Source organism: Thermobia domestica, chromosome 11 (assembly GCF_964235325.1).
Source record: "Thermobia domestica chromosome 11, izTheDome1.hap1.1, whole genome shotgun sequence".
Classification (NCBI taxonomy): Eukaryota; Metazoa; Arthropoda; class Insecta; order Zygentoma; family Lepismatidae; genus Thermobia; species Thermobia domestica.
The window spans coordinates 247,803,216-247,875,304 of NC_137464.1; the positions used below are offsets into that span (position 1 = coordinate 247,803,216).

Below are 72,089 nucleotides of genomic sequence, written 5' to 3' on the forward strand. Positions count from 1 at the left end.
TGAGACAAAGCTTTTCGAATATAAGCAGATACACTTTCCGAAACGAGACAATTTTTCAATAGAAACAGATACACTTTCCGAGATGAGACAGAGCTTTTCGAATATAAGCAGATACACTTTTTCGAAACGAGACATTTTTCCAATGGAAACGGATACACTTTCTGAGATGAGACAGTGCTTTCCTAATAGAAATAGATACAATTTCCGAGACGAGACAGAGCTTTCACGATACCTTCTTTAAAGAGATAGACTCAACCGTTGTCTCGTAAGCAGCCCTAGGGCGCTCGGTTAGTGTAAATTGAAATAATGGTTACATACATATAAGATTGTTTGGTTAAAAACCAATTAATTTTACCGAGAAACAAAGGAGTCTTTATCTATACTAATTCTATAAAAGAATGTGCGTGTCTGTGTATCTGTCTGTCATCAGCTTTTTGCATGAGAAAGATTGACCTAGAGCCACCAGATTTGGTACGATTTGGTACAATGATATTCTCTAACCAAATCTAATTATATACGAATCCTTTTTTTAAAATTTTGTCACGGGGAATTATTGGGAATCAAAATGTATGCATAAAAGATGATAAAAACCCAGGACACCGGATATTAATATTAATTTCATAGTTTTCGGGGTCGCTGAGATGAATGCCGTTCAAGTCCAACTTCAACCCCTATCGTCACGGAGGGAGGTGATTTAGCGTGAAAAATGACATGTCGAAAATGACGACATTAGTGTCAAATTCATAGTTTTCAGAGTCACTTAGGTGAATAGTAATATTCCAGATGCCATTTAAGTCCAATTTTAGCTCCTATTGTCATGGACGTTGGAGGAGGCGTGAAAAATAACATGTTCAAAATGATTGATATCAGTGTTGAATCCATAGTTTCTGGGATCGCTAAGCTGATTGGTGACATCTCCGATGACAGTTGAGCCCAAGTTTACGTATAAAGGGACATGGCAGCCGCTCATGGAAACCGACAAGTTGAGAGGGACAACGCCGAAGGCATTGTTATTTGTTACTTTTCATTATTTATTTTACTTTTTCTTTACCTTCAAATATGATATATTGCATAACCCTTATACTCATCTTGCGAAGAACCGGTATTTTAGCTAGTACTTAATAACTTGGGAATTAATAAATCGACACCAATGCTCACCAGTTACCAGTAAACTCTTCAAGCTGTGAGTAGAAAAGGGAAAGAAAAAGAAAGACAAAAGAGCATTGTGTCTTCACTCCTGTCGATAAAAATTATGCAACAAAGAAAATACTTCTTTCAAAATACTATTTCAATAACCTGCAATAGATAGTTTCAAAAAGATGCAAAAATTGTTTTCTCAAAATGAAATGCATCTCACAAGGAGACTTACGAAAGTGTCACTGACCGATTTGAATGAAACTTTGCACATTTGTAGAACATCGAAAAATAATCGACATGTATTTTTTTTATTTCGGTAATGGTGCGGGTTTAAGGGTAGAAACCACCCTTTGAACGTTAGGAGTGGTCTCAAAGCATATACAGAAAACAATCATTTAACGTAGAAGAAAACATAATGCCAGGGAATTTTAGAATCAGAATCTGACGTCTTTACGAAATACAAAATGGCGGATCCAATATGGCGATTACAATTACGAAAAGTCTTCTGATTTGAAATGCTGTGCTAGCGAAGAACAATCATAGTTGTCAGGGATTACTGCGAGGAGGTTGCAGACCGATTTGAAACCCCTTTCTGAACTTATTTTAACATGATACTTGATTAAAGTGAGTCTCTGCACCTCTCACTAATCGGGGTGCTTATGTATAGTGAGGGGCCACGATGACTCAGTGGTAGAACGTTCATCTCTGGTACATGGAGTCCCTGGTTCGGACCCAGATCGCGCCAAGTGAACTTTGTGGTGGACAAACACCGTGTGCGTGGGTTTCCTCGGAGTTCTCCCGTTTCCTCCCAGTTTCTTCATTCCACCATTTCATTCATTTCTCATCATCACCGTGTCCTTTACCCTAGCCGACATAATCGTGGGACGTAAACATCAAAGATTTCATTTCATTTTATTCATGTATAGTGAGTTCCCTCGCCTCTCACTATGTCAGAACTTCGTAATCTATCCTCAATTGTTATAATTATGAATTTATCGAGAAAACGTTTTGCAGTAATGATGTTCCGTAAAATCAATTGTGTGATGTATAAACATTGTTTACACCACACACACGTTATTACGGCAAGAACTGTGCCCAAATAGCAAAATGCTGCACAATCTTTGAAACAAAATTTTATGTGATTTTCAAATGCAGTTTTTTTTTAAATTTCTTTTGTGCCACTAATACCTAATAAGATTTGCAAATCTGGGAGAAGAATGCTGATTATCATTTAGTTATAGTTATATTATTACGGAGATGTAAAGTCATGTTATAGTTGTAGAGAAGAACAATGTCAGAAAAGTGTCTCAAGAAGTTCTTTCTATCGCCTAAAGAACAACACATCAAAAGACTGAATCCTACTAGTTATTCCTGCAGAAATGGTTTCTATTTTGTGGTCCTCTTTTATTCTTAAAATAATTTCAAAAGTTGGTGAATTGTGACTACTTCACGAATCTAATAACAAAATCGACTTTGCATTAGACGCTGAAATAAGCATCTGTAATAGTAAGAGGAGAGGGGACTAACTTTAAATAAGCACCCCGAATAGTGATAGACAAGGGGACTCACTTTAAATACGCACCCCAAATAGTGAAGGTGCAGAGACACACTTTAATCAAGCATCTCGTTAAAATAAGTACAGAAAGGGTTTCAAATCGGTCTGCAACCTCATCGCAGTAATCCCTGGCAACTATGATTGTTCTTGGCTAGCACAGCATTTCAAATCAGAAGACTTTTTATAATTGTAATCGTCATATTGGATCCGCCATTTTGTATTTCGTAAGTTTGACGTCAGATTCTGAATCAGCTTTTCTAAAACTCCCTGGCATTATGTTTTCTTCTACATTAAATGATTGTTTTCTGTATATGCTTCGATACCACCCCTAACGTTCAAAGGGTGGTTTCTACCCGTAAAACCCGCACCATTGCCGAAATAAAAAAAATACGTGTCGATTATTTTTCGATGTTCTACAAATGTGCAAAATTTCATTCAAATCGGTGAGTGACACTCCCGTAAGTCTCCTTGTGAGTAGGAATCTTTTAAAAGTTAGGGAAATTGTTTTTGTAGAAATAAGAGTACGAGCAGAAGTGTTTTTTCCAGACAATTTTTTGGGGTAACTCTGCTCCCCCACGGAGCTCTGAGAGTGTTCCTCGGAAAGGAAAATAAAAAGTGCCCCTCCTGAACATTTTTTTCCTGAAAGAAACAGTGCACGAGTAACATACCGGCCGGAACATTTGATGGATCCTGGGAATCAGACCCTTCAACGAAAATCACTTGGACCTGATAAAATTAGTCCTCTCTTTCTCAACAAAACTGTTTCAGTTATTGCGGTTCCTTTATCTATCTTATTCAATAGATGCTTCAAGGAAGGGTATTATCCCACCAGTTGGAAACTAGCTCACGTGACCCCAATATATAAATCAGGGCTTAAAGATCATGTATCCTCCTATAGGCCAATATCTCTTCTTTCTGTAATATCAATTATCTGCGAAAAAATAATCAAAGACAGGCTACTTAAATTCACCTCACCTTACATCCATAGTTCTCAGCACGGCTTTCTACCGAAAAGCTCAAGTCTCTCAAACTTAAGTACTCTTCTTTCCTGTGCAGTCAAATGTATGAATAACAATACTCAATTAGATGTTATCTACTTTGATTTCTCGAAGGCCTTTGATTCTGTCAGTCACATTCATCTTCTTCATAAACTCTCCAATAGATTTAATGTACATGGCAAATTTCTCTCTCTAATCACAAGCTACTTGAAGGACCGTAAACAGAGAGTTGTTCTTTCAGGGGCGACTTCTAACCCCCAACCCGTGATCTCAGGGGTGCCTCAGGGGAGTGTGCTTGGGCCTCTGCTATTTGTCCTGTATATGGATGATCTCTACACGCACTTATCAGCTCAACCTAGTGGCCTTCTGCTTTTTGCTGACGATTGTAAGTTATACAGAGAAATATCGTGTCTCCATGACACAATTGCTCTACAGGAAGACATAAATTACCTTACAGGTTGGTGTGAAATGTGGCACTTGAAACTCAACAGTAAGAAATGTGACAGTATTGCTATTACTTTGAAAAAGTCTCCTGTTCCCTCCACATACCATATCAACGATTCCCCTATCACACATTCTGCTAGTCATAACGATCTTGGTGTCATCTTTGATTCAAAACTCACCTTCTCTGACCACATCTCCTCAATACTAAAGAATTCAATGCGCATGTTGGGACTTCTTTATCGATTCACCGAACTACGCACTGTTTCTTCATTAGCAACTTTTTATAAGACTTTAATAGCGCCCAAGATCGAATACTGCTCTCCCATATGGGCCATGGCAGCACCTACACATCTCTCCAGACTTGATTCTGTTCTCAATTTCTTCATCGCTATAGTCCGTTTTCGTGTTCCTGCACTTCGAATATTATCTAAGAAGGAGCTCTTGCGACATCTTAATATTCAGACTCCTGAAATACGCAGAATTATCTCTGACCTGAAATATCTACATAAAATAGTTAATGGAAGCTTAAGATCGGAAATATTACTTCAGGAACTATCCTTACGTGTCCCTTCCCGCATCACCCGGAATACCCACCTATTCCATCTTGCCCGTCCTAGGTTGGCTGTTATACAGAGGTCTCTTTTTTATAGAATACCAAACTGTTATAATCAAGTAACAACTGATGTAGACATTTTTTCGAGCTACCCAGTGTTTGAAAGAGCAATTAAACGAGCTTTGACGGAATAGTTTTACTCTTACACTCTTTTTTCTATGTTGTTGTTGTTTTTTTTTCTTTCTTTTGTTAGCATGTCCCTGTGTAAAATGGCAAAGTTATGCTGTATCTGGGAATTTGTTCAATAAATAAATAAATAAATAAATAAATATTGGGGTCAGTGTATCTTTCAGACATTTTTTTTTAGGGTGGGCACTGACTTCACAGCTCTGAGAGTGCTCTTCGGAGGAAACTAAAATAATACATCTATAATATAACAATTAATAGAATAAATAATATGTTCCCCTCCGAATACTAAATATACCCCCGGTACATTTTTTCTGAAAGAAACACTGATAGAACTAAGCATCCAGTTTCTAGGGCCTATTAGGCATGGAGTCCCTGATTCTATCCCAGCTAGCGCCAAGTGGCCTTTATAGTGAACAAACACCGTGTGCATAGGCTCTCCCGTTTCCTCCCACATTCTTCGTTCCATCATTTAATTTATTTCTTATCATCACCGTCTTCTTTAGTCTACACAATATAACCGTGGGATGCAAACCTGAAAGATTTAATTTCATTTTTATTTATTTATTTATTCGTTTTCTATATCTATATCGAAAAAAATCCGACTGGGATTGCAACACAAGCTTGAAGATTCAGCTGTTTCCTTGACGCGTTGGCTGTTGAGTGACCGGGCAGCGGGCAATGCCATTGGGACGAAGGCTCTTCACTACTCTGGCAGTCACTCTTGCTTCGTTCGTGCTTGTTGTCGCTGCATGTTCTTTGACACTTGAATAGCAATTGAGCACCTTCGTCCGTTCAGAATCTATGATTAGTTGGTTAGTGGGGAGGAAAAGTTAATGTTTCTAATAATTCTCAAATAATATTGATCTTTCTTTTGTTTTTGTTCTTTTCTTTTGTTTTGACTAAGTTTTGCTTCGTGAGCTTGTTGGATACCTGAACCTTCTTTGTTTTTTTATCTAATTGATTTCTATGGGGAATTACTTTTCCTTTTATCCCATTGATTTCTATGGAGAATTACGTTTCCTTTTATCTCATTTTCTATGGTTAATTACTTTTCCTAGTCTCTCATTGACTTCTATAATTACTTTTCCTTTTATCTCCTTGATTCCTATGGTTAATTGGTTTTCGTTTTATCTAATTGATTTATAAGGGGAATTACATTTCCTTTTATCTCATTGATTTCTATGGTAAATTGCTTTTCCTTTTATCTCATTGATTTTTATGATTAATTACTTTTTATTTTATCTAATTGATTTTTATGGAGAAGTACTTTTTCTTTTATCTCATTGATTTCTATGGTTAACTGGTTTTCGTTTTATCTTATTGATTTGTACGGGGAATTACTTTTCCTTTTATATCATTGATTGGTATTGAAGGTACTTTTCCTTTTATCTCATTGATTTGTATGGGGAATTACTTTTTCTTTTATCTCATTGATTGGCATTGAAGTTACTTTTCCTCTTATCTCATTGATTTGTATGGGGAATTACTTTTTCTTTTATCTCATTGATTGGTATTGAAGTTACTTTTCCTTTCATCTCATTGATTTGTATGGGGAATTACTTTTTCTTTTATCTCATTGATTGGTATTGAAGTTACTTTTCCTTTTATCTCATTGATTGCAATGGAGAATTACTTTTCCTTTTTGTTTGACATAAGTTGTAAGTTTCATGGTTTGATTACGGCAATTTTTCCTTCAAATCTATCGAAATAACGCTTACTTCGTGAAAATTAAATTGTGTGTTCTTTTTCTTTGTCTTTTCCCACTTTTGCAAGGTCGATATTTCTCATGAGTCTTCTCAATTTAAGCTCTGTTCTGGAGTTCTTCCCCTGTTAAACCGTTCTCTCTGAAGTCATTCTTAACCATATCTATTGGACCCCTCTACTTTTTTGAAAAAAAAAGAAATGAAATATTTCAGTCTTACGTCCCACGCTTATGCCAGCTAGGCTAAAGGTTGAGTTGAGTTGATTTAGTTTAGCGTCCCTTTCAGCAACGAGGCTATATGAGACGTGGACCTACTGATTAACGTGGAATCCGAACCACATGAGCTCCCGCCGGGAATCGAACCCGGGTCTCCAAAGACGCGTACGCTAACCGCTTAGCCACGGATGAGCTCGCTAGGCTAAAGGAGACGGTGATGATGAGAAATGAATGAAATGGTAGAATGAAGTAAACGGGAGAACTTCGAGGAAACCCACGCACACGGTGTTTGTCCACCACAAAGTTCAATTCACCGGGGACTGGGATCGAACCCGGGACCCCAAGAACCAGAGGTGAACGCACTACCACTGATTTTGCCGATTTGGAGTTCGAACTGAGGATGACTAGGTAAGTTTATTATACATTCTCTCTATTACTAGTAGTATTATATTTGTTTCTACAATTATCACGAGCATAACGAATGTATGATAATTTTAAAGACGAAAAGTGATAATTTTTTCCCTGAAGTTGGTAACTCTGGTTAATTGGTTGATTCGGGTTTTAATGTCTCTTGTCAACATGGGATCTATTGTTTAAAGATAATCCGGACAAGTGCTAGGAATTCTTGTCCTGGGCAAATACCCCACCGGGAATCTACCCCGAACAGAAGAAAGTATACTCACATACTATAAAAGTCGACTTTCTTTACTAAAGATGTCAACTTTCCTGGGAACTGCAACATTTCATTCAACTTTTTCTTTCTTTCTTTCTTTCTTTCTTTCTTTCTTTCTTTCTTTCTTTCTTTCTTTCTTTCTTTCTTTACCGTTCTATTACAAATCTAAATCCGTGCGATAAAATTTAACTTTCGTTCCGCATAAACTGTTTCAACCAAATCTGGCACACAGCAAGTGTGAGATTAAATTGAAGTCGTAATGTGAATATATCTTATCTAAGGTTATATTTATGTTCTCTTTGAATTACTTCAGAAGTTTTTTTAAATTCCAAAGTGCGGTTCATATTGAACAAAAAAGTATATATATTCCTACGCGATTATGTTCATTCCTAGGTGGTGGCTAATTTGCTTTCTGTGCGCTTCATCCATTGGCGTAACTAGAATTATTTTTCTGGGGGAAAGGGCATGGCTCCTGAGTATTGAAAAAAAAATCTACGGTTTCAGCTTGTAGTCCAACGGTATTCTAAAAGATGATTGTTCCCCTTTAGTTACGCCTATAACTAGGGCCGGCTCTAGCGTATGTGCAACAAGTGCAGGAGCGGCAAATTTTGAGGGACGGCAAAATCTATCATAACTATATTATTTAAAATAATTATTTATTGTTGAGGGGAGACTTCATGATGATGGTAGTTAAATTTACGAAGCTGACATTCTACTTGAATACTACATTGATAAACCATGTTTAGATCACATTAGTTTAAGGTCACATGGACAGTGCTAAAGCAAATGGTCAAACAAATCCCAGCATGAATTCCTTAATGGTTATCAAATACAAGAACTCAATTCTCGAAGACTAGCGAATACCTGTTCCATTCAGTTAGTTATCACAGTTTTGATTTGAAAACTAGTATTGTCTTTTTCACTAATAAGTACCTTTATCATTGAAGATAGAAACAAGTTTTCTTTTAAATTTTTAAACAAGTGTAAAAGCAAAATCAAGAAATGAAGATAAAAGAGCTAGTTAAACTGGAATTGCAAACTGATATATTGAGATTGAAGCCCGATATTTACTTCTATAAAAAGGGTTACTATCTTCCGTCTACAGGCGTGTTTCTTTATTTTTCACTAACATGAAAGACTATTAATAGAAGATAAAAGCAAACACACCAAGATTGTGTTTGTATTGTTTAGGCCTTTCTGAATACGAGTGCTCTTTCCCTCCCCTTCGTTGTTCATGATGAGGTAGCATTCTTAAAATCGTAGCTTTTAAGATTTATTTTTTCTGGAGACAGGGGACGGCAAATGGTGCCATTGTACGGAGCGACAAATTGCCTAGGGCAGGCCCTGCCTATAGGTTGATCCTGTATTCAGTTCACGGTGGGATATTTGCTTTAGCCTACTCTGCTGCCCTAGTGACTAGCGCGCGTCTTCGTTGCAAATCGTCCTGAGTTCGATTGCCAGTAGATGAGCGGTGAATACATTAAAACTTTAACCGAAACATGGGCAGGCACGTAGCCAAGGGGTGGGTCCGGGGGGTCCGGACCCCCCCCTTCGAGACCAGAAATTTTAAAAAAATAAGGAAGGATGAAACAAAAAGAAACGAGAAAAAGAAGAATCAGCGTTAAAAATAAAAAAGCTACAACAAGCGTTTGGTTACTCTTTCTTATGGGGAGTTTTGTATAGAGGAAACGAGGGGAGGGGGTCAAGCTAAAAATGGATGTTATTGTAACGAAGCATTCCGAATTCCATCAAACTCCATGCTAATCCTATGGACTATCGAAAGAGATCTCGTTGCTATCCTTAACGACATTAAACGAAGATAAAAAGAAGAAAGAAGACAAGAAGAACCGAGCTCAAATAACTTCGGAAGATCTTTTTCAATACTGTTCTTTTACTCAAGATTTCTTCATAGATTGCTATTAAAATACTTACTAACATATCCTCATTTTTTTCCTAACAAACAATTATGGGTATGTTACCAATAAAATAGTATAGATGGATTGAGTCCCTGGTGTGTAACCACAGATTTCATGTCACGATACCCGCCCCCCCCCCTTCATTACGAAATCCTGACTCTTCGAACCAATATATGTTGCCGGTAAAATAGTTTAGAATGATCGAGCCTCTGGTGTGATAACCACAGTATTTCGTCACGGACCCCCCTATTACGAAATCCTCGCTACGTGCCTGACATGGGTCTCTGAGACACAGTGGTAAATTTTAAAACACAATGGTGGCAACCCTGGTTGCTCGTGAAGGTTTAAATTTATTTGGCCCTTTTATTATAAAAGTCCTTAAATACATTTCAAAGTAAATATAATACAAAACTGACTTATGGGTCTCTGAGACCTTGTGTTTCTCATAACGTTTCTGAAACTCGATGGTTCGGATTCCATCTTAAATTATATCATGTCTCATATAGTCTCGGTGCTGAAAAGTCACACTAACTTCAATGAAAAATTGGCATAATTGCCAGAACTTGGAGTCATAACATAGGACGAGGAGTGATATCGGGGTTCGAACTTATGAACTCCGTTTCCTCTATTCTACTCGCACACCAACAAGGCTCAGTGGTAGAGCGTTCACCTCCGGTGCTTGGGGTCCCTGGTTCGATCCCAGCTCGCGCCGTGTGGACTTTGTGGTGGACAAACACCGTGATCGTGGGTTTTCTCGGGGTTCTCCCGTTTCCTCCCTCTTTCTTCATTCCACCATTTCATTCATCTCTCATCATCACCGTCTCCTTTAGCCTAACCGGCATAACTCTGGGACGTAAAACTTAAGGATTTCATTTCATTTTCGCACACCAACAACCACCTACAGTGACTCACATTAATATTCGGACACTTGCATTTTGTTAAAAGTAGGAAGGATTATGAAATAAATGAGAGCCGTGTGAGTGAAAAAATTAGGTATTTAGATATTCATATACTTATAGAAAGAAAAGAAGTACAAATATGGTGTCTTGAACGAAAGAAGCAGAAAGAACTTACAGATACTGATGACACTGTGTATTTGCAACGCCACTTTAATATTCGGACACCTAATACATAGATGTTTTGTGTGTGTTGTTGCTTGCTCACAAACGCTTCGCTAGTACTTAGTGAGAAACCCACGACGTTTCCTGACTTCCTGTAAAGGGTTGGACATGTTTCCAACAAGTTTGTTGGTAGAATGGGGCGATATGTCATCCCATGCTGCACGGAGAGCCCTTTTCCAATCGTCTCGTGACGTTACTTGTACCCGTTTGACCTTATGCTGTAGCTCATCCCAGATATGCACTCTAGGGATAAGGTCGAGACTCTGCGGTGGTGTTTCAAGCACTTTCGGACAATTATACAGCAACCATTTGCGCACCACATGTGCTTTACACTTCGGGTCATTATCCTGGTAAAATTTAAACATACCCATAATTCCTAATTTTTCAGCACTTTGGTGGAGATTTTGCCGGAGAATATTCAAATAAACCTTCTTTCTCATAATCCCTTCAACAAACACCAATTCTCGCACTCTCGATGCAAAAATACACCCCCATACCATCACACTTCCTCCTCCATGCTTTACCTTAGGTTGAAGATTTGCAGGATCTAACTTTGTATTTGGCTTCTGCCACACAATTATCTTGGCATCGGACTCATGGAGATTGAATTGTAATTCGTCCGTGAATAACACGCCATTCCACCAAGTTGGGGGCTTCTCAATATGAACTTTAACGAACTTAACTCTTTTATCTTTGTTAATTTTACCAATAAAAGGCTTTTTTCTAGCTATTTTCCCATTAAACTCTTCACTTCACAACACTTGCCGCACAGTTTCAGGATGCACCGTCTTCCCTGTGTCTTCATACAGCTCTACTGTTCATTTCAGCGCACCTATTCCGGAATTTGCTTCACTTTCTGAATCAATTTGCTTTTCTCTCCATTATTCAGTTTCACAGGTCGGCCCTTTTGAGGCACTGACTCGATTCAAAATCTCTATTAAATCTTTGTACAATGTCAAAATGGTGCTTTTACAAATATTGAGTAGATCTGCAATTTCCTTGTACGATAGACCTTTCGCACGGTGAAAAATTACTAACTGTCTTTGCTTAAACGTTGTACTTGGTCCCTTGTGCCCCATTTTCCTTTTATGCTTTCTCTCGGTCACACTAATCACTCGTAAACTAAGTAGATACACATGTCCTGTCTCGGGACAACTTAAACTGCAACTGGAACTCTTCCACTGTCTCGCTCGCTATCGATAAACAAACGTTAAAACAACTGTCCGAATATTAAAGTGGCGTCCAAAATACAGTTTATTACAATTGCGCGCTCATGAAGTGGACTTAATTTGCATAATTTAATTAACTGATAACATATTTGTTCGACTAAACCATTGCCTTTTTGCTTGTTTTCCGTTGGTTTCCCATTTATTATTTTTTACATGTATAGCAAGCAAATTATGTGTAATATCTATGGTGTCCGAATATTAATGTGAGTCACTGTATAAAATACAATTTTTTTATCGAAATGGTATTAGATGGTAACATATGTACTCTTCTATTCACATTTTAGTGCTTATTCTTTTCAATGTACTTTGCAAATTACATTTTCAGAAGATAAACGTGGAAATACCAGCTACGAGTATTGCGAAACTACGGGAAAATATTTTCTGGTAGCTACAGTATTTTCATATTAGTTGGATAATCTGTGCCTACGTATGCTATTTATTACAGCATCAATCTCGAAGTACAACTTATATATAAAATGAGCTAGCATATTTTTATATCGCTCGAAAAGTTAATTTTATGATAACATTATCAGTAAAATTTAAGACTTCGTTTGCTTTGCTTGGTTCGTGAAGGTGCTTCGTGTTTTGCAACACCCGCTTGGGCACTGTGCTGAGCAGCAACCATGCACGACGGTCATAGGAAAAGGAAAATTACAACAGCAGTGCTGCACTCTTGCGTTCTTCTTGTGTATTAGCGCAAGTACGATCACAATGGCTTCCGTAAAGGACACTGCTACATTCTTTGCTAAAGGTACTTCGAGTCAGTTTGAACACGTTTTAAGTTTATATCCCGAAGCTCTTAAACTGAAAGCCGAAAGGAAAAATAAGAAACCAGAAGAACTCATAAAATTGGATAACTGGTGAGTATTTAGCTGTAGTAAAAGTAGGTAAGATTAGGAAACAATGTCATTGAACCTTGCTTTGTATTTGGAGTGGCCTAGCAGACAACTGGCCAGTTAGATAAGTCGCTTGACCGTTTTGAACCTTAGCGCTGTCATTAATTGTTTCGAATGTCACGTGGTGATCGGTGTCAATCCGTGTGAATCTGTATTTGGAAGGGATATAATTCCCCCTATGACTACGGTGCTTTTTTAGAGTGCGGATTGATAGCGTCATGTCGGCTGCTGATGTGACATTCGCTCTCACTCCACAGGCGTAATTTAATTGCCTGTAACTCGTAGTTATGCAGATGGGGCCTTATCTTGAGGCCGCACACATGCTGTTCTTTGATTAAGATCTTGGGATTGACGAAAGCGCCGGTAAAACTTTGAATTTCTGATGTATTGAACACATCGTAACAGTACCCGGAGCTAAACAAGATGGTGACGACGAACAAAGAGTTCGCGTAGGAAAAAGAAAATGTGTTGTTTTTAATACAATCCTTAATAAAAATATGTAATTTGGTTAATAATGATAAACAAACATCCTGAGGGGTGAATATCAGATGTTGTATACACTTCGTGTAATAAGTGATTGGTACATTAAGAGAGTTACTGTTTTCGAATACTAAAGTTGCTGATCCATGACTGGTTGGGAACGTAGATCGTATTTATAACAACAGAAATAAATTTTGTATGAACTTATTTCATTACTATGTATAGTTTTGTCGTAAACTTATATTTATAATTTGTCAAATCATCAGTTAATATGAAAAATTATTTACTATTATAAGTTACTAATTACGGATATTTAAATTTTCCGTGAACTAATTTTGAGACATTCATAGCACTGTTTGTAACGTGCTTTTAGATTTAATTTTCGTATTGCGCTCCAAATATGATTTGTTGGGAGGTTTGTATTATGCAATTAATAGCTCAGTAGGTCTGTATATTCCTGTGTATATGTTAGTAACATTTCCTAGATTTAAATAAGTTTTCGTTAACTGCAGGAATGACGCTAGGAAATGGATATTGTCGATCTGGAGAATAAAATACACAATTATAGTAAATGCATTTAAAATGTTTTTTTTGGGGGGGGGGGGTATATAATTAAATAAGAACGCCACCATTTGCAATTTTGGGCCTTCCCGTTGATATAGTGGCTAACAAGCGATTTCGATGCCTCTGATCCTGAGTTCGATTCTCGGTGAGGGAAAAATAATTTCAGAATTGTTCATCTTTATTAATCATTTCCTTTAGGCTAAGGATTATAATCGTGGAACTTACTAAAAAAAAAAAAAAAAAAAAGTGCATTTTCTAGTTTCATTATAGTCCACGACAGGATGAATTCTACTTGGGGCGAGGGGTAACGACTTTTTTCTGAAAATAGTACTTTTTTTTTTTCTGCTAAATATAGCCTGATTTTGGTTAGGTGTTTTACGTGAAGGTTAACTTTACACTTCACGGTTTGTATAGATCGGATTTTTTTTTTTTTTTTTTTTTTAACCTAGTTTTGGTCCTCCCCCGGCAATATTTTCGTGTTCTTCCATTACACACATTGCATTTCTATTGAATTCACTTCACAGATTTCTCACATTAATTACCCTTCCGTAACAAAACTCGCATCTCTCGTAAACATTTCTTTTACCTAGTTTTTGTTCTCCGAATTCAGATGTAAACATTATTTCTAAGGTGACCTCTTTTGTAGGGGTAGTCTGGTACTTATCCGAAACATGCGTTGTTAAAATTAATAGGCTATCACTTTTTTAAGAATAACTAGTATTTGTCCAGAAGTTTCATATCATTGAAATGCGGTACATGTCATGAATTTTTCGGGTTAAGTGCCGAAGAGTAGATCCAATAATGTCAAACGTTCCCAAAACTAAACTAAATTAACCTGAGCTACATGTATCTAACCGAATCTAACTTAACCTAACCTAAACCTTAATAAGCTGAACCTACTGTGCGGTTCAGAGGTCGATTTTTCAAATTTAAGCTGTAGGGGTTCTGGGAAAAGAAAATATTTAATTGTTCTTGCTTTTTTTATTTCAGTTATAGAAATTATGGTCACAAGGTTTTCGTTGTAACGCGAAAACAGGGACATTTTATTATTGATCAAAGAATTAAGATTGGAAAAACGTCAGTCATTCCATAAGTGAAAGTGGCATTTAAAGTATTTCCCCAAAATCGACGACTCGGAAGCCGTACTGTGACTTGCAGTGAGCCATTGTGAACGATCTTGTTTATGCATATACCCACAGTCGCTGACGCGCCTGTTAGCTATAGACGTACCACTCGCTGCACTCCTGCCCTGACTTGGTTAGATGGAATTCGTGCGTTTTAGTGGCTATCTAGCACAAATTGGTTCATGTTTTATGCACTGTAGTTTTTATGCTATAGGTCTATAGTGCCCCCATGGAATTACTATATGACAGAAATTACCATCCGTACTCAATACCGAGTGATTTGGAGGAGAAACAAAATAATACCCAAAGATCGGATGCATAGATTCTAATTTCTTGGAGAACCGGAGATTGTAGACAACATCTAATTCTTTAGGTAGCATATTTTGATGGAACTTTTTTTTAATAAAGAATGGTAGCGCTGTTTTTTTCTTAGCGTATTCAACGGTACGAACTACCGGTACCTTTTTCGTGTATTTTTTTTTTTTTTTCGAAATGAATATTTCAATTTATATTGATTTGAAATACAGAAAAAATACCGGTATGTAATGTACAATTAAAAGGCGATATATTTTCAATATATATGGCAGCCCATGCTCACTTCGTCCACTTATTCGGATTTTGACACTCTCTTCGCAACCAATCAGAATACGTACAAAAAATAATATAATATAATATAATAAATAAATAAATAATTAAATAAAAATTAGCACCAGTTACTAGTATCAATCTAGTAACATCTGAAACTGTGATTATTGGGTTGTGTTTCACAGATCTATTATTTAAAGTTTAAATATACACTAAAGTTAAGTTCCGAAACTACATTTTGCTTAGACCGTACAAGTTTTAATATTTCATTGATATGATAGAAATAAGTTTGTAAATAGTTTAGCTTTAAGCACCGTGCTTACAACAATGCTCAAAATACTTTGTTTTCTTTCTCAATTAGACCTGATACTAAGCTCTTGAAAGAGAAGATACCGGTACGAAGGTAGCTGAAAAGCCTATTATTATATGAAAAAGTTCTGTTTTTTGTTTTTATGTCTATACATCTGTTCAGTTATTGTATATTTTTATTGCTTACAAAAATTAAGCAACCACAAAAAACTTGCAGTTGCATTTTAAGTTGGGTTGCATAATTGCCTTTTAGGCAGACAGGTCGGGCTTGTAGATTTATTTGCCTATAGATTTTATATTAATGAAATACAGTGCTCTGGATCGAATCTAGCACTCAATCTACTGTATGCTGTAAAAATGCCTTTGGAATTTTACAGTCTACAATAGGAAAACAAAGTTTATATCCGAACAGAGAAATTGTTAAAAGTTGAAAATTTCCAGCTCTATTTGCATTTCTATACGAAAAAAAAAAAAAAAAATCAATTTGTCTTATATCATGTAAACATAACAAATACATGCTATAAATACTGCTACTACTATCCACACATGTGTACATTATGGAAGATAAGCATTATTTTCGTATTTGCCGGCATAAGATGTACTCTACTTGTGTGTATTCAGTTTTGAGGTAAAATACTTTCGTTGCATATTAGCTATAGTTTTTTTCTTTTTAAATATTAAGTGATTTTTCAACAAGGAATATGTGTGGAGTACCACTAGAATCTCAGCTTGAGTCTGGTAATGTCTATAGCAGTTACACGTCCAGAAAGAAAGGAAGGGGAGGGGGGAACTTTCATTGACCTGAACGTAACTAGAATGCTTTTTCTGCACAGTCCCTGCAAATTTTCTGCGATCACATCGCAGATCGCGGCATGTTCTGCTATAGGGATTCAGCCATAAATTTTTTAAATGAAAAACAAAAAAAAATGTTGTACAGCGCGTACAACTCTTAAATGTTCAACAAGTTAAAATTTAAAAGTAGAAGCCACGGTGGATCAGTAGCAGAACGCCCACTTATGGTGCATGCGCTTTGTGGTGGGAAAACACCATGGGTTTTCCCAGTTTCGTCATTCTGCCACTATCATTAATCTCATCAGCGGTCTCCCTTAGCCTTGATGCATAACGTGGGACATTAAACTGAATGATAATAATAATAATGAGAGAGAATCGTGGTTCAGGAAGAAAGTTGGCTGATATTTTACTATATTATTATTAGTATTAGTATATTTCAACTTGCGTAAGTTATCTAAAATGATGTATTTTTATTAATTTTAATCAAATACCTAGATGTATTAAAAATTAAAAAGAGAAAAGCCAAACTCAGGAATATTTAATATGGTAATTTTTACTTAATACGCTTGTATATATCGCCCCCAGAAAGCAGAAATGTGCTAAGCGCGTAAATGAAAATTTCTCAGGAGAGCTTAGTTGAAAATCAAGAAAAGTGGCGCTGCTTTCTTGGGTCGATATAATAAAAGATTGTAAAGAAAGTACCTTTTGCGTATTTTCTTATTTTGTGAGACTATTTTTTGGCACTTCTTTTATTACTGGAGCCTTGATCAAATCCTATTTTCTTGTAGGTTGAAGAACCAAGATTTTACTTACATCATGGGACGTTTATTTTATCTTAAGCTTTTTCAATTATTTATTTACAACGCTGCAATATTCACGCACTAATTGATAATAGGTTGTAGGTTGTATATTTTCACTAATTCCAATCAAAATCATTAGTGCGTAAATAATTCGGCATATACTAAAGATTTTGATTGGAACCAACATCAAGGGAATTTTTTAACAACCCTTTATATAGGTAAAAACTTGGTTCTTCAAGTACAAGGGAAAAGTACTTGATAAAGGTCCTAGTAATTACAAAGGCGCCGGAATAATACTCCTTCAAAATAGGGAAAACACACAAAAGGTATGTTCTTCCACATCAGTTACTGTGCTAGATAAGCAAACTTCCATGGATGTAACATCAGTAATAGAAGTCCAACACTAACTTCAATGACTATATGTAGAGACACGATTTTGTGTAAATAAGAATTCGTAATTTAGTTTTAAAATTAAGCGTAAAGCGAGATAAAATCGGTGAATAAAAATTCAATGTAAGATCACTATTTTCCGTGGCAATTACAATTAGTTACCTTTTATTTCACCTTAATTTCCACTCATCAATCATCATGACATGAGCTCATACATGACTATATTAAACAATATTTGAGTTAAAAAAAAAAAAAAAAAAAAAAAAACACTAAGCATGCTCATTGAATAAAAGTATCGTAAAAAAAAAAAAACAGAGACAGAACATTAATAGAAAAGAATAAAACGTCAGTGTTCACAGTTTAATTATGCAAATAGCATAACCACCGAGAGAAGCCTTGTTTAAATGTTTTCTGGTGTTAAATTTGTTCTTTTATCGGTATGCCATTGTAAGAAAAGAGAGTCCTCTCTACATCAACATTTGAAACTGATATGTATAGTACTTGGAGACACTTTCCAGCGATTTCTGAATGCTCATCAACACTTCTTCCACAAAATTTCAAAAATTCATGGTGATCTGTTTTCTCAAAAATGGAAATTTTCATCACATTGCTAGTAATTGCGAAATAATGGTAATGAATAAATCGTAAAAGCGTAGAAAAACTGTCATTTTTGCGTAAATTTCGTGGAATATCGAGACTTGTTGCAAATTTCGCTAATTCGACAGAATTTCGCGTTTAGTTGCGAGCGTTATATGACCTATCAAATAGCGAAAAAAAAAAAAATATATATTTTAGGTACACAACATTTTCATACAAAACTGATACATTTCGCGTTTCAAAAAAAAATCGTGTCTCTAACTATATGTCACTAATGATTTAATTTCTGCATAGGAGTTCAAAATTAAGTGTGTAAGTTTCAGCAAGGAAAAATGGAACAAAGAGAGACTCATTGCTAGCATAATCGGAAGAATTGTTAATTTTTTCATAAAGAACTCTCCGTAATTTTTATTATTATTATTATTATTATTATTATTATTACACAAACAATTAGTTGATTAATAAATGTTATTTCAGGTTTAGAACCTTTCCATCAATAGGAAAGAAATGTGTTTATAAAGTGAGTTGATATTTATGTGAGTGGTTCAACCTGAAAACAATGCCACAGAATAAGAAGTTGAGGGAAACTCTGACAGACACAAATCATGAATTAAATATTACCCTTTTTTATAAAAATGTGGTTAATAATGCGTCAATTTTTGTCTTAAATAAATAGAGTAAGAAATGGTCGTTGAAACTTACTTAAAGAAAGTAGATTAAAGTGTTTTTAAGATTTGGAAAGTACCTTGTTGATTAGAGAAAAGCATTATTTGTAATGGAGAGAAACTTTAAAGAGATGCTATGTACCGTGTATTCATCTCAAACTTTATGAGCAAATAATTTTGAGAATTTGTTCTCTAGATTGCTTTGCTAATGCGATCTGTAAACATTATTTGCAGAACAGATGCGCATTAATAATACTTTCTCAAAAGTGTTTTCTTCACATATTTCGAACAACAATTCTTTCAGCAGTAAATAAAACAATAGTAAAGTTTTGTGCGTTCTTATAAAAAGAAATAAAAAATACTGTTTTTTGCTTTATCATGTTTTAAAGTGTCCCGAAGTGAATAAACATTATTATGCCGTACACTTGAACTTAAAATATTTAAATTTTCTAAGTATGCAAAGTAAAACCTCGGCCCGTTTCGGATATGATAATATTTATTATGAACCTATTCAAACGCATTGTCGCATTACCTTAAGCACTCAAACCGTATTATTGTAGAATGTGCCGACAATAAGAAAGTGCCTCTACTAGAGATAAACTAGTACAACAACGGTGTAAAACTGAAAGTATAATAATAATAATAATAATTGTAAATATTGTTTCTTTTGTAGGTATCAAAATGAACTTCCAAAGAAAATAAAATCTAGAGGGAAAGATGCACATCTTATTCACGAGGAATTAGTACAGACTATGAAATGGAAGCTAGCGGTAAGTAATTCTTAAGTGTTATGGATACTGGAGGTTTAAAATGAGCATTTTGTGATGCACGGTCGTAGGATATTAGATTTTGTTGCATACTGTCATCATATAATCTTGTCAAATCAAACAGGCAAGAATTCGGTGGAGCCAGTAGAAAAAAATTTCAGTTCTGATATTGGTTTCCTGCTTTGTAACAAGACACTGCAGGAGTTTCCTGAACTAATTTTTAAGAAATTGAATTATGTATACGAGGTTACTTGTAATAGTGTGAATTTTCATCTGGCAGAGTGCAGCAACTGTTCTGTTAACATCCTAATTAACAGGACAGCTAGTCTACTTTGTTAAGTGAAAATTCACACTGTTACCAGCAATTTCGCATACTTGGTTCAGTTTAATAAAAATTGGTACTTGATATAGTCTGCCTTGCTTCTATCCATTGTCCATTATACCAGCTTTGTCGATTATATGCTATACTTAAATAAGGGGCCCCGGTGACTTTTACCTGAGATACGTGGGGCTCCTTGTTCGATCTCAGCTCGCGCCGAATGGATTTTATTGTGGACAAACATTGTGTGCGTGGGTTTTCTCGGGGTTCTCCCGTTTTCTCCAAATTTATTCATTTCACATTATCACCGTCTCCTTTTGCCTATCGGGCATAACCTAGAACGTACAAGTGAAAGATTTCCTTTCATATACTGAATTAATAAACACAAACAATTTGCTGAGCAAAATAATATATACGCATTGAATAACTACATACGTGTTACAGTTTCGCCAACTAATACGTATGTAGTTTTTTAATGTGAATATATTGTTTAGCTCAGCAAATTGTTTGTGTTTACGTATATACAAAGCAAAGCTTCTACTTATGGAAAATATTAAATAATAAACTAATCGCTCAATAAAGGAAACCAATTCTTGTATAAAGCTAGTATCTTACGTATCTATTGAAGCAAAGTGTTTAGTTGGAGGAACTATCTGCAAGATATTAGTATAATAAAATTCGTTTGCTTTGTTCTGCGATTAGTTTATTATTTAATTATGCATATATATATATATATATATATATGTGTGTGTGTGTGTGTGTGCATGTGTGTGTGTGTGTGTGTGTGTGTGTGTGAGAGAGAGAGGTGTACGATGCGCCGAGGATAAAACTTCGAAGTATGAAGTGTTAAGCATTACACTATCTTACACTTGAGAACATCCACATGCAGAGTTCCCATAAGTCAGTTGGTAAATTTGCATTTTTAATGCACAGATGAAATAAAGCTAACTAGCAGTAACAACAGCAGGACTAACATACATAGCAACTTCACCTCACACAATCGTCAGCTGAATGGGGATACTGCTCTAGTTAAGTATTCAAACCAGAGTCTAACAGCAGCTGGTGCAAACTGACATATGGCATTTTCTTCTTTCAAATTCCTTGCGTGAAAATCACAAGCACAAATATAATTTGTAATCATTTGATAGGAGCTGGGCAGGATTAGTAAAGAAATTTTGCTTTTGAGTAGCTTGATGTACCTCCATCATCTTGTTTTGTAGCTTTTAAATTTGATGGAATTTATTGCCCCATTTGAGCACCAAAGCTAGTTAAACTTGGATTTACAGCTTCGCGTTGTATCTGAACGTACTGCACTACTATCCAGGAATCGACCCCGGGTTGCCTACTTGAAAACTGAAAGCATTAACCATTAGGTACAAGCGTGTTTGTATATATATTATAAAGTGTACGAGGTGCGGTAATCTGAACATTTACATAATATTGAAAAATGCGTGCTAGCTTCCATCCTTTGCAATCGGGATATTCCAGGTTCAAATTTACGGTCATCTGTTTAGGATGTGTCCTCAGTTCCACCGGGCGAATGTCGGTGTAGTACGTTTAAATGTGTGTCCTAGCTGCTTTCCTTTTACTTCTTTTCCACGATTTGTCGTCGTTATTCTAGTATAAATTAGCCTCCATGCTATCTCAAAGATGGCGTAAGAAGTAGTAGTACTAATACTACTACTACTAGACACGTTCGTGTTATATTTACTGTAATTAACAACTTTCCGATACAATTTCAATTCTATGATTAATAATATCTGAATACAATGTTCGTTAAATTTGTATGTGTAAATTAGCTTGGTACATACACAATGATTATTTCAGTGCCGCATGAATTGCACTTTTAGGCTAATTGTAACATCTGAAATTTGTCGTGGCAAATTATCGTTGTATATTCACTATCTTCTAGTTAGACAGAGTCTGAAATAATCTTTCTTTCCTTTTTATACTGTTTTTAAAGTCAAATTAGGTCTTCATTTAGTACCAGCTACAAATTTTCAGTGTAATGTTTGTGTAATTTTTTTTTTTTTTTTTTTTTTCATATTTGAGTGGAATAAAACAGTTTTGTGATCAATCAATCAGAATTTATGTGAAGGATACAAAACAGATTAGTTTGTGTACTATTAATGTTCAGTATTGCGTGGTTACTTCCTAATCTATCTGTATATACTTATATATATATATGTAAAAATGAAAGTGACTATGGTTGTGACTTCATAACTCTTGAATAGGAGCATCAAATATGGCCTTTCGTCGCTTATATAACATAAGATTTTGATTGCTTTCTGGCCGATCTCCATCAAATTTTCAGTATAGATGAGGTTCGGGTCTGGAATGTCTTTTATCATTTCACTTTGATGGTACAACGTAGGGGAGGGGGAGGTATTTAAAAATTATCGAAAATGACCGATATTAGTGTCGAATCCATAGTTTTTCGGGATCGCTGAGATGAACAGTGATACTTATGATGCCGTTTACACCCAAATTCCTAAATGTTCAAAATGAAGCGGTATTCTCCCCGTGCGAAGAACAGATACTCTGCTAATAATAATGATAATATAGAGCAAATAATATATATGATTAATTCATTCTTGAAAGGTTAAGAAATGATTTTTCCATACTTTTTTTTTCAGAAAAATAAAGTGGTTCACTGTTAGTAGTTCACTGTCTGGTTTATTTCATGGGTTAATATTCTTAATGACGCCTTTGTTACACTGTATATGACATCGTATTAGCTCAGATTCGTACATCACTTCCAAGTGTTTAGATTTTACTTTTTTTTTTTTAAAAAAAAAAAAGATTGTTTTACATTGTGGCTGCGGGATTGATGAAGGAAGGATAGAAGAATATGGTTTCCATATAAACTACCCCTCCCCCTCAAAAAAAACGTACGTTTCACGATTATGCCCTGTAGGCTAATGGGGATTGGTGATCAAGGAAAGTGATTAGTTTGTGAAACAATTGGTGGAATCAGAATGTGGGAAGAAACGGGAGAACTCCGAGAAAACCCACGACTACGATAATGTTCACAAATTCACATGACCTGGAATCGAATGACGGGTCCCTCACATCAGAGGTGAGAAGTAGAGCCCCATGTTCCCTTACAGCAGGATGAAATACAAAAGATTGTGAAAACATCTGCATTGTTTCGATTTAATTGTTTCAAAACAGTACAAGGGTCGTAGGGATATTTAGATTTGAGCATTAATATTTCTAGTGTATAGCTCTACAGTAATGTATTGTGATGACAATTTAGTTGTATTGTTTCAATTGAATCATTTGACAATTCCTAATAATGGTATTGAACACGAATGTGCTTTGTTGTTTATTATTAGGACAAGTTAAAAGTTAGAACTGGGTCAATTCATATCAAATCAGCCAATTTCATTTTAAAAGGTTGTTGATAGAATTTACTTTTTTAAAAAATATATTACCTGTACTAAGTTTACGGAGGGAGTAACGGTGGCTCAGTGGTAGAGCTCTTACTCAGGTGCGTGAGTCCTTGGTTTGATCCCGACCAAGTAAGTTTGTGGTGGATAATATCGTGTCCCTGGGTTTTCTCAAGAGTACTCCCGTTTCCTCCAACTTTGTCATTCCATCATTCACGTGATTTAATAATCGTCTCCGTTAGCAGAAAGAGCATTACCGTGGTACGTTAAACTGAAATATTGAAACTCATTTCATTTTCTATGTTTACGGAGTTGAAAACAGGGTTTAAAAATTTTAGGCGTTATATTTTTGTAGCGTCCATTTTGTACAGACACGTAAGTGTATTTTGCACTTTACACAGGTCTGCGTGAAACTTTTTTTTTTTTTTGTATTGAGTTCAAACAAAAAACTATACGAAAAAGAATGGATTATATGTTATGCGCACATTTAGATGTACTTCAGTTATTCGAAAGTTAAAACTTTGAATAATGAGGGTTGAAACTATAATATTAATATCAGTTGAATGACATCCTGTAAACTGAGACTCACTTTCAGTTTGTTGTCTGGATATATACGGCTATAAGATGTACAACTTCCCACTATAGTTTCAGATCTAAGAGAACCATATCCTTGATTTTTGTCGGTTTGTAAACATTGCATTTTTTCTAAAACCGGTTATTTTCAGCTACAAGTATTTTAGAAGGGACACACGTGAATAATCCGAAATTCGCACAAAACAGACGATAGTTGTATAGTAACAATTGGCAAAAATTCCATCACTGAGGAGACTGTTTCTGAGTTACTAGGTTTTTCATCACTCAGATTGCGTGCTCTTATTTCTTAAAGAACATTAATTTCAAATTTTGTTGTCGTATTCAGACGATTATTAGCTCATATGATTATTTTACACTAAGCTCTACAGTCACATTAAAGAAATGACTACATAGGCGAGCGGACTGTCAGCTTAAGGAATTGAAAAACTTCTGTTTGACTAAGTTATTCCAAAAGTGTAACATGGATTTAAAACTTACGTTAAGCTACCGAATGTTCTTGACATGTCGACGCCATTGAGTACCACCTACTGTTTTTTTTTTCTAGTTCACTTTTTTGTCTAATATCTTTATGCAATACTAAGGTTATGAAGGGTGGGAACCAGTGTTGTCAGATCAAAGATTAAAAAGTAGCACGATTGTGCTCCAAAAGTAGCGGTTTGAACCATTTGTATCCCGAATATAAAAATGAATTATTTTGCGACTATACATTTACTAATCATATATATATATATATAAGGAGACATGTTTGCTTAAATCAGTTTTATGGGCTCTAAGCTACACTTTAAAACATTAAATGTATGCTTTTTCACTGTTATTCCTCACTACTTTAATTCGTTTGCTAAATTATTTAGATGGGAGCAATGAATTTTGAGTTTTTATCATGCAGATCAATTTTAGGCACATGACTCGAAATAATTATTGAAAAATTATAATACGGACCACGACCGGAGCTTGAGTTCGATGTATTTGGCGGGTGCATAGACATGCAAGATTAACCCTCACATTAAAGATTGTTCCTCATCACACTACAGAACCACACCACCGGTTCTGGCATACCTATCAGTCGTATAGATACATGTGTGATTCCGATTCGGATTCCGGTTCGATTTGTGTGATTCCGATTTGAATTCCTGATTGGATGTCACATACATTTGTGATCCTAGGAGTAGATACTTTGAATTTTATACTTGAGATAGTTCATTGTTGAAATGATCATTGTAGAAAAATGTTATATTTGAAAATTCGTTGAAATATGGAAAGTAAAAGTATGCGCACTGAACCGAGAATCGAGCCCAGGAATCCGGATTTCAGTGGTATTGCGTTAACCACTACTACTATCCTTTCAGCTCCCTGAATTTTCACACACTTTCTGACATTTGAGGTCGGTGCTCAACTTCTTAAGACCACGTAGACTGTACCTGTTGTGGCTGTTCAGAGGGCGGACTACAGTGCTGGAAATTGGTATAAAGGCAGAGGGACATTTGAAAATAGGAGGAGACAAGAATGCCGAGGATGGATGTAAGTGATATATTTACAAAGTAATGTTGTATACTGTACAAAATCAAAGGCATATCGTTTGCTAATACGTCACTGGCACACGTAATTTACACAAGAAGAGAAATGAGACGATTGTCGGGTGGAAATTGGTATAAAGGCACCCATGGTTACTTGTCGATTGGCGCCCTCTACACGTTCAGCACTACCCCTGATACGCCTTTGAGAATCAGCTGACACAGTGCAATAGGAGAAGCGCGAGTGTGAACGTCTGTGAGCTGTTGTGTGGGCCATGCCTCGTGGAAAATTGTTGTCGAGTGAGGAACAAGCATGTGTCTGTGCGTACAAGGACATGGGCCTGTCAAATCTGCAAATTGCAAAACGGTTAAATCGTTCAAGTTGTGTACCTGATAATTACGTTCGATTGGGTGCACAATATGGAAAGAACGGGAAGTATGGTAGAACGAGAAAACTCGCGGAGTCCACGAAACGACTAATTGTGCGCAAGGAAAGGGCCGGAAATATGTCATCTTCCCAAATTGTTGCTGCTTGCAAGTTACCTGTCACATCCAGAAGAGTGAGTCAATTTTTGAATCAAGATCCACATCTTACATTCAATAAACGGAAGTGTATACCACCCTTAAGTGCGACGCACAAGCAGGCGCGACTCCAGTTTTCGCAAACACATATGTCGTGGACATCCGAATGGAATCACGTTGTGTTTAGTGATGAGAAGAAGTTCAATTTAGATGGTCCGGATGGTTTTCAATACTATTGGCATGACCTTTGAGAAAAAGAGCAAGTGCAAATGAGCAGAAATTTTGGTGGAGGAAGTGTTATGATTTGGGCAGCGTTTTGTGTTAAAGTCCAACCAACATTGCATGGCTCAACACCAAGATGAATTCATCGACGTACACAGAGATGTTAGAAATAGAATTGCTGCGGATGTATGAGGAGTTGGACGATCAAAACCTGATTTTCCAGCAGGACAACGCTGCTATCCACAGGGCAGCAGAAACTCTACAGTGGTTTCAAGACAAAGGCATTAAGGTCATGAAGTGGCCAGCGAGAAGCCCTGATCTTAACCCGATAGGAAACCTATGGGGCATCCTTGCGCGCAATATTTATCGCAATGGACGGCAATTTGGGACCATTGCTGAGTTGAAAAACGCGATACGAGAAGAGTGGTGAGCGATTCCACGGCAACAACTAACATATCTCATAAAAACAATGCCAAAGCGCATATTCCAACTCATTCAGAAGAAGGGAGGGACAATCAAGTACTGAACACTCATTTTCCATTCTGCACTTTAAATTATACTTTCATTTTGTCAAAGACACTGGGCGCCTTTATACTAATTTCCACCCGAAAATCGTCTAATTTATCATTTTGTGTATACTACACGTGCTAGTGACGTATTAGCAAACGATATGCCTTTGATTTTGCACAGTATACAATGTTACTTTGTAAATAGATCACCTTTATCCATCCTCGGCATTCTTGCCTTCTTCTATTTTCAAATGTCTCTCTGCCTTTATACCAATTTCCAGCACTGTAGGTAGCCGCATTGGCTGTGTATTTGCACCTATAGAGGAATTGGTGTGGCGTTATATATATATATATATATATATATATATTCCTATACGAGGATGTTACCAGAGTTATGGGAATTTCTAAATAAGTTAATCGTGAACTATTAAAAATTAATGTCAATAGAGAAGTTCTGTCATGTTTTTTCTGGTTATCCCATTCAAAGGCGATCAGTAGAATTTAACCGCTTCGGAAGTACGGATGTTATATTTAAGGTGTTTACACTGCCGCTGTGGAAGATCTGTAAAATCTCGAAGATCCATTATTTTCTTTTCATGGTAACAGGGCGTAAAATTTTCAGGAATTGTTAAACATTTATTTGCAGTTTTTGGAGACCGTTTCAGTATCCAAAAGCATCGTATATCACTGGATTGATGATTTTAAAACCGATAGAATAGGTATAAAAGAGGACCCACGCACCGGACGACCTAACGCAGCAAATGACACAGACATTACTGCTATACGGAGTCTGTTGATGAACGATAGACGATTCGTAAGGTTAATGCTCGTAGGCATTGGTACAAGGCAAGTTTACGAAATCCTGCATAATCATTTAGATGTGAGCAAGGTTTCAGCTCGTTGGGTGATTTGACTGTTGGGACAATAAAAACTGAACAGAGGAGAAAATTTCTGTAACTTTATCGTAATCGTTTTTGGCCTAAATTACGGAAGAGAACTCCACTGTTCTTTCACTCCGAAACCAAAAGCAATATAAGGCATGCACGCAGACAGAAGGTCCGCCGTAAAAGCTTGCTCAGTTTTTTTTTTTTTTTTTTTTTTTATTTTACCTGTAAGCAAAGTTATGTGACTACCGTTTTTACTATTGTTTGATTCTGATGGGATGATCTTGATGGATTATCTACCAAAGGGAAGCACAGTTAATATAAATACTATTGCATATACTTTTGTCTAGCCCATTTCAGTAAGCACGTGTTAAAACTCGTCTTAGAAAGCTGACTGCGAGACATTTACTGCAACAAGTCAATGCGCATCTCCATACAGCCCGCTAAACAAACAATATTTTAAGTTATTTGCTTATGAAATTCTTCCACATCCTCCCTACTCGCTTGACCTGGCATTGAGTGATTACTATATGTTTCCGAAGTGGAAGAAACCCTTAAGCGTTTCAGATTTTGAATGATGTAAATCGATGAGTAATGGTAATAGTGGAAAAGACGCTCCAAGAAGTTTCTTTGAAGAAGGTCTTATGAAGCAAGTTTCACATTGGGACAATTGTGTACAATTAGATAAATATTATATGAAAAACTAAACTAGTAAATGGTATAATACCCGAAATTATAATGTATTCTTCAGCTATAGTGTTTGTATAATTATTTATTTTCAAATGGAAATCGTTAATGCTAGTTTGAAGTAGGTGAATATAGTTTCAGAGTTTTTTATTAAGTTTGTAGCGGAAACTATTTTCTTTTAATGTAACTAAAAAAGCAAAAACAAAAGAAAAACAACAACAACAACAAAAAAAAAAAAAAAAACGTATTTATGACGGGTTGTAGTTTGACCAGCAGCGTTAATTTCTTGATAGGACCTATTCTGAGAATGTCAATAAAATTTTGCCGAAACGTTCTCAATTGAATCATGATTGGCATGTTTTTAAGTAAGTATAATTTTATAGATCATTGTGTGTCTTGGAAGCTTGCATAAAGTTGATCCACTGCGTTATTTATTTGTAGTAATGAAATCAACGTACTGTAATTTCCTATATGCATCATTTTAAACATTTTTGTTTAGCGAACTGTATAAGTCAGTGAGATTTCCGCGACACGCTGGTTTGTTGAGCAGTCCCATAGGATGTGTCGTGAAATTTTAGAATTTAAAAATCATGAAGTTTTTAAATAATTAATTAAAATCAGTTTTTGAGAGACTATCAGTCAGCTATTCCAGCGGCAACAACAATACTCTGTACTATGTAGTCACTTCTTCATAGAAACTTATAGGCTTTACACTATATACTGTAGTTTATATTATTATTCATAAAAATATCAAATAAGTGAATTGTGATGGCGTTTAGTAAAGTTTTTCGTCAGTCAAATAAGGTTGGGAACCACTGGTGTATGGTCTTGCATTGTCTCCTTGCAATAAAAGGCTCGCATTTAGCTTTCCAGAACGATTTTTGACAGATACTTATAATTAGCTAGGCAGAAGTTTAGAATAGGGATTTAGGAGTTAGATTTCTGGGCTATTTAGCCCGTCACTTATGAGGGCTGACGTCCTTCGGGAAGCACACTATCCGAGAGAAAAGTGAAGGAAAAAAGGAAGCGATCTGGAACCTGTATATTAGATACCACCCCGGCATTTGTTTGGTGTGAATTAGGAAAAGTCAGGAAAACCTCATTCAGGATGGCTGGCCTGAGAAAGCTTTTTACACCTTTCCGACTGAGAGCCCCCACCGGGAATCTCGCACCAAACACGAGAGCATTAGCGACTACACTACGCGGGGCCACAAAAGTTTGGAATAGTTGTGTCACGGAAGCTATTCAACTTAATTATTAAACTTTTGACCGTGATTGTATTTTTAGTTCATTACTCCTCAAATGACTTTCAAAGTACAATAAAAAGGAACTTTAGACATTTTAAAACTCGATTGTGATTAATTAATGAATTCTTTATCTTTAAAACTGCTATGTAATTCTGTCTTTGAAATTGTTTCCAAGTACTGAAGTCATCGTGTAAGTTCATGCATTGACAAAATATGATGAGATAAGCAGATTTATAGGTACACATACGATTTCACCACGAGTACAGGAAATCCATGATATGAGCTCCGAGTCGAGAAAGGAAACTACTGCGCTTTCCGACCTCGAAGAGTAGTTGCGACAGAAAATCCTAAGAATATCGTATCTGTAGTTTTGAAGTCAGTCCCACCATTAGAGAAACACACCAACCAGATTTCTGTTTTATATCACATTTCTAAGGTATGCATTCGTTTCATAATTGTCAATGCCTAGTCTTGAATCAGTACCTGGGAAGTTTCAACAGACACGAATAAACGTAAAGTTAAATGCATTAAAAAGATCCCCCCTAACCACTATTCTTTCATTTCATCATAAACAGAATGTTCATGAATATATGTATAAGAACTATTGATGTCTAGATTTCTAAGAAAAGTTGGTTATTGCTATGATATCTCTCGCGTACATCCCGTTCTATGTAAATCGTAGATAGCACATAGCGTAAACGAAGTGCCGAAGGGAGTTCGGAATAAGTAGAGAAGTGATCTGGACTACAAAAGTGATCGAGAAATTACAGTGTGTTGGTTTCATTGATATATACAAATAACGTAGTGGATTAACTTTACGTATTAAAATTAGTTATTCAAAAACACCCAAATTATAATTCAACTGGGAACGTTTCGGCAAAAATTTGCCAACTTCACCATAGATCCTTTCAGAGAACTAATGTTGCTTGTAGAATTACATCCCGTTGATTACAGTCTTCTGTTTAGCATTCCTTGTGTACTTCCAGTAGTCTTTCAACGAAATTTTCCTTATACTTTTTATATTTCACTTTCTGTACGCTAACCAGTACTGGCTGTTGACAATTAATGAAATATTTCTTCAAGTTCTCATTGGTTTCAACATGTGTTACATTTCATCTCACTAGTAAACGCAATTGGCCGAATAAAAATGACGAAATTTGAAGTGAATTTAGAGAACCTTGGTATCTTGTAATCTACTAATGTGAAACCTGTGTTCCTATTTCAGTGATGAACGTAGGTAGGCTGAGAAAACTTAAATTTAAGCCATTAACTTTCCTCGTTCTCACCATTAATTTACTTTCTGATCGTTGAAAACTATTCGTTATTAATATATAAACTATGTGGTGTAAAAAGGACCCCGCTCAGAGCTACGAAAATCCGGTTTCCGTTAAATTTGCTGGTATTGCAGTATGTTGTGTATTTTGGTTCCCTGATGAAAAGTCTTAATGGACACGAAACCCGAAAACCACACGTTTTTGAAATATACGCTGATTATTATCGTCACTTAATATCATACGCTCCCTCGTAAACTGAAAATAGTGATTAGGTGGACATCTTATCTATGAAGTTTGAACGAGTCTCACTAGGGTATACTAGGGTTTTTGTGGGTCACTGATTCCGAATCCGAGGTCGGTTAACCTCCCATCACGTCAGGTTCAAGGTCATTTGAGGATTAAATCGAAGAGGAGAACGTTGCAAAAATCTGAACAAAAATTACATAAATGTTTTTTGACTCGCCGGATCCGATTATGTCGTTTTCTTGACCCAACAAGGTCGTTTCAAGGTCATTGCAGGGTCATTTCATGGTCAAACCTGAAATACTGTCAGAAAAATACCTGAAAAATTCATAGATAGGCTTTTAGGGTATCTAATTCCGAATCCGAGGTCTTTGTTAATCGAATTTACTTTAATATTGTCCATTTAGTTCTCCAGTCAATCACTTGCAGTGTCGTCTTCTCGAATAAAGATTTGTTCTGCATCTCACATCTCATCATTCTTAAACTTAACCTCCAGTATTTCACCTTCATTTGCATTGTTGTTCACATTACTTTTACCAGCATCTTGTATGTATTCCACTAGAGCTCAATTAGGGTATTTGATTTGTTGTTGATGTCGAGTTCATCCTAGAAACCATAGGACACTGGCTATATGTGCATAACAATCTAATGTCCTAGCACCGGATTTAAAATTGCAATAATACCCTAATATCGAACCATCTTCTACTTCCATGGACGGCAATTCATCATTCCCTGCAAAGCTTATCCAAAGCTGATATCGAGTAGCATTTTTAAGTCTTCAAAAGATTCTGAAACGTAACAATCTTGGCTCAAAACCATTTCTATCGAATTGAAAAATATCAGTACTTTCATAGTCTAAATAATCTTGTATACACGAAGGTGCTTGTTCAATCTGATAAACACCCACGTAATTCGATTAAGAAACGCAAAATCAAATTGAGGGAATTGCATTTTGCCTCGCCAAATTCTCTTCTTCTACTCTAACCTGCATGGCATTAACATCATCGATACGATCTCGACTTTGGTGTGCCAATTGTGCAGTCTTATTCAACATCAATAAACGACTTCCAGATTTTTCCGACGTTTTTTCAAGTTTGACTTTGAAATGGCCTTGTAATGACCTTGTCGGGTCAAAAAAATGACATAATCGGATCCAGCAACTCAAAAAACATTTATGTACTTTTTTTTTTTTTTTTTTTTTTTTTTTTTTGCAATGTTCCCTCTCGATTTGACCTTCAAATGACCTTGAACCTGACATGATAAAGGTTAACCGATCTCGGATTCGGAATCAGCGACCCCAAAAACTCTAGTATACCCTAGTTTGACTCGTTCATACATCATAGATAAAATGTCGACCTAACTATTATTTTCAGTTTACGAGGGAGCGTATGCCTTTTAAGTGACGAAATAATCAGCGGATATCTCAAAAACATGTGATTTTCGGGCTTCGTGCCCATTGAAACTTTTCATCAGGGAACCAAAATACACAACATACTGCAATACCAGCAAATTTAACAGAAACCGGATTTCCATAAGCTCTGAGTGGGGTTCTTTAGTCCATTATGTATTTCATCTGTATCTTTAAAATCTTAGTCATTGTAAAACGATTGCTTGAGATCTATTCCTTAATCACAACAGAGAAAAATTAAAATAACTTGCAGCACTAATTTGATATTTTAAAAAAGGTAACTATAAAAAGTCATAATTTGTGTTAAATTTTAGAATGTATTAAAGGTGATGACTGCAGTCTAACGGAAGTCATAATTTTTGTGATTATCCTGTACTTTTAACAGAGATAGGTCCTGTATCATTCGTAGTTGATAAATAATGCTTTATTTTCTGGTTTACAGCGAGGGAAATTCTACCCCCAGTTGTCTTACCTGGTAAAAGTGAACACCCCGAAGGCTGTAATCCAGGAAACCAAAAGAGCTTTTCGCAGACTACCAAATCTGGAGCAAGCAATTACAGCGCTTAGCAACTTAAAAGGAGTCGGAACAACTATGGCATCAGGTGAGAAAACAGGATTTTTCTTTTTTAAAATCTCACGGTCTTAGTTTGGATGACAAGTATTACGGTGTAGGTTTCCCTTTTACATGTAGATTTGAAATACGTAATAACCTGAAGTAATGCCATTTGAAGAAAGAAAGAAAAAAAAAAAACCGTTGGGTTGGACACTGTTAACCTTGTAGCATCACAGAGTATGTTAAATAATGCCCCATTGCCGATATTTGTATGGTTTGAAAGTTGCAGCGGTTTTTGTTTATTGGTTTAAAAGTTACAAAGGTGTATCAAGATAAATGGACCACTCTGTATATACACGGTGACCCAATGAAACTTCTCACGTTTTAAAGGCTAATAAAACAAAAAGTATTGAAAGATAGAAAGTTGTTTATTTAAAAATATAAAATAGAGTTGAGAACAGTTTGTAATTTGGGCTGTGATCAGATCAGTAGCTTTTTTTTACAGAACCACTTAAGTGGAAATGTACTTTACAACAAAAGTACAAGAAACATCATCTAAGACATTTTGCATAATTTTATAAGGGTAGAAAGAATTCCTCTTACACTCTCCCAAGAAAGCCCAACAACTTCAGCACGCTTCCTTGCAGAACATTTTGGGAACTGCAGAACAGACTGTCTTACAGCCTTAATACTTTCAGGCATACGAGCACTCTTAGGGCTGCCAGATGATGATTCTTTTCAACTCTGAACCTGTTCGGAAATTCTCGACCCACTGCACGCTAGTTTTCCGATCAGGGACATTTTCATTACGTGGAATAGCAAACTTAAAGCGAAAAGCTCTTCAGATTGTAATCACAGAACTGCTGCTTTTGAAAAACATTTTAACTGCATACCGCGATGAGCTCCTGATGAAATTATTTTGACAACCTAAAACGGCAGAAGAGTAGTGAGCGGAAACGATGTCCCCCAATCCTCTCTTCCCTCCAATGACAGCGCCACAGGCGATCATATATATATATATATATATATATACAGGGTGTTGGTGAACTAAACCAACAAACTGTAAGAGGTGAGTTCATATGGACCTGTGGGGAAAAGTGCATTGTTTCAGTGCAAGGGCTGTCCAAATTCGCGAAAAAACCAATTTTCAATAGGCCCTTTTTTTGAATTCCAGAAACTGTGAAAGGTGGTCCTTATCAACGTAAAGGATGTTATGCATACATAATCCAAAAATGCACATTTCATTAGTGTTCAATGGGTGTACAGAGCATTCCCTGCAGGGTGAAATTCCCAGACATGTCATCAACCGATGGCAAGATGTCGGAAGTGTTAAGGCTCGTGAGCAGCACGGTTTCTCTTACCCCGGAAAACGCATGCTGCGATGTTTTCTTTCACGCTTACAAGTGAAGGAAACTTAAAATATACCACGACGAAATACATCGTATCACACGTTATTCTGAACATAAAAAAACGTGAAGCTGCCGGTTCGTAACACTTCCGACCTCCATGCGAAGCACTGCATGTCCATTGTTGTCAAGGCTTACCTCCTGCCTACTTTGGACCCTCCTTGAAGTCAGGGCATATCTGAAAACTCTATTGAGAGCATATCTGGAAATTACATCCTGTAGGGAATATCCGGTACACCTATTGAAAATTGATGAAAAATGCACTTTTGGATTGTGTTCAGTTCATTTTGTATAGTTCATTAACACCCTGTATATATATATATAGGGTGTTAATAAACTATACCGACAAACTGTAAGAGGTAATTCCTCACATCAAAATAAGAGAAAAAGTTCATATGGACCTATGGCGAAAAGTGCATAGTTTCAGAGCTTGGGCTGTCCAAAGTCGCAGGGTGTTTCAAAACAACCTCAACGTTTGGGAGGCGATTTCCTACACCAAAATAAGACAAAAAGTATATACCAACCTGGGTGTACAGTTCGCAGCAAAAAACCTGCAACATGAACTTGTAAGTTTATTGTGAAATGACAATGTCTTTTGCTCCAAAATAAGTGTGCAGGAGAGGACGCCGAAGTTTCTCCTGGCGTGATTCGTGCCACTTAGACGTTATGTTGGTTCCCTGGCTATTACGCGTAGTTTTGCAATAAACTTACATGCTCATGTTGCTTTTTTTTCTGTGGACTGTACAAATCTGTACAAATGCTTCCTTTTGGAGTTTCAGGCTGCCTTAAACATGAAAAAATGAACTTTAAAGGTCCCTAGCTCTAAAACAATGGAGTTACCGTGGTCGGGTCAAGACTTCACTAAGGAACTAATATGTGGGCTATCCAAAAATACATGTTTCAGAATCCTAAGATACTCACGCAGCAATTTTTATAGAGGGACCGTGGCTACGGGGAAATAATTTGAAGTACTCTCCAACTATATATATTACTACAGTAAAACCACCTCCAATGAATGTGGCAAAGTTATAACAGGCTTTCAAAATTAAAAAGTGTTATCAGCAACGGCACGTATATAGGGATAAAACAGAAAGCGCCAAACTCCAAAATCAGATTGATTACTCTGGGACCAGCAGCAGCTTTCACTAGTCTATTGAATAATACGTTACTCCCAACCATAAACAGAAATGAATCCATTGTCGTTAAATTTTACCCTATATATTAGCATTGAAATGCTATTACTAGGGCATTTTCTCCCTCTCGGGAAAACTAATGTTATTAAAACCTGCGTTAGGCCATGGTCCACTAGTAGACCAAAAATATAAAAATGGGTGCAGTAGTCTAGGAGGAGTTGTCCCCTAAACATCGTTACATTCACTTTTATTTCTATAGATAGATATATATGTCCGTTGCGCAGTATTACATCGTCTGAGTCTCCATTTCTTTTAAAGAGAACTCGAGTAGTTTCACTGTAAATCAGTGAGTGAGAAAGCAAGATCGCGCAGGTGATCAGCGCCCATTTATAGAAAAGATGAAAATATAATCTTTCCTATAAGATTCACAGTGTGTTAAAAAACACTTTTACATGTACAGTCAGACTTAACATCTTTTTCTGGAACTGTGTAGGTAATAGCATCCGTCGATTGGGCTCTTGATTATTACTTTACAACGCTGGTGTGGCTGCTCTACCGTACGTAGAGATCCCATATCATTGTGGTATATGTATTATCGTTACTTTCTTATGAATAGTGGTAATATTACATGTTTGTAACCAACAATGTACCAAGTTACCCCTTTCCTCCCACTAAATAAGGAACTAAGAATTCACGTAATACAAGGATATGGGATCTCCATGCATGCAGAAATTAACATGGAGGACTTCAGTGTATGTACGCGATAAGAACTATTCTGCAGAAGATATTAACCAACTCATGCTAGGCCACTCATGGCCACTAAAAAGCACGAATGCTACCTAACCGAGTCAGGGCAAGAGCACAATACGAGGCCCGAGCGGCAGCAAGGAGGTGCGTCTGTAGGGAGCAGGCGCGTCAGCGATGACGGGTATACGCGTGTAGGAAGATTCTTTTCCAGTGTTAATTTCCGCATGCTTGAAGATTCCATAGTATCCTTGTATTATGTGTATTCTTGGTCCTTATTTAGTGGGAGGGGTTAACTTAGTACATTCTTGGTTGCCAACATGTAATGTTACCACTTTTTCATAATGTGTCGATAATACATATACCACAGCAATATGAGATCTCCACTTGTGCTAGAATAGCCACACCAGCGTTCTAAACTATTACTGGCTTTTGTGTAAGATGTTAATTTTTCTGTAGAGCCAACAATAGCAAACTTGTGACAGGTATCACCGTTTTTGTACTGTTATTTTTTTTATGTTTAGTTGCCGATATGGAAATATTTCTCACACTGCGCGTTGTTTTCTAGCATTGCTTGCTGCCGCAGCCCCAGAGAAAGCACCTTTTATGGCAGATGAGTGCCTTATGGCCATTCCTGAAATTGAAGGTATTGATTATACAACAAAAGAGTACCTCAACTTTGTTCAGCACATTCAGACTGCTGTTGAAAGGCTCAATAAAGAATGTAAGTATTTTTCTCTTTTTCGTAATTAGATTACAGTGGCTTGATAGATAATTATGCTAGCTAATTATTTAGATTTTTCAGCATTTTTTTATATACATATTAACAGTAATTTTGAATGGATTATTTTTTTACAGTACTGGTAAGTGAACCTCGAAATCCGGGAAGGGATTCTGAATTAACATTCTTGGTTTTCCTTATCATAAAATTTCTTTGAGTTTCAAATGTCGAGGGAGAATTGGCGAGTAGGTGAATACAGAAATGAGTATCATTTGTAAAATATAATACTGTTCTGGATTATTCCTATGAGTCAATATTTTTCCTTCTCATTAGTATTTCAGGCAAAATTTTCGATTGCCTTTCATCGGGATGATTTTCAGCTTAAATTGTAATAGACATTTGGCTAATCACATACAGAGTGAATTATATTAATGGAATATATGTGTATTTTGAATACTACGAGCGGGAACAGTCATGTTTTTCATATAGCTTAACACGAAGTGTAAGGATGAAAGTTACATGTTTCTTTCATTGTTGTAGAGAATCATTGTGATGTGGACCGTTGTTGAAATTTTTTACGTCATGGAGGCGTTTTTCAGTAGTGGAAGCTCCATCATCACAGCACAACGACGTTTCAAATATTTTAAGAAGCTGGCAGCACCATCCCGAAAGGTCATACTGCGTGCTGTTCACAACTTTCGTGAGACTGGAAACGTGAACAAAAGGCGGTCCTCTGGGAGACCGAGCGTCGCGTAGTACAATAAACGTGTGTCCAGTACCATGAACCAAAATCCAAAGCAGTCAACTTGGCAATTATATCGTCAAATGCATATTTCACTCGTATACGACGAATCCTTAAAAAGTACTTACCATTGTATCCATACAAGCTTTAGGTGGTGCATAAATTATTCGACCAAGATAAGGTTCAACGAACCACATTCTGTGATTGGCTAATTACCAAAGATAATGACTTTGAAACGCCATTGCACAGTACCAAGGTTATTATGTAATGTGCAGTGAGTCATGTATGCTTATGTGAGAGGTCCCTACTTTTTTTTTTGAGAACGAACATTTTTCATACAATGTTACGAACATTTTTCATTCCTAAAATAAGACTGCTTGTCTTAAGGGACATGTGGATGCAGCAAAGGTGCTACTAGTCATACTGCAGTAGTGTCAATGACAACCCTTCAACGACACTTCTTGGGACTCCTCATTTCCAGATTCGGTGATATCCATTGGCCTCCCAGATTCTCCGATCTACTCCACCGGAGTCCGAAGGGAGGCCGGTCATTTTGGATTACTTTTACATGTGTCGGTATCCTACCCCTGGTGACCCCCGGCCCGCAGCCGAATATGGTGAATTTGGAAGTTAATGTGATCGAAGTTTCACCATTGATCTCAGCAATTGCGAAAACTTATGAATTCGACACTAATATCGGTCATTTTCTACTCGGTCAACTTGTCCCTAGGCCGGTTCCGGTAAACACCCCCCCCCTGAGACCCCCTGGTTCGAAATTAAAAAAAAAAAAGTTTCGTCTTGATCTGGGGCCTGGACCAAGGTACCCGTGACCAAATTTTAGTAACTCTCAGTCCACTCGTCTGGTCCCCAGGCCGCACACAGACAGACAGACAAACACAAACAAACAAACAAACTTTATTTTATTTATATTAGCTTATGCATTATACCACCATCCATGTGGACTAAACTGTTGTGAAGCTCTGTTCATAATCTATAGACTGGTTCTTGTAATTTGTTGACGTAAGCATATTTTTTTCGTGATACAGTTATCAAGCAATTTCCCGTGACAATTTTGAAGTGTTTTAATGAAGAGTTCAGAAGTGTTTTGTTTATTATAAGTAATCTAGAATATTTAAGTAATTTTTTGTCTATGATTGGTATATATTACAGTCCAATAAGCTTCAATAGGATTACACATAAAAATTGCAAGTGGATGGAGGTTCGATAAAAAAAAAAAAAAAAAAAAAAAAAGTAAGAGGACGCAAAACTTCTAGTTGATCTTCTGGATATGAGAAAAGTATCAGAAGGGTACCTGAATCATAATCCAGTTAAAATTAAGCGGTACGTAATTAGTGAGTACCAGGGTGGAAAAAAAAATCATGATTTTTTTAAAAGCATCATTTGTGTTGATTTTTTATTTAAATATTTTTTAAAATTTAAATAACTTTTCCTAATCGTGTAATCCGTGTCGCAAACTGAATAAAAACCAGTAGGAATTGGAATAGAATGTTATATACAGGGGAGGAGGGCGTAGCTAGGCTGGGGCAATCATGTCCCGAAACTCAGGGGGCCCGCAGGCTCTGGCCTAAATAAACAGAAAACGTAAATACAAAATTGAGTCCGTCAGAAAAATATTTTTAAAGAAATGAAATCTTACACATCCCGAGATTGAAACGTGATGTCTGTGTTTTTCGATGAAGACTGGCCCGCAACAACAGTCGAATAGTTATGCTGCTCAATAATTGACCGGGAAGGGATCATTACTTGGCTTGAGTACCGCATAACTCCTTTCTGGAGTTCTAGGGGCGGAGGTAATTATAAATAAATAAAAAAAGGTAATTATATGACCTACATTTCAAAGGTTCTGTGAAGGGGGCCCGCGGAACCTTGTTACGCCCCTGGTTAATTATGTCATTTAAGTGGAAACTTTTGAATTGTCAAAAGTAGATAAAGTTGCTAGAATAACACTAAAACTACAGGAGCTAAACACAAAGCTCACAGGACCAAACTGGTTATTTTCTTTCGGTGGATAACGAGTTTTCGAGAGAGTTACGAATCTGTGTCAAGAAGAGACGAAGTCTGGACTTCCCGTATGCTCATTCAAAACGGGATTTTCTCTCTTCATGAAACTTGCGCTTTCATGCCCTGTGCTATACAGTTGTCTCTCATTTTGTTCGCACCTCGCCTCACGCATGTATCGTTTTTCGTTGATGTTACGAAAACTTTTTGTGTAGAATTGCTAATGGCAGGCCGTAAAAAAGATTCTGTGTGGATTTCATTCATTCGTATTACAAGTAGAAAAGAATATCGAACTGAATGTAAATCCTGTGGTTCAGAATTGCAACGTATAGTTGTAAAATTCAAGGAACACCAAAGCTTTTGTAAGGGTCAGGAAAGCAAATCTGAAATTTTGGGGAAAAAAAGAAAGAAAGAAAAAAAACTTTGTGACACCGGAATGTTTTATTTTGTACAGTGAAACCTCCCTTAACGGACACCTCTCAATAACGGACACCTCTATAATACGGACAGATTTTTTTGTCCCGGCAAAAATATGTTCTCTTATGGAACAAAACCCTCCCTTTTACGGACACTCTCAGATACGGACGCGGACAGTCCTTTTTTCCCCCCAAACGTTTCAATAACCTCTTCATAACGGACAGGATTTTTTTCTCGATTCTGCGATATATTGCAGGAGACAAAAGTATTTTCCCCACAAGTGTATCTATCATGAGTCTAGACCGGTGAACCATCAAACAGAACACCTTCAAGCTGAACTTCAAATTCTTTTATTCTGCCCTCAATAAATTGCTTTCTGGGAGAAATTCTAGAAAACCTTCTATAAGCTATAACACTCATGCAGGGTCAGTCGTATGGCCAAGAATTCTATACGAAAGATCTTCCCTTCCCTAACAAATTTAGTCCTTTTTCCTCTGGACCTTGCATCTTTCCGACAATTTCATAGATAACAAAACAAATGTCGTTTGTTTTACAATAACATTTTCAACGAACAATGTTTCCTCTCTTACATTCTTAGTAAAGCAACTTTCTCTAAGATGATATTCTTTGCGATTGGGGCTGAGTCAACAAACATATGCACTCCCAATAACTTGCTTTTTCATCCATTCCGCCAGTACACAAACAAACAAACACACACACACACACAGATATTTTTTCCGCAACCGTACTGAGGATTCTCAGTGGACACTAGCTAATGAGTTTAGCCGGTTAGTTTGTTCCTAACGCATCTTTTGAGAAGGTCCTGAAAATTTGAAATAAATGAAAAACTCTTTCCTTCCCGCTTTCCCTCCCATGTAGGAAGAGAATGATCACACATGCATTATCTTTAGCAATATACGAATATATTAACACATCCCCCAGCAATAATACTATTTAACATAAATTAATTTCTCCTTCATCCCTTCCAGTAATTCAAATAGTACTAAATAGAGTATTTTCATATCGAATTTTACTTATTTACGCTCATACATAATATATCTACTGTATATTACTCCATACAATTACCGTTGCGAGAAATTAAATTACTGTAACCTCTCTGTAGCGGACACCTCTCAGTAACGGACAAAAATTCATGTCCCATTGGTGTCCGTTATTGAGAGGTTTCACTGTAGTAAGTTTTGCCAAATTCATGCTTAGTTACTACAAATTAAAACAGTTAAGTTCAGGTATAGTAAAGTAGGGTTATTGTATGTTTAAAAGTAACGGAATGTAACTTAACTTAACAAGTACTTATGTCATATGAAAGTGAGTTTTGAGGCTATGTAAACTATGTATAGCAGTGAATTCAAAAGTAAGTGGCTGAGTACCGAAGCCTAAAAGAAATTTTTGTACTCTGTACCTAACCTATACTTGTTAAGAAAATAGAAATATATGAAATTTTATAATTAATTTTCTATAGAGACATTTTAAATTAATTACAAAATCTATATTGCAATTAAGGATTTAGGCTAGACAATATTTTTGAAGCCTAAGACATAAGTTGACCTTCTGAACTCCAGCTGGTTACGATTCAATTCCTATAAATTGTACAGTCAAGCTTTTACATATTTTATCTTTGTTTCTTATGATATCATAATTTGGTACTTTCCATCATCGAAATACAAAACAGAAACGGGATTTCACTTATTTTACTTTAAATTAATTCATTACAGAATTTGATTTAAATCAACGATTTTTATATAAAAAAATCAAGTGATATAAATCTTGATTTAAATCATTCCACCCTGGTGAGTACATATCTTTCTTATTGTTACAAAAAGCGTCATTTGTTAATTTTTTGACATATTACGAACGTTTTCTTTCTCATTATTGTTACACCTATTTATATAGGATAGATTGTATGAAGGTATGTTCTGTTACAGCAAACAATGGGCGGTGGAATCCGCATCGTGTGGAACTTGCTCTGTGGACCCATTATGTGGCTGCTGAACTGAAACCCTCTTTGCTTGATTCTATTCCAAGTCCTACAGAGAATGGAGATTCCCGCCCAGAGGAGAAAAATGGAAGTACAGTTGATAAACCAGAGGTAAAGAAGATAATATAATTTTGCTTAAACTATTTAGTAATTTCTTATTAATTTTTTAAAATCCTTTCATCAGACACCATCTATTAACTAGCTCTTGAAGCTATATTATGGCTTGAAAAAAAAAACTTTTTCTTTCACTTGAAAATACCAAGAAAAATGCATTGTCGTTCAGTTTGCTCTTTCCCTAGATGTTATGGCATCATTTCATGTTTGGCTTTAGTACGTTGCCAAGTGCTTTCTAAATCCAGTGGCAGAACTGGTCTGCTCAATAATAAGAGAAAAAGATTTATATGCATAGTTTATCACTCATTTAGGTCTATAATACATGCAAAAATATTGAAAAATTTGAACTTGTAGTATTTTCCCTCCCCTTTTCCCGCTCCGCTTCCGCTTTTTATCTATTTATTGCCTAGGTTAGGCATATTCACAGAGCATTGATAATTTTCCACCTCCGAACTATTTTCAAATGTCGGAATAAAATTTGGCATATGAATTGCTTATATCCCATAGTAGTTTTCAGGTTACATTAGGGTCATATTTCCTTATCATCCCAGAGAGTGGAAAACTTCAAGAGAGGGATTTTTTTGAAGGGGAGATTATTCTTTTACTTTTCAGTATGATTTTTTTAAAACTGTCTAGTATGATTTAGTTTCATTTTGTTAATTTTTAAGGAAAGTGAATTAAAGAAAAAACATATTATTTGTTTCTAACTCATGTTTCACATATACGTATATGGGACACGACGAAGAGCTCTGAGGTCCATTCTGGCAAATTGATTAGTGTTCGCATCTTCGGCGTAGAAGACCTAAATTCTATCCACGTTGGGAGCTTGTGGTTCGGATCTCGTGTCTCGGCCTGGATGCTGAAAAGATTCATTAATCTAAATATAAAGAAAAAAGCTACCAAAATCTACAAATGCCATCGAAAATGTATACATGTGAAGGGAGAGAGGCAGAAATGGTCAATTATTCTTCTGTTAAAGCTCTTCGCCTTTTTTTCTTTAAATTTAGTTTAGAAAAGTTTAGCGTGTAACTTAGATCATGAAGACTATCCAAAATATAGGAAAGATAATGTCTACAAAATACTATTACAGAAGGTGGTTTCACGTCCATGAAGTTTGAACTCACCTCACCTCACCTTAAGAAAAACCGTGACTCCACCAACGATTGTGTTCCACGTGATATCCCTGTCTTGCAGCAAGGCCCTGCAGCAAAGTTTCCATTGCAGGACGATGCGTTGAAACGATCCTATTCCTCCTGATAAGCTTTCCTAAGATTCTCAATTGTGTGGGGGTTCCAATGCCTGTTTCCACAACGGAAACTCACAAAATCCATATGAGAGGCATCGGGGGATTTAACAGGAATTTCTGTAAAGGATATTGCATGAATGCCCGTTTCACGTGCCATCCGATCCATGTATGTCAGTGTGGACTTTGCCGTATGACTGGATACGTTGTTCTGGTGGGTGACAACACGAAATGTGTTTCTGCCATAGAGAGAAGGAATATCATGTCTTTAGAGTGGCTCCAAAATGTTCTGGTAATAGGCAGCATTGATTTTAGTCTTTTTTTGTGAACTCTGCGCAATGAAAGTTAGCCATTATAGCAGTAGCCACCAATAATAAGAACCCACGTGGAAAACTTTAAGTACATTCACGTACCCAGTCAGATCGAAGCTGTGGAATCACGTGGACGATATATATATATATATATATATATTGCCATCCCGATAGTTACACCTTCGTCCAGTGACACTACATACTTCCAGCGGTCACCAATCAGATGGCGTTCGTAGAGCTCTCGACTGTTGGTCTTCTTTACCTGGACATGGGAAGCATGCGACTTATGATCTTGATCCTTGGGCTTCCGCACGAGTTATAAATTTTAGCCTATGATGCGATTTACAATTTACGAAGGTCATTTAACTCGAAATGGCAACATAGTTGTGAAATGGAATATAGGAATCACTCACCAGAAGAAGCTTACAGTCCATCGATGTAGTCTCCGCCAGTCTGTTGAACCCTTCGCCAGATGTCTTGGTAACCGTTGAATACTTGTCAAAGCCTCACTATGTAAGAGGGTGTTGACAGTGCGCCCTAAGGCTCGAACAATGCTGGGAATGTCTCTGAATCGTTTGCCCCTGAGAGGTTCTTTTATTTTGGGGAAAAGATTAAAATCGCAGGGGCTCATATCCGAGGAGTATGGTGGGTGCTCCAGTACCTCCCAACCCCATCGTCGTAACAGAGTCTGTACTGGATTGGGTGTATGGCATCTGACATTGTCGTGTAGGAGAATTGGTCCAGACTCCAGGAAATGTGGAGGTTTGCGCCGCAATTCTAATCTCAAATGGTGACAGGTATGAAGCATAATATGCAGCATTGACGGTAACGCCCGGTGGAACTTGATGTGACAGGATAATACCTTCGTGGTCGTATGATATTATCATCATCACCTTCACTTTTGCTGGCTCTTGCCTAAGTTTTTTCAGTCGTGGAGATTCTGAGTAGCGCAATTCACTCGACTGACGTTTCAATTCAGGCTCGTAGGATCTTCCCCACGTTTCGTCACTTGTAATAATGCGGTGCAAGAAGTCATCACCTTCCTCATTGTAACATTGAAGGTGTAGGCGCGCACATTCCCACCTATGCCACTTTTGAACCTCGGTCAGAGCATGGGGTACCCATCTGACTGCAATTTTCCGCATGCCAAGATCTTGTGTTAGCATGCGCAACATTGATCCGGAAGAAATGTTCAGCTCCTGCGCCAATTCACTACAAGTCCAGCGCTGATCACCGTCAAGCAGTGTCCGTAGTCTTGCAAGATAAATTTCGTCCGTACCCGTTCGCATATGCCCTTCAACCTGCATTTTGTCTGTTGACTGTCGTCCCGCCTGAAATGCTACAACCCATCTCGCCACTGTCCGATACGGTAGAGCAGCTTCACCACAGGTCTCTACTAATCCTCTGTGAATCGTCCTAGCATTTCGCCCTCGTCCCACCTGGAATTTGATAAACACACGCTGTTCTGCACGTGTGAACATTGCATTAGGGCGGTATTTCACACAACAATCACTCTAACGATGTCTAGTCGCCACACACACCGTAATATGGGACCGCAGCAGCGTTGAACTGACTCGTACACATCCATGGAACACACTATGTTCGTCATTTGTCTCGTGCCCACTTGACAGTCCAATCCTAGCAGTGTTGTCTGTTCGAGTTAAATGACCCTCGTACAATTGCGGGAGGACATTGTACTGCTTGTGCAATCGCTCTTTGTGTTACCAGGTTTTCATGTAGCACCAGGAAGCACACTTTCTGCACAACAGCAGGAGGACGTTTAAGCTTTCGATATGTTCGAGGTCCATTTTGATTGGTTTCAGCAACAGGTACAGTGCACGCTTTTCGGCGATTCTAAACTGCATCGATGCCCTTCTTTGACACATGGAAGGCTTTCGTCTTGCATCGTTTAATTATCTGGTTATAACCATAACCAATGTCGGAAAGGACACAGATGTACACCTCCTAGAATGAGATTTTCGGTGCCATATAACCACTCACGCACACACGATCCGTCGTCTTTGCTAGTCAACACAATATTTTCGCACTACCAGCCCTGGTTGCTCTCTGCTGTGAACATGTGCTGCTTCCTGGTGTTCGAAATCGTTACCACGAACGTGAAATCTTTACCTATTGTATATAAATTAATAGTTGTTTGAAAGATTTTCCGTATAGTCTGTAAATGAGGGTGGTCAACAGTTATGACCTCATAAATTTCGCACCCAAATTTCTCCTTCTAGTCTATAAATGTGGGTGCACAATAATTATGATGTCATAAACTGTGCACCCAAGTTTCTCCGTGTAGACTATAAATGTGGGTGCTCAGCAGTTATGACGTCAAACTGTCTCCGTGTAGACTATAAATGTGGGTGCTCAATAGTTATGACGTCATAAATTGCGCACCTAAGTTTGTAGTCTATAAAAATACGTTTGGAAACTGTTATTAGTTTATTTTTAATAGTGTCTTGTAAATACTACTTTGCTTATCACAGTATTGCAAGCGGTAATAATAATTTGCGAGAAACATATAAGCAAAAGGCTAGTGCCCCCTCCCCCCCTCAAAAAAAAAAAAAACAAACTAGGAAGCGCTATCGGAGAACTTTATTCCATCTTCAGCCTAGATACAGATCGAAGATGATTTTAAACATGGGGAGAAATGTGAATAGGTAATTTATATATATATATAAAACCGTAGGGATGGCCAAAATTATCCGGAAAATTTCGGAATTTGGAAAATTTTTCAATTTTTTCGAGATCGGAATTTTTCCGATTACTTTCCGGATTCCGGAAATCGCCATCCCTAGTTAAAATGATTTTAAAAATGCGAAGCACAAATCTTCTTGTCGGAAATGAACTAATATTAATGGCCACTGACTTGTTACTGTTCACTGTTGTTCACTGCTTATTATTATTATTATTATTATTATTATTATTATTATTATTATTATTATTATTATTATTATTACCTTCCAGACGGCGGAAATCAGTAGTAAAAAGACAGCTCCAAATCGCATTTATGTCTCCTTCATCTAAATTGAGTGTAGGTTTCTCTTTGTGAATGTAACAGGATTTTTTAATTTTTCGTTCGGTTGTTGTTTTTGCTTTCCTGCCTAACATGAATAAGGAATGTTATGGTTGTCTTTAAGATGTGCTGCCAATCCAGATAACGGTTTTAAACTAGAGTAATACTTTTTTTTTTTTTTTTTTTTTTTTTCCGGTGAGTACTAGCCTTTTGCTTATATATTTCGTATTATTTCGTTTACTTTCCACATTTTTGACATTCTTCTTTATCTTTTAAGCTATTCAGTAAAATTCACGAAACATGGAGGTAAGCGTAGTGAAGAACCTTAATTCTAATGCGTTTTTGTTGCACAGCAATTCTAGTAATGTTGACATTTATTTTTCTTATTATTATTTTATTTATTTATTTATCCTTTTAGAATGAGAATTCCGATGAAAGCTTGGACAGAAGTGAAAAGCATCCAACTGATCATGGTGATTCAGCCACTGATGATGCCGATTCGCTACACAAGTTCTCTGGTGGTAATGTCCCGCCCAGTGAAGACACAAATGACTCAGTCGCCACTTCAGAATCAACCAATGATTCCACAACCAACCAGTCAGATATCAAGAATGATTGCACCACCAGTCCAAAAAGTTCAGAAGAAACCAGTAACGAGGAGCCGGCAACAAAGAAGCTGCGTGTAGATGAATAGTGACTCTGTGTTTTATACATTAGGTCTCCATCTTTCGAAATCATTTTCATATACAAGAGACATCAGCAGTTTATATTCATCCCGTGTAACATTGTTGAAAGAGGAAAAAAAAACTGCATTGTTAGGTTTTTTATTAACATTCCATGGTAGAAGAGTGAAGTATGACTGACTTGTCGGTTGAACTGATAACGTGTGATGTTGATTGGTATGCATTTGGTGTACTCCGGTATTTTTTTCTTTTTAATTTTTATCTGAGTGCAGTAGTGGAAAAGAGAAAGAAGATAAAGAAATGCCTTAACTAAATAAATTATTACTGCCAAAGCAAAGTAAAACTAGGGAGAAAAAAAAAATAAAAATAAAAGGCTTGTGCTTGTGAATGAAGAAGTAAGTGAAGGTGAAATGTGCTGGACAGGAGTTCGAAGTTCGTTTGTACATCCTTAATGGAAAGGATCTTAGATTGTACATTTTTTCAAGTACAGATATGCTGTAGTACTGTGACTTTGCCGTGTTGAAGGCAGTTCTGTGAACACTTCTCAGGTTTTTTAGAATACATTTCAGCAGTGTTACACATAAAAAAGAAAAGAAAAAAAGCAAGCATAAAACAAAAGAAAAAAAGGGGGGAAATCATTCACATCACACATTGTAGCGTGTGAAGATTTACATGAACAGAAATACAAATGATACCTCTTCCAGAGCAACTTAAAGCAAACAAAAAAAAATAATGGAAACCATTACTTTAAAGAATTTTTTTTAAAAAGGAAGAGTGAGGGAAAGCATATTTTGTAATTAAAAAAAAAAAAAATGAAATCTCAAGAAATCTTAATTTCTCTTTTTGCATAGCCTTGTCATAAGAAAGAAAAAAATGTACATGTGCTTTTACTCCAAGACGTCATGAGATTGATTCATTGTTGGTGATATTTTTATTTATATATAAATGATGCATAATAAATATATGGATATATATGGAAACATGAATTGGAGAAAGAACAGGGTTATGCAAAAGTTGTATTTTTTTTTTTTTTTTCTAAATGCCAAACATAATACCTTGTAGTAGTGGCATTTTGACAATGATGGAAACACTTAAAACACTTGCCTTCACTTCATACCTCTGTGTAAAGTAATCGAGTTGACAGGACTCCGGAAAGGGGAGGGATGGGAGTTTGCAAATGATTCCAAACAAAATACCAACAGTATATAGTTAACACATAATGTTGTAATTTGCATAATCTTTCAGGGGAAAACTAGGAACAGGAGTGTGTAAAGAAAAAAAAAAACTTTCTTTTGTAATATTTTGTGGTAAAACAAAAAGAGAACTCCTTATTCAGGAAAATGTCATTGTAGCACTAGAAAGAAATACAAAAAGATTAATTAACAATTCACTTAAAGGCCTTATTAAAGAGTGGAATGGTGTTTTAGTACTTTATTGGGCAATTTTTGTGTTCAATCTTTTGTGATAGATACATAGTTTGAAAGAAAGAAAATATAGTCCAAACAAATAGACAAGAAATTTTCATTCGTCATTTCGTATGCCAATGAACTCCCTATGCAGTTTTCATTCTCTCTCTCTCTTTGTCCCTGTTGTTATGTATCACATTTTTTGCTATCAATAGCGTTGTATGTAAACAACCATTATATTAAATATATATATATCTACTTATATCTATATTATATTCGTACACCACCAGAGTCCATGACACACTCTTCATGTTTCTCATAACAGCATAAAACGATGAATGCATGTTATTTATTGTAATAATAATAAATAGTGAAATAATTTCTTTTACTTTTTTAAGTATTACATATATATATATATATATGCAAAGTAGCTTTAGAAACCTAAATTTCTTTTGCAAAATCCTGTTCGTGATTTTTTTTTTATCTTCGATTTGATTGAAAGTTTGGACCACCATCATTAAAAAAAAAAAAAAAGGGAAAAGTCAGTATTACTCTGATTCAACACAACGTAGGCTTTGTTCACGTGACATTAATAGAAGACATATATACACGTCTTTTTCTTTCGATTAAATATATAAATATCATAATATGATTTCTCATGTGAATTAATGTATTCGTGTAAAGACATAGGCCTTGCACTCATGGGTTTTGTGGAATCAAAGAGGTGGGCGGAGGTGATGGATCTATAGTCGTAGATTTTAATTTCTTTCTGGGAGTATTTAAATAATGTGAACACAATTATTATAATAATTATAATAGAGACTACTACAATCAAATCACTTATTTGTGTTTGCATAAATATATAGACAATTTGAAAAAAAAAATTAAACTTTTGTTACATTGTGCTGGATTGAAGTTTTTTTTTTTTTTTTAATCGTAATTTATTCTTCAATCACTTCAAAATGCTCCAGCGCTTGTTGTATTCAATGTTCATAATTGCATAATACCTTTTTTTTTTTAACAAAAGAACTAAAATATGGTAGAAAAAATAAGAAAAGCAAGAGACATATGAAGGCTAGCCACTATTTTTTCTTTTACTAATTACAATGGAGTATACTAATGACGTCAATTGACTTGCTTTAAGAAAAGTTTCCTTTTTTTTTCCTTTTCTTGTAATTATTGTATAATTGAAAAAGAACTTAATAGTTATACACATGTCCTGTACTTTACTTCACTTGGAAGGATAAGTTTTATAATTTAGTTGACAAATTTAGTAGATAAATCAATCGTAGTGGAGTATTTCACGTTAAATTTTTAAAGGGTCACTCATTATGGAAGTGGAAGAAGAGATTCTTAATGAAAACAAAACTTTTTTTTTTCTCATTTCAAATTAAATTTGTACCATGTTACCATACAAATGCTCGTGTAATTTCAATCTGTAAAACCAGCTACAAACATTAATAAAAAATATCATATGCATTTTTTTCAATAACTGCAATGATTATGCTTAACACACACTTTTAAGTTATTGTGTAATAAATATAGAGATTACACTTGGAATTATCAGAAGAGATAATGAGGTAACGTTGACTGTTAATAGGTATGTATATACCAAGTTGCTAATCTTGACACATGAAAGAAATAACCGATTTTATGTCAGATCAATTCCTCTGTACACAGCAAAAAATGTTGTCAAAACCACACAAAATGACTACCACTTTAGTGTGTTACTTGTGTGTTAAATCAACACCGAGGACATCGCATTGCGAGCATATCAGAAATAACTAGAACTGACAGAAAGAATTTGCATTGATTTTTATTCTTTGCTATACGTAACGCTTTACGCAGTATATTTGGCATTTATGCCAAGTAATGAATAACGTACTATGTTTTGCGGTAATCGGAAAATAGTTTTGTAAGCCTATGAACTGTCTCACAACACAGTTCATAACAGTAATGGTGCTGCCATCTGTTGTTCTTATGTGTGATAGGACATAAGAATAGATCGTAGCACTACTACTTACGTAATTGTCAGACAATTCATAGGCTTACAATATTATTTTCGTAACCGATTACAGCAAAACATAGTACGTTATTCTTTACTTGGCATAAATGCCAAAAATACTGCGTAGAGAGGCAAAGAATAAAAACCAATGCAAATTCTCCCTGCTAGTTACTAGTTATTTCTGATATGCTTGGAATGCAATGTTCTTAGAGTTGAATTAGCACACAGGTAACACGCTAAAGCGGTAGTCATTTTGTGTTATATTAATACCTTATTTTTTTTTCTGTGTAGGTGCAAATTCAAGTATACAGGGTGTTTTTAACTTGAGACATCTGTGTAGCTTATAAACTAATACATGAAGACGTTGAAATTTGCACAAAACAAATATCAGTAGGAGGAAATCGTCTGCACTATCAAGTATAGCAATGTTGCCAACCAACAGTTTTTTTTTTTTTTCAAATAACAGTGCGTCAGATTATTGCATATTTGAAATTTAGATGTTAAATGAAAACTTCATATATATTAATGAAAATATATTTATTATTCACTGTTGCAAATTAAGGACGCTGTTGTATCACAAACATCCAAATTTTGGAAGTCTGTCACAGTAAGAACAACTGAGACGGCCGAGGCATACACATCAAAAGTATCTTAGGGTTGGATACTATGATCATGATGTGACGTACAGTAGCCTCCTTGTTAACCGATCACGACAGGACTGAGCCTTGGTCGGATAACGAAAAAGTAGGTTATAACGAAAATCACTATTTCATAGCCCCTAAATTGTGTATCATGTTTATAATGTTCAGAAGTTTCTTCTACAAGCTGCTCCAGTGACACTCAGTTAAACGAAATACTGTATACTGAAAATTACATCTTTCAGATTTACGTCCCACGAATATATCGGCTAGGCTGAAAGAGACGACGATGATGAGAAAGGAGTGCAATGGTGGAATGAATAAAGTGGGAGAACCCCGAGAAAACCCATGCACATGGTGTTTGTCCACCACAAAGTTCACTTGGCCCGGACTCACCAGAGGTGAACGCTCTACTATTGAGATACCGTGGCCCTTCTATACTAACTCACTCTATGGCCTATGGAACCCGGAGGTTCAATGCCGCGTTCACAAAAGCTCTCCACTGACTTCTATCCTTAGCTAACTGCATCCAGTTTCTACTCTGTATTCCAATCTCTGCGAGATCCATCTTAATATCGTCCTGCCATCTGCGCCTAGGTCTTCCTAATGGTCGTTTTCCGATTGGCCTTCCAGTCAAGACTTTGAAAGCGTCTCTACTTTTTTCCATTCTAGCTACATGACTCGCCCATCTAAGCCTCCTAGACTTGACAACCCTAACAATATTGGGTAAACCATATAAATTATGTAGTTCCTCGTTATGAAGTTTCCGCCATTCCCCATTCCCGTTCCTCTTGGGTCCGAATATTTGTCTCAGAATCTTGTTCTCAAATACTTTCAGTCTATGTTCTTCCCTCAGAGTAAGTGACTATGTTTCGCAGCCATACAGAACTACAGGCATGATTATCGTTTTGTATATTTTAAGTTTCAAATTCCTCGACAGAATTCGCGACAAGAGATTTTGAACCGAATAGTAACACGAATTCCCTGCTTTTTGTCGATATTTAATTTCTCCGTGAATATGATTTTCCTCTGTTAATATTGATCCTAGATATTTGAAAGTACCCACTTTATCAAAAGTATTATTTAGTATTTTAACGCATCCATAATTTGCTGTATTCCGGTCCCGACGCACTTCCATGTATTTAGTTTTCTCTGCATTTACTTCTAAACCCATGTCCCTGCAAGCGTTTAATAAGATCTCTGCATTTCTTTCTATTGTTCTCCTATCATCACCTATTAAATTTACATCATCAGCATATGCCATAACCTGGTGAATACCGTTCAACTCTAGGCCCTGGTTGCTACCTTTGGTTTTCCTTATAGGCCCTTCTATACTGTATATGTAATATAAATAAAATAGTTTGTCTGTGTGCGGCCTGGAGACCAGACGAGTGGACCGAGAGTTACCAAATTTGGGTCACCGATACCTTGGTCCAGGCCCCAGACCAAGACGGAAGTTTTTTTTTTTTTGTTTGTTTTAATTTCGAACCGGGGGAGGGCGAGGGCGTTTGCCGGGACATTAAAGTTATTAGAAAATGATTGGTATTAGTGTCGAATTCATAGTTTTCGCGGTCGCTGAGATCAGTGGTCGCTCCGATCGCATTAACTTCCAAAATCACCCCATTCGGCTGCCGGCCGGCGATGACCGGAGGTGGGGAGGGACCGACGTAAAAATAATCCAAAATGGACGATATTAGTGCCCAATTCATAGTTTTCGCGGTCGCTGAGATCAATGGTGACACTCATTAGCAATGACTTTCAAATTCAGCTACCATTGTGTGCGGGCGTGGGATTACCCAGACGTAAAAATAATCTAAAATGACCGATATTGCTGTCAAATCCATAGTTTTCGCGGTCGCTAAGATGAATGGTGATACTGCCAAAGCGGCGGGCTTCCAAATACAGCCCCCATGCGAAGAATGGGTATTTCAGCTAGTATTGAATGAAAGACAGAGGAACCATACACTTATTTACGGTGTATGTGTATTGATTGAAGAAAAACACAAAACTGAAAAAGTATGATTGAGCCTGCAATACCGAATGAAGTACTATATTTCATAAATACATGTACTAAACAAAGAGAAACACACTTGAACTTCTATACTTTATAGAGTCTGTGATTTTCTTTTTTATGTTTTCTTCAACTCATTTCGTACACTACGTAAAGGCAATCAGACCGCACGAAAAATGCAAAGCAGCTGTGGAAACAAAATCAAGACAAAAAGATGGATTCGAAGTAATTATTATTTTAGGTACATTGCTGTGCAACACCCGAGTGTAGCTGATAACGATTCTTGGAAGACGGGCGGATAATAGAGTGCAATGTGTTTCGAATAAATGGGGATGAAGTCAAATTTTCAATCACTTGTAACTTTGTTCTCATTTATTCGAAATATGCCATATAACAATGGTATCCAACACTAAGGTACTTTCAATGTATATTGCACCGTCTGTCTCAGTTGTGCTCTTACTACCAAAATTTGAATGTCTGTGATACTAAAGCGTCCTTAGTTTGCAATACTGAATAATAAATATGGTACTGTAAGCTTAAGAGCCTGACATGCTAAAAATAATACAAAATTTACCATTTTTCTTTTGCTTGTTTTTCATAAGTGAAAGGAGATAATGGAATGCAACTTAGCACAGTCATGGTAAATAATATTCTACGACAGAAAATATGAACCTGGAGAATTTTCAGTGTTCCTATCCATAGAAATTACACAGTGTTTCCAGAATAACATTATCCCCAAAATCTAAGTTAAGGCAACGACTAGAGGAACGAGTCTCACAGTATTTCACTGATTTACTAACGAATTAGCTTCGATGATTTTCCTTGGTAAAACATAAATTTGATGACAGCTCTGATCTCGATGTAAATTCGCTAATTCGCTGATTGGGCACACATGATGACTTCGGAGGCCTGAAAAAACACAATAAGAATTTCGTTAGTAATATGAAAATTTGTATTTGTACATACAGAGATACGTCCTTTAAAACAGTGCAATTTCATGATTGTACCTGCACTCTTTCTGGATTGGGCTTCGAGCTTTTCAACTGCCGTCGTATAACTGGTTCCCTCTTGAGAAAGATATGGAAAAATAAACACTATAAAATTTATAGTTTTATTTATATTCTTGCATTTTATAAAAATACAAAATAGTTTTATATTGTAAAGAAATTTATTTCATTTTATAGGGCTTGAAAAATCTTGGTTGGAAGTACTAGCCAGCCAAACAATCTACTAGAAAGACCATTTTACAATCAGTGTTTATACTTGCCAAATGTAAAAAAGTACTCGCCACTGGCGAGCAGGCGAGCGGATATACATGGAATTGAGAACTTCAACTCCTGGTACAAAATTCTGCGTACAACGCTATCAATTTTAATATGCCAAAAGCTCCATGTTCTATACTAGTATACATTTAATAAGTATTTCTAAAAATTCTTCCCCATTTTGGGGTAACACTACATTCTTAACATAAAAAGTAGCCTACTCGGCTGGATGACTGTGTTAGAACGTTTCCTCTGGTGTGTGGGGGGTCTGGTTTGATCCTAGCTCTCATCAAGTGAATTTTTGTGCTGGACGAATACTACATGCGTAGATTTTCTCGTGGTTCTCTCATTACCTTCCACTTCCTTTATTCCACCATTTTAATCATCCATCTCATTATTACCGTCTCCTTTAGTCTCGGTACATAATCATTGGGAATTAAATTAAGATAAAAATATATATATGAGAAATACTGGCTGGTCAGAATATTATACCAACAATGGAAAAAGCAATAGAAATTCGTTTAAATTATAAAATTTTGAATTTATTTTATTTTTTATTTCAAGTACAATGTACTTATCTTTATTACTTAATTTACATACTAATAAAATCAATAATTATTTAAAAATTTAAAATTACAGAAACAAATAGAAATTTGAATATAACGTTTCTACAACAATTAATTTTCCGACATTCTTAGATGAAAACCTCGGCTGAATATATGATTGTTTACAAATATTTTATTTTATTTGTTGTAGTAATTTAAAAATCTATTACCATGACTACAGTACTTTCCTTGTTAACAATATAGTGTTATCCTCAAGATGTGGACGTTAGGTGAGCTGATAATTTCTTTTTTCTTTCTTTTTATATATAAATATTTTGGTGAATTCACTTGTAAAACTTACGATAAAGTGTTCAGAATTTTGTTTCTTGTAAGAAAAGAAATACGCTTGGTTATTTTAATAGACAATATTTTTCATAAATGATAATATATGTGTAGCCTATGCATATTTTCGACAGGATTTAAATTTAATCTTATTTTAAAGATATATGCCTATAGAAAAATGAAAATTTACATATAATAGCGTGGACTATTTGATGAGAATTTGTATGCATGTTTTATATTAATATTGATTATTAGTGTTTTCAAATTCACAACTGTAATGCTTTAAAAATAGCAAATCATTTGTAATATATTCGCTACATATAGTGAAATTAGGCGGTTCTCATTTGAAACTGGATATCATTGTCCTAATCTAACAGTTGGGAACGTAAACATAAAGGCAGCTACAGTATGGATTAGAATTGTAGGCCGCTATTTAGAAAAATTAGGTGTAAAATCTAGTAATCATTAAAAAATTACATATTTCAGTGGCGAGTCAAAAATTACCTACACTTTTCTTTTTACAGTTTATTTACATGAAGCTAGGGTTATACTATGCACATAATTTTTCTACGTAATCTCCCTTCTTATCAATGCACTTGGCCCAAGGTCAACGATATTATGTATTCCTTCCAAATAAAAGGTTTTCGGTTGGTCGTGAAGCCACTTTTGCACGTCTAAATCTGAGGCAAATCGGCGACCACGCAAAGCATCCTTGAGTGGCCCAAACAAGTAAGTCAGATGGAGCTAGGTCTGGGCTGTAGGGAGGGTGTTTCAATAACTCAAATTTCAGCTTGTTGATGGTTTCAATAGCCGTGACGTGGTGATGAGCCGTGTGTAACCATGCATTGTCATGCAACAACAAAACTTCCTTCGACAACAAACCTCGGCGTTTGTTGCGAATTGCCGGCGCACTGTTGATCGTCTTTCCCTTTTCCATGAACTCTGCCATTATGAGCCCCTGTGAGTCCCGAAACACAGTTAACATAACCTTTCCTGCGGATGGCTCAGTCTTGAATTTTTTCTTCGTCGGAGATCCAGGGTGTTTCCACTGCATACTCTGGTGCTTTGATTCTAGATCATAATGATGAACCCATGTTTCAACGCCGGTGACTATTCTGCTTAAAAATGCATCACCTTCATTGTTGAAGCGAGTGAGTAAGCGTTGACAGACCCTAACACGAGTGAGCTTGTGTTCTGCAGTAAGCTTTCTTGGTACCCACCGTGCACAGGCTTTATGAAAACCGAGCTCGTCGTGGATGATTTGATGGTCAGAGCCATGACTGATGTTCAAAGCAGATGCTACCTCATCGATAGTGATTCGCCTATTCGCCAGAACCATCTCTCGAGTTTGCTGAATGTTGTCATCTGTAGTGGAGGTTGGTGGCTGTCCTGCTCCCTCTTCATGCGTTACACTTGTTCGACCACTTTTAAACTTCTCAAGCCACAAAAACACAGTTTTACGTGATAGTGCACTTCTCCCATATTGCGATGATAGTCTGCGATGAATGTCTGAACCTTTGACACCTTCCGACGAGAAAAATTGGATCACTGCCCGTTGTTCCTCTTTGGTGCAAACTTCTAATGGAGCAGCCATGATATATTTGCAACAGAAGGAAGAAAAATAGAGGAATTAAGATAACACTTTCACAGCATTACCACAACAGTATAACAATAAAATATAAGAGGACAGAAGACAAAGTGCGCAATGTAAGAAAAGTTATGACAAAAGTGTAGATAATTTTTGACTCGCCCTCGTACGCAGAATTTTAACAAGAGGGATTCAAACACACTCAAACTCGTCCTTTCACGACAAGCATGCTATACACACACACACACACACACACACACACACACACACACATATATATATATATATATATATACTGTTTTTCATATCTTTATGATTTAAGTCCCCAAACCTCTCTTTCGTACGCGACTGACATACTTTCCTATACTTGCAATATACACTCCACATCGTCTTCAAAGTAGGTCTTGTTTAAAATGTTTTGCGACAGATGGAGTGGATGTAACTTTAAGTTAGATCTGTAACATTATCTTCGTTCTATCCAGTTTCATATAAATTTCTGTTATTTATCATATCTGCGACAGATTGCGTTGATGCCAGAGTGCATCAATTCTACACGATACATGGTGTTGATGCAACCTTTTAGATGTATTCATGATATCCGAGGAAGCTTCTTTGAAAATTAAATTGAGTACGCAGCAAGTTGTGCAGTTTACAATTCTATGGTGTTTTATTTTAAGAGAGTATATTGCTAGACATAGTGCCATTGAGCATAAGCTTGACTATCGACTCAGGCGGTTGTTGATAGATTTCATATAATATGATTTCATATAATTGTTTGGGAATTGGGGAGCGCCCTTTTAAGTATGCAATTTATTTTGTAATTTCTATTTAATTCTTAAATATAATGTTATAGAAGCGATTATTTTTAATATGGTTGGTGTATTTAAAAATGCTCGAAAGTAGTGCCACGGTACCAGGTATAGGGGGTTGTAGCTGGAGCAGGCTTTTTAAAATTAACCAAACGTACTTATGTAATTCCTCGTAAGAACCAAACATCAATAATGTACCTAGGTAAACTCTCTGCTACCTGGTACATTTTCAAGGTATTTTCAGGCCAATTGACTAAAAGGTGCCTGCTCCAGCGATTTCGAAGCCCAATCCTCAGTACTACTCGCCTGCCTTCGTTCTCTCGGGTTTCATGGTTTATTGCGACCAAAATCGGTCTGCATATTGTAATATCCCATGTGAAGTTGTTTACAAACAAATCCACGCATCAAGTGTTTATGAACACACCTCGTGCTTCATGAAGAGGAACTTCCACCAGGGGGACCAGCAATCACCTGCAGACGACATTTAGCCCCTCCTACGGAGCAGAAGACGAAGCAGCAGCGCCACCACCACCCAAGGGACGCTATAAATTGGACAGAAGAATCCAGCTCAGTACCAGTTTTCTGGTGACCCTCTTTTAGTCTGCTACGGGACTCTTGGAGTAACCTAACCCCAGGCCTCTAGTCTGCTACGGGACTACGCCTATCCTATCTCCTGGCTTAGCCTGCTACGGGGCTCTGTCTGGGAATCCTAACCCCAGCCGCTTAGCCTGCTACGGGGCTCTGTTGGAGATCCTGTCTGCGACCTTACGGTCAAAGACCACCTATACTCATCCCGATTATAGAGAAATAAATTTGTATAGTATTTTGTAAAAATACTTTTATAGAGGAACTTTTTATAATAAAAAATACTGGTAGTGGGAGTCGATTCCGGACGCTCTTTTTATTAACAGCTCTACCTCTTCCTTATATATGAGACAAAACTACACAAAGTTTTACAATATTCTTGACACTTGTTACGCAATAAATTGAACATTATGTTGGTGGCACATGCAGTAGTAACCGAAGGACTTACTGCATTTTCTTTTAAGTTATGATCAAAACGACGATTGAAAAAATTATGAACGTGGCTACTATGATTTGATACAGCCAGTTAATCAAACATGATTTAAAAATCGTCGCAGTCGTTAAAGAATTGTTTAATACATCACTATAATTAATATATTTAAAAAGTATAATTTATATAAGGAGAGCATATTTTAGTTATATTTAAGGAATAATACCGTGAGAGGACGATCGACACAACATTCAGCTAGAGTATGGACAAGCGAATAGGAAACATGCCGTATGGGCAAATGTCACTATGCCTTGTTGATGTCGGAGTGCTCAATATATTAATGTACTGTACCAGGGTGTCTATCGGTCACGAAAGTCACGAAATCAGAAAATGGTCATGAAAGTCACGAAAAAGTAACGAAATTTAGCTTTTGGGTCACGATTTTTTGAACTGTACAAATGTAAGTACAGATTGGAAAATTTTGTTCTATAAAACGTCAAAATTCACCACCAAAAATGTCTATGGTCGGCTTTAGACGCTACCAAATCGCAAGCAAAATACGTTTCTATCGCATGCATGAAAATTCGGCCTAATTCGCACGCAAGTTCGTTCTTGAAAATGTTAGGAAATTTTATGATTTGGTAAAGAAAAGGTAACGAAAAAGTCACGAAGTTTTATTTTGGAATTTTAGTAGACACCCTGTGTACCAACTTCCGCATTACTTTACAGGACTGGTAGACCCAAGAGATTTGCCGAATAATAAAAACAAAAAGTCAATGTTTAAACTCGGGCAGCTTCTTTGTGTAGTGAAGTGGAGGGAAGTAACAGATAACTAACATACTTCCCTGCGCATAGTCGAACAAACGAGAAAATGTGCAACATTGCCAACATGCAATCAGTAAATCATACCTAATGCACAGCTTATATAAACTACTACTTGAGGTAGTTATTGAGTACTTCAAGTTATATGTCCGTACCCAAACCCCTTCTATAAAAATTGTTGTGTGAGTACCTCAGGATTCTGAAACATGTATTTTTTTTTTTTTTTTTTTGATAGTGCACATACTAGTTCCAAAGTGAACTCTTGACCCGACTACGGTAGGTTCCATAGTTTTGGAGCTATGGAACTTTAAAGTAGGGATGGCCAGACGGATCCGGATCTCGGATATCCGAATCCTATAAGATCCGGATCTCGGATCCGGACCCGAAATTTCAGATCTTGGGTCCGGATCCGGATCCAGAATTTCGGATCTTGGATCCGGATCCGGATCCGGATATTCGGTTCCTGGATCCACACCCGAAATTTTGAAGTTCAGATTCGGACTCCTGTTTTGAATATTTTAGGCCTTAGATTGAGACCCAGAACTAAAATATCCATATGTATAAAATTTACTAGGCGAATTTATCTAACTCAGTGGAAAGACAATTCAATTTAAATGATAGATTACATGAAAATCTCATTTTCACATTTTTCGAGGTTAGACCACCACTGTTGCGCACACCCCATTTAGTCTTTAGTATATCTTTAAACGTACTACAAGTATGCCACTTTCATCTCAAGTCAGTAGTTGTATAGATCTGCCTTTTGTTATATATTAATCGAGTTAGGATTAAAATTCGATTGTTTGTGAGACCTATGATAATATTTTCAGAATGAGTTATAACGTTGAAAAACTGCATAGTAATGCTGCATATTTTCTTTGTGCCACATTGGAATTTAATGTAGTCTATCTTATTCAGTCGGCTCTTATGATTAATTCAATGATCTGAACTCCTGCAACATTACGCTAAAATCATGGATGTCTCTGAATTTTCGTCATCGTTTCTATTTTTTTATTACGAGCAAAATAAATATCATAAGCGGCATTTAACATAATACATATAGACGGAGATCAGTCAGTTGATTGCTTAAAGTTTATAGCAAAGCTATTACATTTCTAAGACACTGGCGGCCTTAGGACAAAATCCATGGCTTTCCCATAAAATCTTAAATCTCTCTATATAAAAAGGGCAAAGTCCCGAGTGACTGAGTGACAGATCACCGTACAGGCCAAATCGCTTAAGCTACAAACTTGAAATTTGGACAGTTTATAGACTTTGTGACGTAGGATACCACTAAGGAAGGACTTTGGGAAATTAGACGAGGAAGGGGGGGAAATGGAGTGGAAAATATTGATGGTTCTTGACGTTAGATACTTCAAATTTGGTATTTGGGTTTCTTATTGAAAATAATTTGATACTTGTTTAAGTGCTTTTTGATATTTAAATTAGAAGGGGCAGGGAAGATGTAGAAAGGAAAAGAATGGGTGGTAATTGCAATTATTGCAATTAGTATAATAATATGCCTATATCTCGGAAACTTAAAGGGTTAGAAACATGGAATTTGGTATTTGGACTTCTCACTTAAAATAACTAGATACGTATTTCAACGTTTTTTTTTTTTTTTTTTTTTTTTTATATGTGGCCCAGAAGGGAAGAAAAAGGGCGAGAAGAAAATTAAGTGGGGATTACAATTATTGTATTAATATTTTCAATCCTTTAAGGTTAGAGACTTGAAATTTGATATTTGCATTTCTCATTGAAAATAATTTGACATGTGTTTCAGTTTTTTTTTTTTTTTTTTTTTTTTTTTACGTTTTAGTAAAAAGGAAAAGGAAAGAGGGTGGGGATTGTAATTATTATAATAACATGTCGATATCTGGGAACCTCTGAAGGTTAGGAGCATAGAATTTGGTATTTGAACTTTACATTTGAAATAATTAGGCATGCACTTAAGCGTTTTTTGATGTATGTCTTAGAGGGGAAGAAAAGGGGCGGGGAGAAAAGACTTTTATATCTCGGAATCCTGGAATGTTAGAGAAATGAAACTTATTTGAACAAAAATTCGTTATGAAATGAATCCCTTGAATTTTACGTCCAACGCTTATGCCGGTGAGGCTAAAGGAGACGGTGATTATGAGAAATAAATGAAATGAAGAAAGTGGGAGGAAACGGGAAAACCCCGAGAAAACCCACAAGCACGGTGTTTGTCCACCACAAAGTCCACACGGCACGAGCTGGGATCGAACCAGTGACCCCAAGCACCGGAGGTGAACGCTCTACCACTGAGCCACCGCGCATCCTTAAAAATTCGTTATGTTTGCAGGCATATGATGTGCGAGGCCGTAGACCGAGTAAATGTGTGGCTGGGGGTAAAGCCCCCATGTACTCGCACTGAAATTCGGTATGCCTCGGGATACCGGAATGTTGTTACATACAATTTGATATTTGAACTGAGATTCGGTATGGTTGTAGGTTTACGAGGTACGAGGTCATAGGCCGATCAAATGAGATATCAGAGGGTCTAAGGGCAAATCCCCGGACATTTCTTTTTAAATTGATTATGATTAGAGGCTTTTGTGGTGCGAGGCCCTAGTAACGGGGGTCTAGTGGCGAAGCCCCCAACTAGCCGAGGTCTATTAAGTATATAAATGTATTTGCGTAATGACTGGAAATTGCATGTATGCCTGTGGACAAAATTGCATAAGTAACCACGAGGAATGACAATCCTTTAAGATAAAAATTTTAAAAAGCTACCAAAATGTACTCTTGAATGAGTTGTATATTATGTTGGCGCAGGGGCGAATCCAGAACGGACTCCTGGAGGGGGCGGTTGGGGATGCTAGCAGTGAAAAATTACTTAGATGATCTGAAATTGCCACAAATTACTACTAAAGTACACTGTTAATGGTGGCGCTGGGTAGGGGCGAACGACTTTTCGCCCTCCCCTGCATCCGCCTATGTGTGTACATGAATGATATAGCTCCTTATACAACCTATGCAGAGTTAATAGTAGTGGATTACTAATTACAAAGATACGTGTTACTGCTCGAGGCTCCATATGGTATTTTGTATACACATGCAGTACATTAATACATTGATTTTGATACATTAATTGCCATTTAGAACTTCATCTCTACTACAATTCTTAATTCTAACTGGAGTGGTACCGTCACAGAGAAACGTATTTTTAAAGAAAGAAAAAAAAAGCTCATCAAGAGCAAGAAAAGGAAGTTGCTCCTTAATTTGATTTGATCTATATTTTATGGGCTGTTCTATTAGCAATGGCCTAGCCCATCACGACTAGGAAATGGCCTCATTCAGTGACCACAATAACTCAGAAAGAATTAGAAAAGTAAGCAGCCTGAGTCTAATGAAGAAGCTTGGGCTTGAAACTTTTTCATCCCAGCATTTGACTAGTGTTACAGAAAACAAAGGACAAATTTCCATCAGGACGACCGCTTTAAAAAAGATTTACTACCTTTTCGGTCAAGTATTTTCACTAGAATCGAATCTGACAATGAGATTGCTCTCACCTAAGTCGACAGTTTTACTCAATCAAATTTGGAGTACTTGTGACATATTAAGGCACGAAAACCAAATATCAACAGAATGAAGAGAACGCAAGGCTGTCACACGATCAGATACCAAAAGTGTCTTAAAAATCTTATTTTAAGCATAGGAATGAAAATCACTTTGTCAATAATTTCGAAAATTTTGCTGATTCGGAACACCCGAATTTTCGGACAATGAGTTTCGAATCCGGATCCAAGATCTGGTTTTTCAGGTCTGGATCCAAGATCCGAAATTTCGGATCCGAATCCAAGATCCGGATTTTCGGATCCGAATCCAAGATTCGGTTTCTCGAATCCGGATCCACGATCCGAAATTTCGGATCCGGATCCAAGATCCAACTTTTCGGATCCGGATCCAAGATCCGACATTTCGGATCCGGATCCAAGATCCATTTTTTCGGATCCGGATCCAAGATCCTTTTTTTCGGATCCAAGATCCAAAAATATCCGGATCTGGCCATCCCTACTTTAAAGTTCATTTTTTTCATGTTTTTGGCAGCCTATAACTCCAAAAGGAAGCACTTGTGCACCCAAGTTGGTCTATACTTTTTGTCTTATCTTGGTGTCAGGAATCACCTCCCAAACATTGTCGGTGTCATTTTGAAAACCCTGTATAATAAAATTAAACGTAATAATTACGGTTAGAGATTTTTTGTATATAGCTGTAACTTTCCGTTGACAATTTTCCAGTTGTGAATCAAATTTACTATTGGAAATTATCAACAGTGACTTCAAATGCTTATCAGTTAACTTGGATCTGTAAATATTTTTTTCTTTTGCATATTTCATTTTGGAGAATGTCTCTTAATAAGATACATATTAATTAGAAGCACATTAAACACACAGATAAGCAGTTCAGAAAGTGGAAGGAATGCGATGAGCAAATTTATGCAAGTGATCAACCAGTGTGAGTGGGAAACTCTTAGAAAATTCCACCAATGAGGAATTTATTTATTTATTTTTTTTAATATCGCTACACTGCAAATCGATCATTTCCAATTGAAGTTCTGGGGCAAAGGCTTCTATACCTGCGTTAAAAGAAATTTGAAAAATCTTAATGTCCTTTGCAATTGTATCAAAATGTGAAAAACGAGACCCAAAATTTATTTTTAAAGCACCGAAAGCTTTTATTGCAAAATCTACCGGAAATGAAGTCTCAGTTTGCAGACTGAATGTTTGATACGTACAAAGGGTGTTCAAAAAGTTTTGCACAGTGGTCTCTATTTTTTTTTATTTGTTGCAGGAGGAGAATGAAATTTTTTGTGAACATACTTGGAACATTTAGCTATACACTGAGCCTACTCAATGTAGCTTCCATCAGCTGTGACGCATCTGGTCCAACGTTCTTTCCATGATGTAAATGCACTTTGGTAATATTCTGGGGATTGACTTTTACACCATTGCTTGACACAGGAAACAAGGTCTTTCTCACTATCACATGTTTTACCGCGCAGGTGGGCCTTCAGACGTGTTTTGCTCTCAAGTTCGGACAAAAACAACCATGTTTCATCCTGGGTAATGACGCGTCAAAACACTGTTTCCATTCTTCAGTAAAGGTCGTCATGAGACCCTCGCGCACATCCTTCCTCATCTTTTTCATTTCTCTTGTCAATAATCTAGGCACCCAACGTGCACAGATTTTTCTGTATCCTAGTGACTGTACCACTAATACCACACTACCCAATGACAAACCAGTCATTTCAGCAAGCTGTCGTGTCGTCACACAGCTGTCATTTTGGATGATTTGATTAATGGTCTCCTTATTCACATCACTCACTACCGTCGATGGTCTACCGCATCGTGGATTATCCAGTATAGAGAAATCACTTTCTTTAAACCTTTGCAACCACCGCTGGATACTGCTGCGATCCAATGTGTCCTCCCCATAAACAGGGAGCAACTTCCTGTGAATCGATGTGGCAGTCATCGCCGGTCTTGAAGAGGAACTCCATCACCGACCGTTGTCGCAACCTGACATCTACTTTACGATCCATTATGACACCTGTAAATAAAAGAAAGTACTTTTATATACCAACTTATAGCTAAATGTTCCAAGTATGTTTACAAAAAAATTCATTCTCCTCCTGCAACAAATAAAAAAATTAGAGACCACTGTGCAAAACTTTTTGAACACCCTTTGTATTAAAACGCGTGAAATTTTTATTTTCAATTGGGATTGAAACAGAACATTTTGTCGAAAGAACAATGTGAGATTATAAATCAGACAAAAGCTGGTTTTCTTCTAGTAATTTTAAATTAAAGTAATTCATACGTTTAGTTAAGTCTGTATAAAATACTAAATTTCATAGTCACTTATTGTTGAGTAACTTAGCTAGAGGACGATTTTTCCCTTTCAAGAAAATTTCGATTATTATTCGCAGTTTAAAAAAAAAAAAAAAAAAAAAAAACCTTAGAACTTTTCCTCAGCTAAGCCAGCGTACTGCAGTATAATATGTTACATTACAAGGGATGCTCGTAAAACATACGGCAAAATTTCCATTGTATTTGCATAACACTTCATACTACACACACATTGTACTTTAGGGCCAGTTGTCAGTTACAATTAGAGCATCCTGTATTATTCGGAATTTTAAAAATAGTAAATAAGTTACTTTGAACTGCATGCCAATTATTTATTTCATTTTATTTCCAGATTGTGTTTCACAATAGATATTTTAAGGAATGTTATTCCTTCAACTGGCGAAAAGAGTCTGTCTTGACCCGAGTGGGTTACGTGCGCTGCTTAGGTAGCTTTGGTAAGCTCCATATTAAGTAGAATAAAATAAGTGTGTTTCTTCTATTGTCCTTTATTTGCAAGTTAGTAGTGATGATGCCATAGAGAAAAAAATATTAAAGGTATCATATTCACATTAACATATCGAAAACATGAATATAGAATTTCAATTAACATAATTATCCCCAATAGAATTTATTTTTAGTTAAATGTATTGTATTGTATTGTATTGTATTTATTTTCATCCTTTTTCATACAAATTGTTCACAACGTGAACGTATGAGTTGGACACGTCATAAGAACACTGAATGTGTACATATGTATAGATTTAAATCTACATGCAATATTAAAATAGTGTGAATTTATATAAAACAAAAAGGTACAATTTTTCATTATTCTAATTTACATACATCGATATAAAACAACATAACAGTTAATAAAACCTTACATTATAGATATACAAAATATATATACTTTAAACATTATTTACTACAGGCGAGATATTCTTCTACAGAATAGAAACAGTGCTCGAGTAGGTAGGACTTGACTGCTTTATTGAAACCAGATGTTTTGTTTTTTAAAGTGGAAGGAAGCTTGTTATAAATATTCACTGCCATAGGAAATGTACTATTCTTATGTACTTTTAAACGTGAGGACTCTACATGAAGGTCAGACGCTTGTCTTGTATTATGCATATGAATATCTGAGTTCAACCGGAAGGTGCTTGTATCTATCTGTATATCTTTTCTTACAAATTTTAGAATTTCATATATATATAAACATGGAAGAGGTAAGATTTCAAGAAATTTAAATAGAGGTTTACAAGAAGTTCGAGGTTTACTTCCGGTCATAAACCTTAAAGCTCTCTTTTGTAAAACGAATATGGAATTTAGCAGTGCAGTAGATCCCCAGAATATAATACCATATTTCAATTTAGAATGAAAAAGTCCAAAATAAGTTGTGAGCAGAACATGTTGACTGACACTATTTCGTAAAAGCTTTAACATGTAACAGGTTTGAGCCAATTTACTAGATAATTTTTGAATGTGAATTTTCCAATCTGATGTATCTGACACCCAAAGACCAAGAAATTTGATATCCGAGACGTAATTCAACGTTTTGCCGTTAATTGTTACACAAGGGCGTTTTCTTATCTCGTTTTTTGCTACGTGAAAGCACATGCACGAAGACTTTGTTGTGTTTAGTATTAGTTTATTTCTATCCATCCAGTCACTGATGGCAGACATGGTGGAATCTACTGCATTACATAACTCAACGTAAGTTTCTCCAGTTACTAATATATTTGTATCGTCAGCATACAGAACAATTTTAGCAGAGTCTAAACATTGTGGCAAATCATTTATATATATTAAAAATAGAATAGGGCCTAAGATGGAACCTTGAGGAACTCCAAATTTTAACTCTTTGGTATCTGAATAATATTTGCTTACTCCCTGAGTGTCTCGAGTTTGACAGTTAATTTCAACAGTTTGCTTTCTGTTGGATATATACGATTTAAACCACTCATAAGCATTTCCCCTAATACCATAGTCTTGCAATTTTTTAAGTAAAATTTGATGATCAATTGTATCGAAAGCTTTGCTAAGATCAAGAAATATGCCGGTTGTATATTTCTTAGCGTTTATTGAATTTAAAGCAAAGTAGAGAAAAGAGTAAAGAGCAGTTTCAGTAGATTTATTTGATCTAAAGCCATTTTGAGCAGGAGATATTAAGTTAAAATTATTTAGAAAGCTAACTAGTCTTATATACATAAGTTTTTCAAAAAGTTTAGAGAAGGTGGACAGACATGATATTGGTCTATAGTTTGATGCAAGATCTTTCTTGCCACTTTTATATAAGGGCTTAACAACTGCTAGCTTCAATGCCTCAGGAAAAACGCCACTACTAAATGAGTTATTTACTATGAAGCATAAGATATCAGCAATTTCACAAGAGCATTGCTTAAGAATTTTATCAGGAACTTCATCATATCCTGAAGAACTCTTATTTGTCATTTTCAGTGTAGTATTTAAGATTTCCTGACTAGTTACTGGGTGCAAGAACAATGATTTTTCGAAAATATGTCTACTAACGCATTGTTTGCTAGATATTTTATTGTTCACGTTATTAGTGATAAGCTTTTCTACTTCATTCGTGAAGTAATCGTTAAAAGCATTTGCAATTTCAGTCGGATTTTTTATAATTTTATTTTGACAAGAAACGCTAGTTATCCTAGAGGAGGGTTTTCGTTCCCCAGATTCTTTCCGAATAATTTGCCATGTAGCTTTCATTTTATTGGAAGCTTTCCCTATGTAAGTATCATTCTCTAACATTTTTGCCTGTTTTATGACCTTATGTAAAACTCGTCTGTACATTTTGTGGTATCGTTTAAACACGGGAGTACGGCACCGTCGGGATAGTTGATGTAAATAGCGCATTTTTTCTAGAGAAACTTTTATTCCAAAAGTCTTCCACTTCGAACTGACATTTACCGATTTATTTATCTTAAATTTTTGTTTAGGAAAAGCAATATTAAAATAATGAGTAAATATGCGTAAAAATGAATTAAATTGGTCGTTAACATTACATTCAATATAAACATCTTCCCACGACTCAGTTTTCAACAAGTATCTGAAATATGCCACGTTAGTGGGTGTAAATGAACGCCGTTCGGACCATTCCACGCCCACGTTTCTATTCTTATTAATTATTTCTGTGTAAAAATAAAGGAGTTGAGCATTATGATCAGAATAGCCTAGGTTTAGTACATCAACATGAGATACGAAATCATCACGTGGAATTATAATTTGATCAAGAGCAGATATTCTTGTTTTGCCTATTCTGGTAGGAGTATTTACGATAGGTTTCAGATTAAATGATGTGCAGAGCGAAACGAGATCTTCTTTTTCTTTGCTATTATTTAGTAAAAAATCAATATTAATATCACCACAAATTACTAACGACTTTTTACAGGACGAGAATTCCGATATAAGCCTTTCTAATTTATTCAAAAAGTCATTGACATTACTGTCTGGCGTGCGATAGAGACAGATAAGTATTAAATTATGATTGCAAAATTCAAGTGCTACAGGTTCGAAAGTTTTTTCAACGTTCACTGTAAGGGTATTCCTTAGAATTTTGATACGAAAGTCCTCTTTGACAAATATGGCAATACCGCCATGGGATATATTTTCCCTACAATAGTACGCAGATAGTTTAAAACCTGTGAATGAAATTGTTTCTATTTCTTCTTTATTCAGCCAGTGCTCCGATATACACAAGACATCAGTTTTACTTAATTCATTTTCCAAAATTATTTTTAATTCGATTATTTTATTTCCTAATCCTTGGACGTTGTGATGTAGGATTTGGAGACTGATATTTTTGGACTCACTTACATCTTCTACTTTTTGATTAGGAACATTATCGGTAGTTATATCTACTGCTTTTAGTAGGGGAGTATTGCTTGGGCAACTTACAGTATCTACAACATTTAGATCCGAGATACAAGACGGCATACCACAACACACATAACCTATATTACTTTTTTTGTCATAACAATTACAGGAAACTTCTCTATGTTTATTTTGCGGAAGTGAAGTACACGTCATAAATTTCGTTTTTCTGCAGAACTCGTAACCTATAAAAAAGCATCTGCTGCCTCAATAATCCAATCACAGACCCTTCTCTTTCCTTTTGCATTTAGATGTAAGCCGTGACTAGTGTAATCCTGTCTACGCAATGCACCTAAACTAACAAATCTAACATGGCTGTACTTTCTAGAGATTTCTTTCACCTGCATATTAAATTTAAATATTGATCTGTTTGCACTACCGTTCGGCCTATGCGGAAAATCATACCTATAGGGTGTTGACAATACTACTGTTCTAATATTTCTTTTACCTGTGCTTTCAAGTGCTCTTTCTAAAGACACTAACACATTCTGGGTTTCTAGTGGATGGCTGAGTCTATATGAAACATGTACTGACAGTTTGACGGGATTCGAATCAGTGTAGAGCTCAGTGACTAATGGTTAGCGTACACGATTTCGGTCCGCGAAATTCATCGTAGAATGACTGTCCGTGAGGGGCCTTAAATATTTCAACCGGCTCCAATTTTGTCAAATCGTACATGAAGACCTAGGCATGTATTGACGTAATTCCTTCCGAGGATTCTCTCATAGTTCCAGAAGGGCACTCATGTCATCATCAGCAGGGAATTGAATAAAACAGCCGTCAATGATCCGACAATTCTGGCCAGTATCGTAACATAGAATGAATCATGAGTTTACGCTTACAGAAAACCGAGTTCATGTTGTCCAATTGGAATGACCAAGACTCAGTAAAGCCAGACAAGCCCGAACCGGTGAAAGTGCTACTATGGTGTCTTTTATTGACATATTCGGGGCGTACATTGGAAATTTTGTCGATGTGCCCAAACTGTCAATGAGGAGGTCTACGCAGCTGTGTTACAATGGTTACCCGATTCCGTTCGTCGTAAATGGCCGAACATCTGAATAGGCATTTGCATCATGCCAATGACACGTGTCACACTTAAGCAGTGGTGTTCTACTTCTTGCTCAAAGAAAACATCGCCATCGAACATGATTGCTCCTAATCATCGGATCTAATTCCATGTGATTTATCCTATTCCTTACTGTTGAGGATTGTGTTCGAAAGACCCATGGGTTCAATCCCCGTGGAGTCAATTCAAGGAATAGTTATTTTTTTTATAAACACATTATTGATGTAGTCTCAAGATCTGTCAGCGCTTTTGTAGTTTTCTTTTCTTTTTTTTAAAATTTTGTCTGTACAATAAACTCAGGTACATTATGCAGACTTGCTTCTTAGCTGACTTCCGCTCCTGTTGTCTTTTACAAGCAATTCCTTATTCTCTCCTGTCATTGCACCTCTCGGCCTGTGTTTTGCTTCCCCATGTGTCAGCTTGTGAGAAATACAATAGAATTACTGATGGAGGAGAATCGAAAAAAAGTTCGCAGATCCTTCCGTAATTTTGATCATCGTCAGGATTTTCATTCCACCTCTTAGCTACATCAAGATTCCACCGGGTTCGATGACATTAAGTGATATTTCAAGACGACGTATGTAACTGAGATTCACGACCTTCATGGACAACACTCGAGATGACGTCTAACTTCGTCATAATTGTTGGAGGCGTTGTACCAAGTACCAGTTTCCACAAGTGGAAGAGACCGAAGGCGGGACCCGAAAAACGAATCAAGAACAAAACTATTAACCAGAGAAAGGGGATTAGAGAACCAAATTTCGATGCATTCACATCAGCTCACTAATAAACAGGATAATGGATCTTCACTTGCAAAAAGTGCCTAACTGAGATTTTGGAACTCTTACACTTTAAAAGTTTATCTCCAAAGTAATTCACATCTCTATACCTTAACCTTTAGTGTGCCCTGTCTTTTCAAAAAGTGAATGTGTTCATATATTATTTAAAATTCTATGACATCAAATCACATACTCTAGTAGAGTATGTGTTACTTTTGGCATACGAATGTCAAGCCTGTAAAATCTTTAAGTAAATGGTGTTTTAAGACTTGCTTATTTTATATATAATAACTTTAACTATAAATCTATAACATACTATATAGGTTACGTTTCACTACATTGAATCGCATTCTAAAGGAAACTATTTGACAGTATTGAGGACATTTGCGGGACAGGGAACTGCAACGCATTCTAGAATT

General features: G+C 36.3%; 1 protein-coding gene across 1 annotated transcript; it reads left to right on the plus strand.

The window, feature by feature from the left end:
• Positions 1-12,345: 12,345 nt before the first annotated feature.
• On the plus strand, positions 12,346-50,039 carry Amun (protein amun). The gene is made up of 6 exons (XM_081731952.1): positions 12,346-12,593; positions 19,609-19,705; positions 32,957-33,116; positions 36,919-37,074; positions 42,193-42,356; positions 47,354-50,039. The coding sequence occupies exons 1-6, from the start codon at positions 12,445-12,447 to the stop codon at positions 47,627-47,629; spliced, it is 1,002 nt and encodes a 333-aa protein (XP_081588078.1). The 5' UTR covers positions 12,346-12,444; the 3' UTR covers positions 47,630-50,039.
• The last annotated feature ends 22,050 nt before the right edge of the window (positions 50,040-72,089 follow it).

Coding starts and splice junctions, on each gene's coding strand:
- Amun (XM_081731952.1), top strand. CDS start 12,445: ATGGCTTCCGTAAAGGACACTGCTACATTCTTTGCTAAAGGTACTTCG. Junction 12,594..19,608: donor CTCATAAAATTGGATAACTG/GTGAGTATTTAG, acceptor TTTCTTTTGTAG/GTATCAAAATGAACTTCCAA. Junction 33,117..36,918: donor CGGAACAACTATGGCATCAG/GTGAGAAAACAG, acceptor GTTGTTTTCTAG/CATTGCTTGCTGCCGCAGCC.